Source organism: Amphiura filiformis, unplaced genomic scaffold, assembly GCF_039555335.1.
Source record: "Amphiura filiformis unplaced genomic scaffold, Afil_fr2py scaffold_66, whole genome shotgun sequence".
NCBI lineage: Eukaryota > Metazoa > Echinodermata > Ophiuroidea > Amphilepidida > Amphiuridae > Amphiura > Amphiura filiformis.
In genome coordinates, this window is record NW_027305530.1 from 242,259 (window position 1) to 314,347 (window position 72,089).

The 72,089-nt window shown below is 36.9% G+C and overlaps 5 protein-coding genes across 5 annotated transcripts; 1 reads left to right on the plus strand and 4 right to left on the minus strand.

The window, feature by feature from the left end:
• Positions 1-580: 580 nt before the first annotated feature.
• On the plus strand, positions 581-17,757 carry LOC140144611 (medium-chain acyl-CoA ligase ACSF2, mitochondrial-like). Its single transcript, XM_072166427.1, has 14 exons — positions 581-621; positions 756-868; positions 2,287-2,349; positions 2,662-2,779; positions 3,830-3,943; positions 4,994-5,142; positions 6,290-6,381; positions 10,876-10,946; positions 11,115-11,219; positions 14,673-14,821; positions 15,517-15,571; positions 16,455-16,541; positions 16,935-16,987; positions 17,697-17,757. Exons 1-14 carry the CDS (start codon positions 613-615, stop codon positions 17,755-17,757), a joined length of 1,239 nt encoding a protein of 412 aa, XP_072022528.1. The 5' UTR covers positions 581-612.
• A 9,864-nt stretch (positions 17,758-27,621) lies between these two features.
• On the minus strand, positions 27,622-28,272 carry LOC140144613 (craniofacial development protein 2-like). The gene has a single exon (XM_072166428.1). It carries the CDS (start codon positions 28,270-28,272, stop codon positions 27,622-27,624), a length of 651 nt encoding a protein of 216 aa, XP_072022529.1.
• Positions 28,273-31,122: 2,850 nt separating this feature from the next.
• LOC140144614 (uncharacterized) lies at positions 31,123-31,647 on the minus strand. The gene has a single exon (XM_072166429.1). It carries the CDS (start codon positions 31,645-31,647, stop codon positions 31,123-31,125), a length of 525 nt encoding a protein of 174 aa, XP_072022530.1.
• A 49-nt stretch (positions 31,648-31,696) lies between these two features.
• Positions 31,697-32,161, minus strand: LOC140144615 (craniofacial development protein 2-like). The gene has a single exon (XM_072166430.1). The coding sequence runs from the start codon at positions 32,159-32,161 to the stop codon at positions 31,697-31,699; it is 465 nt and encodes a 154-aa protein (XP_072022531.1).
• Positions 32,162-41,930: 9,769 nt separating this feature from the next.
• LOC140144617 (lysyl oxidase homolog 2-like) lies at positions 41,931-70,998 on the minus strand. The gene is made up of 9 exons (XM_072166431.1): positions 70,994-70,998; positions 69,761-69,864; positions 69,045-69,371; positions 65,618-65,731; positions 63,919-64,046; positions 62,861-62,997; positions 60,754-60,875; positions 59,659-59,991; positions 41,931-42,274 (listed from the first exon to the last, which is right to left on the minus strand). Exons 1-9 carry the CDS (start codon positions 70,996-70,998, stop codon positions 41,931-41,933), a joined length of 1,614 nt encoding a protein of 537 aa, XP_072022532.1.
• Between the last annotated feature and the right edge of the window lie 1,091 nt (positions 70,999-72,089).

The following is a 72,089-nucleotide window of genomic DNA, read 5'->3' on the forward strand; positions in this document are numbered from 1 at the left end:
CACGCCCCACCTAGGTTTGTGGTCTATGACCATCATTTGCCTCTAGTTGTTGTTGTATCATGCTGGTGCCTGCAAATTTCGAGCTAAACCATAAGAAAAAAATCTATTTCTATATTTTTAAGTAACGTGATTCAGTTAGCCAATCCCAATTAGAATTTTTACACAGTGCAAGATCGAGCTACAAGCAAACAAGTGCGTAGAACCCAGGGGGTAATTAACATAAATAACCATACGTGTATGCTCCCTCGGAAATACACCTGTTTTTGGACCGCGCAGCTCCGAAAGACCGCTGAATTTTACCAAAATAGAGCCCTGAAGGACCCCTGATTTTGATAATTTTAGCTCTAAAAGACCCCTATTTTTTTCCTAGACGATTTTCATCCACAAAGCCAAAAAAGACCATGAATTATGACCGTTCACAACTCCGAAAGACCCCCTTTTACTGATACGTCGTCAGCTCCCAACGACCGCCATCCGGGGGGGTACCACCAAAAATTTAGGTGCCCGCAATTATCATGTGTTAAGATTAGTAGCTGTATTAAACTGACTGACTTTTTTTTTTTTTTTTTTTTTTTGAGAGTAGAATTTCCAAGTTCCACAGTTGTCGCGCTAATGAATAAGGTAATGTCTCTCCATTATGAAATTATTCGTTCCAAATTATTATGAACCATTCGTTGCCTCTGTTATGTTTTCCTGAAATAATAACAATAAAATATAATCTTATATTTCATGCAATTTTGCTGTTCCGACTACAGCTGCGTTGTAAAGCCATGATTCTGACACGATCACCTCCTAATCTGACCGAAATGGCTTGTGAATGTTTTCCAGAACTTAAAAACACATCAGCCGAACACTTCAAATCCGTGAGGTAAGATTTTAATTTGTAAGTATTGTTAAAACGAAGTTAATGCGAGGTATCTTCAAAACGTATGATTATTTTAATAATTGCACGTTTTAAAAGATTTGCTAATAGGCTGTGAACTTGTTTTAAAATAGCACACAAAGTATATTGAACCAATTTCCCATCACACAGATCCCAATGGCATTACAGCAAATGTTGATTTTGCGAACCGAATTTGTTGTACGGATGCCACAAGCATGACAAGGCTCTTGGTAAAGATATACATTTTAAAAAGTTTTTGAAACACACACGCAAGAAAGAACATACTAAATATTCTCTCTTCGGAAATAAATTCATGTTGGCATTCTCCGCGCCTAGTAACCCCGTCAATCCGTCAATATCACCTTGGATACGGTGCTTCACCTCCCGCTGTGGTAAGGGATGGGCAGTCATAGGTCTAGGTGGTATGTCTATGGGTATGACGTAGTTCATCAACCTCATAGATCGTGTGCATGCGATGGTCTTTGCCAGGCCTTTGCAATTATTTTGTCTTAATATGGGCAATCTGATTCCATATATGCGGATTATCGTAAAGGCCATCGATGTTATGCAATTATTGAATACATGAGTGATGCAGTTACGGAGCGATGCAGAACATCTGTGTAAGAGATTCTGTTTACATTTTATTTTCATCTCCGAAAAAAAGTGAAACGGACGCCGACAAAATATCACTGCGTGTCCCGTCATTAGTTTTTCACCATTAGGTCTATAAAATGTATACAAAGTTAGGTTTCAATAACAGGAAACCTTTTTTGGCGACGACACCATGTCGATAAGGCATAGAAATGTTGTTTTTTGCCCCCCCCCCCGAAAGGTATTAGTGATCGCGGCGCCATTCACCATGATTATCAGCTATTATCGGCGATTCCTTTTTTGTGATGAAGGCACCAGCCGAAATGTACTTATTCCAGAATGTAATGAACATAACTCTGTACTCCCCCGGGGAGATGATGTATTTTGCGACACTCATACCCCCCTGGAATAGTGCATGATGGAAAGAGGGAAAAGGGTCTATTTGAACCAATCGGGAGGCGCATAGCAACAACGGGACTGATAGGTAGTTCCTTATAAAATATAGGATTTAATTTGATTAAAATGTGTAATATACTTATGATATTTCTATTTGAATTGAAGTGTTTAAGAATGAGAATAAAGGTATTATTTTTAGCCGCTGTCGTGCATCTACCGTCTCAATTGGCGTAAAACAGCTCGGCTTCGCCTCGTTGTTTTACTTAAAATAATGATGTCGCCCGTGTTATATGAGACGATAGATGCACTCCAGGGGCGAAAACCAATACCTTTATTCTCTAATTAGTACACCCCAGAAGGTTTCATGTGTCTAGAACTTGTTTATTTTGTATGATGTCAATCTTATTTATACCCAGTTGTCCAGAAGTGGAGTTCATCATTACATGCTGTGCACCAACACTTAATTTTTCGAGTAAAAGGTAAGCTTGTATGTAGTTAAGATTTTCTTTTCGTTCTTTTTCGTTTAGTTTTAGTTTCAAAAGGCTAGGTAAAAGAATCACTTTAGAAGAAATTAACTACTCTGAAAAGTGATCCTTAAACATCCTTTACTTTTTATGTCAAGCATATCTACAAGGTATTAATAGCTAAAATTATGAAATCGCGGATTTTTATTGCTTCTTTTGGTCCCGCGGAGTCAAAGACCTTAACCAGAGTGCCTACTACAGCTGCTCCCTAATATTTTAAGAAATATGATGACTTCTTTTACTAAACAAGTTTACGTATCTCAACAGAGGTATCTACAGCTACGACGACTTTATGACTCTGGGCAATGCGACTGACATGGACAATGTTTACAAAGTCGGTGCATCCCTAGATATGGATGATCCATGCTGCATTTATTTTACATCAGTAAGTGATAACAGCATTACAAACTTCAGATATGTCTTTAAAGAAGTTGATCCAGGTGAATTATAAGATTAAGGCAAATACATGTATGTTGCACCTCTAATACATTTGCTGTCCAACCTGTCGCCCCAACTTATGCTTTACAACAGGTGGATACATGTATCAAATACAAGACAATTTATCAAAAATATATAATAAGGATATGAATTACGTTACCTTATGCATTATTTTTCACTTCCCAAATTGAGATCCACCAGAAACAGGTTATCATATATCCAGAGCCAATATATGACCAGATGGGTAGATTTAATATCATTATACTGGTAAAAAAAAATGCGGTAAAATGTGCATTGTTGAATTGAGATTCACTATCCCTGTGTATTTTGCATCTGTTATCCTTATAGTATATTTGTATTTTATCTAATTATTTTGATGATATAATGATTGTACAGCAGATATTTGGGTCGCAATTAACCCCAAGGTCATACAAGCAACAGAATTCGGACACTTATTAGGAAAATACGTTAGTCAATGTTAACCATTTGAACCAGAATTCCGAGGCCAAAGTTATACAGGGGTCAAAATTCAACGTTTTGATTAAACCAATTCTAAAACATATAGTTTGACATATCTGCAGGAGTTATGAGCAAAAAATGTCGAATGTCAACATTTGGGCTCCACACGGTTCATAACAAATGTTTTGCCTTGTAATAGCAATCCAAAGAAATAGTTTGCACTTTCTAAGTAATTGTTTTACCTAGGAAACACAGCAAACTAATCGAACTGGAAGGGTAAGAGACCCGTTTCACTGTCTTACATAGTTAACGTAGTTAGTATTGTAAATTCTATTTAAATTATTATTTTAAAAAAATTCTCGGATGTACAAAGAAATCTAATATCGAAATGATCGAAAATTAATCTATTCCAAAAACTATAATCAATATATTATCATTCACTTATGAATGATTGATTGTTTATATTGAAATAAATCAGCAATCAATCATTCTCTTATGAATGGTTGATTATGGCTTGATTTATTAATCGATGATATAGGGTAGTACTGGGATGCCGAAGCCTACTGTACATTCACATCATGGAATGCTTAATAACACCGTTGTATTTGGATTAGGATTCCGAACAGAGGTGGAGAATTTCGACTGTGATTGGGTAACTATAATGATAACGCTCATAATGTTTTTATGTAAAATAAACGTATTTCTCCCTGCAGAATAATGGATTAAGCCTCCCGTTGTTGTTTGCGCTTGCCTGGGAACTCTATCCACGTATCATTTGTCCAGAGAAGCATGAGAGTTTTATTTTTAGCCTGAAATTGTTTCCCACCCTCCACACCCAAATATTTATATTAAACATTGCTAAAGGGAAACCAAGTGCCTTTGACTATATTGTTCCGGGATGTTTGTTTGCTTTGATGTTACTGTTGTTGATTAATTTTCAGCAGGTAACTCAAACCTTAAATTAAACTTTCTAAAACATTTGCCTTTTTATCATGTATTTGTTAATTGTTTCTTTCTGCGTACTTTGGTACGTCATTCGGCATGATGTGATTTATTTGAATGATAAAAGGTAGAATTTCAAAATGATAAATTTGGATACTCCTTCAAGGTGATCTCATTAAAGCCAAATAGATGAACGCTGTGTTCAATATGTGCCTGCTTCGAGGGACACGTCATTAATTTTGGTGACTTTCAAAAAGCTCTTTTTTATTCAAATTGTTATTTGTTGGGAGGGAAAAGCCGTATTGTGCTTAATGAATTGTTAAAATAAGCAGCACAAAATACTCCATCTATAGACCTCTTTGTAATTTAGGTTTAGTGTCGACCACTTTATTTTGGCTTTTGTTTTAAGTGTTGGGATACTTTTGAGGTATATAACTTTGAGCACATTGATGCCACTTAAATATATGCATTGACATCAGCTGGTGTCTTTGAGATGTTCACACATTTTGGGTTATTAAGGGTGTTTTGGGTCGAAGACTAAATATCTGATAAATGCCTTTTTTGCCATCTGGAAAATGTCTCTTCTTGTTCAGTGACGCCTCAATCAATGAGACACTTATATTAAAGTATTGATACAGTAAAGAATTGACACGCTTTATTTCTTAAATATCATAGACAATAGGCCTTTAAAACGACCTTTATGGGTGGGGAAGGATAGCGCTCTTCGAGAGCAATGTCTCTAGATTTTATTTATTTTTAGGAGTCTGCTCGATTCATGACAGCAGTAACCTTCTCTGGCCATGGTGGTTCCTTAGGGATATTTATTCCTCTTGTAAGAGGTTCTGCGACTATTGTTTTATATCCAGCATTTAATGCCGAGATAATGGCAGAAGCTATTCAAAACGAAAGGTATTGTATGCCGCATTTTCTTCATCTGGTTTTGAGTGTACAGTTTGTTTAGTTTTGACTCATATGTGCTTGCAGGTGGAACCTTAAATGATGTTTGCTGCTCCAAGTTTTAATTTTTGTTTTTAACATTTTTTTTTTTTTGCGATATTAAGCTGATAAACAAATTTAAAATGAAAAAAATTAATGCAGCAGATCGATCACATTCTTCCGCCTTAAGGGGCTCGTAGAATCACTGAAAGTGGGACATTTTAGACATTGTTTTGTATTGTATCCTTAATGATGATGAGTACATAAAAGTGTACATTTTCAGAAAGGACATGATGCAAGAAATCCAACTAGCACGGCAGATTTCTGAAACATGAGCAGTTTTTGAGAAAAGCGCCACATTTGATTTCCCATGCCATTTTTTGTCAAATATAACAACGTACCCTAAATTTCCAAATCGATAAAAATGCTGTAAAGTCATAAAACTTTCTCTCAAATTTTTGAATTCGGACCTTATGCTGTTCTTATACCTGAAATATCCAATACTCTGGTCAAAATTTATCCTTTTTGAACCATATGTTTAAAACGAAGAAAAGTTCTAAAATTCGTTTCTAGTTTTGTGTCTTTAGAGCATAGATATGCAGTTTCAAAAAAGTTTCAAAGAAAGTCTGAAAAAAGTGATATTTTGTTTAGCAGGTGGTGTTCTTTTTATTTCAATTGGAAACGCGGCATGCATGTATAGATTTTTTTGCAAATTTTTTTGTTGTTTTTTCCGTCGGTAAAGACTTCCAAAATTTAGATGAAGTTACTCAATGAGTAATTCTAATGACATTTTGTCTAAAAAGTTCCTATCTGTTAGCATTATGGCACGGTGGCGCCAATGGGTCACGTGGACATTAAACTATTAAGTGTCTTTTATTAAAAAGCCTCATTATGACTGTTGGATGGGGAAAAATCTGATTTGTCGCTTTCTCAAAAAACACTAATTTTTCTCATAAATCTGCCGCGCTAGTTGGATTCCTTCCATCATTTCCTTTTTCAAAATGTACACTATTATTTACTTATCACTTATCATCATTACTTCTAAAGTAAAGAAAATGCCTTTAACGACAACCCATGTATATGAACCAATGATTGTTGACTATACACGTTTATGTTTCAGAGTAACACACGGTTGCGCAATGATTCACCAGGTTTACGACCTTGTCAATTTACCAAATATTGATACTTACGATTTCTCCAACTTCAAGCTAAGTAAGGAAGCTGTAAACGTTTTCAATTTAAATGATATCATAATTGTGTCAAGTAATCTAATAAAATAATTTTTAGTTCAGATGTATATATATAAACTTGTTTTTCAACATACTATAATTAACTTCATAATTATGGCCCTTAATTAAATCAGTTTTCTTTTTTATGAGATATTCTTTGAAAAAAGAAATAGTCAAGCAGGAAAGTCAAGAGCTGGTACTTTCATTGACATATGAGATATTCACTGATGGATGATACCATAAAACAAAAGTTAAGAAATGGCACAAGTGGAAGTTATTTCTCCGAAGTTCACTTGTCAACTATCTCCCCTGTGAATCAGCTTGTTTTGCTCATTTTATATACGAGTATTTTAAGAAATTAGGCAGATATGATAATCTCAATATTCCCAATACAATTCATTGTTTTTCAGATGTTGTCAATGAAAGTGAAGGTTTTGACCATCCATTTCTTGACTACTCTTTTGTAACTTCTAATAGTGATAGGCTGTATAAGGGTGTAGTTGCAAACAGCTTAGGGTACCAGCTTATTTGATGCAGATTGTTGTTCTGAGTAATTTGACACCAATTTTATTGAAATCGGCCAAAATTGAGACAGTGCCGGCCAAATAACGACACACAAGGGGGGGGGGGGGGTGGGCAGATTTGACCTTCAATTTTTAGTTTTAAGGGAAATTTAACACATTAAGGATTATGTAATGCATTTTTGGTATCTACTTACATAGTTTTAGGTCCAGGTAGGTCATTTATGCACTTTGTGTCAAATTAAACTTTATAGTGCCCTTAAAATTAACGGTTTTGGGTAAAATTAGGCCGTGAGGACGCTTTACCTTTTAGCGACCCCTTTCGCAACAATTTTTGATTTTTAAGTTAATCATACTATAAATAATCATCAATCATCCATATTCTGAATTTTTCAGGCCATTTATCACATTTGGTGTGGCCGTAGCGCTAATTTTTAATACAGGGTAACCTGCCCATAGCAATATACAGGGGTCAACGAACTTTGTATCACATGTAAGTCAATGGAAGCGTCTTTACACATTTTCAAATGGGTACCACGCAAAAGTGAATTAAGGTTGAGAGTTCAAATTTGGACAGATGCTGTTTAGAAGTTATTAACCTCATTCATAACCGTCACTTTGATCTTTAAAATTAACAAAATAACACAAAATTTTCCTCAAAAGTTTGTAAAAATAAACAATTCTTACATCTTCCCTTTCCCAAAATCGATCAGGCTAAAACAAAACGACCAATAACAAAAGTGCGTATCAGAATCTGTGCAAATATGGTAGCGCGAAATCCAAATACGGCAGCCAGCGCGCGCGCAGTTCGTTGGACGCACAATACGGCGCACGCAGAAGTCAATTGTGTGCGACATTGGAACAATTACGCATTTTGCGGTCAATTGTGAGATATTAATGACCTCGATTTGCGTTCGCGTTTTCACAAATAATAAAATATGATTGGATCGCACGCATCGCGTTTATTAATGAGGTTATGAATATTTATTAGTAACTTTCATTTGATAATAAGAAATGATAACATTTTAGTTTAGTAGGGGGATACGTAACAGCTATTAAGCTGAACAGCGCCCTCATATCCTAAATTGGCTCTTAAACTTGCATCAAAACATACGATCGGTGTAAAAATTGCATAAATATATCCAGGGGACCCAAACTCATGTAAATAATCATTAGAATCAAACAAACAGCAAAGAAAACGCCCATAATTGTCAAAATAGTGAAAAAATAGGGGGTCCCAAGAAATACCCCTTATGCGTAGTTTTTTGGCCGGCACTGTCTCATTTTTCAACCGATTTTTTTAAAGGTATCAAAATGACGATTGGTGTAAAAATTGCATAAATATATCCAGGGGACCCAAACTCATGTAAATAATCATTAGAATCAAACAAACAGCAAAGAAAACGCCCATAATTGTCAAAATAGTGAAAAAATAGGGGGTCCCAAGAAATACCCCTTATGCGTCAGTTTTTTGGCCGGCACTGTCTCATTTTTCAACCGATTTTTTAAAGGTATCAAAATGCTCAGGAGGATTAGCTGCTTCAATTCAGCTGGTACCCTGACCTTTTTGAAACATCACCCTTTTGGGGGGCTGTACAGCCTATCACTACTTCTAATATATTTGTGTATATTCTCAGTCATCCAGGTATATAAAATATCAAGTTGATTTAAATTAAAATCTAGTCAACTGGACTTACTATTTATTGACTGGCGACGTTTCACATCCTATCCTGGATGCTTCCTCAAGCCGTCTGATTTTTCGGCGGCGACTGGTCAGTGACCCGTGACGGGGTCACAGAACTGAGACGTCGAGGGATCTTTTGGATAGCAGAACTGTAGGCCCCCGCCAAGTTGTGGCGCAGACCTCCTCCTCTGTTCAGAGATGGCTCCTCCCGCTTCACATAAACAGCCTCTTTCACACCTCTTTCAAACCACCGCGATTCTCTGTCCAGTATGACAACGTCCTTGTTATCGAATGTGTGGTTGGTATTGTTGAGATGCGAGTATACAGCCGAGTCTCCACAACCGGATGCGCTTGCTCTTCTATGCTGATACATGCGCCTAGCCAATATCTCCTATTTGACTCTCACCACCCACTAGTCCATCAACTAGCGGTTATCAAAACGCTATTCCATCGTGCGGACACTATTTCATCGAATAAGAACGCTAAGACCAAGGAACACAAGCATTTGAAATCTGCACTTGGTGCTTGTGGATATCGCAAATGGACCTTTTAGAAAGCGCTTCATACAGTCAGAATAGGTACTAAATTTTCACGGGAAAATTTTCTGGACACGTGACAGCCATGGGCGCAGACATATTAGCATTATGGAATGTGACCCCGAGCACAGCGGGTATTCTTCCAATGTATTTGAATAGGAAGAATTCCTAGAAAAAGAGTTTCCGTAGATAAATATTTTTTTCCGAAGATAGATATTTTTGAAATTACGTTTTGATGATATTGTGAAGAAATTAAGATAACATAATATTTAATGAATTTGCAATGCACAAATTTCTATCAAAATTGCGGTCAAAAATACTAAGACTTGAATAGCGAGGTCACCGCCGGGGGTCAGAGATCAGGCTCGAGGTTACACTCACATTGATACGCATTGGTCACGTGTCCAGAAAATTTTCCCGTGAAAATTTACCTCTTAATGTTGACTGCCATAAGCCAAATTCGCCAACAAAGGACGACGCTTCACATACTGCATCAGCAGGGGAAGAGAAACGACGACACAACGTCACCATCCCCTATGTGCCAGAGCTCTCCGAGAAAATTCGCAGAATTTTTAGAGGATACCAAATCCCTGTCTCCTTTAAGCCCACCAACACACTGAGGCAAAAACTTGTTCACCCTAAGGACAAAGTCCCGAAAGACAAACAGAATAACCTTGTCTATGCTATCCCATGTACAGACAATGGGTGCAAGGACTTGTATATAGGGGAAACTAAGCAACCGCTGGCTAGGCGCATGTATCAGCATAGAAGAGCAAGCGCATCCGGTTGTGGAGACTCGACTGTATACTCGCATCTCAACAATACCAACCACACATTCGATAACAAGGACGTTGTCATACTGGACAGAGAATCGCGGTGGTTTGAAAGAGGTGTGAAAGAGGCTGTTTATATGAAGCGGGAGGAGCCATCTCTGAACAGAGGAGGAGGTCTGCGCCACAACTTGGCGGGGGCCTACAGTTCTGCTATCCAAAAGATCCCTCGACGTCTCAGTTCTGTGACCCCGTCACAGGTCACCGACCCATCGCCGCCGAAAAATCAGACGGCTTGAGGAAGCATCCAGGATAGGATGTGAAACGTCGCCAGTCAATAAATAGTAAGTCCAGTTGACTAGATTTTAATTTAAATCAACTTGATACTACTTCTAATGTTAATAATAAATAAAAACGAAGGGTTAATTCGGCCTGGTTGATGGACAGATTACATTAAAGGTGATCTGTAACGCCGTTTCCTATTGGTTGGAATTGCTACATCATAATCGTTGTGATCACCGCAAATGTTATTTTGTCTACGTTGGTGATTTAAAAAGTAATTCTTAGTCAGTGGCTGTGGTTTATCTTGTAAGCGCTGAATTTCATTGGATTCTGCATGCCTTCTATCACACATTAGACGGCAGCAGCTTGTTGAGGCGCTTATTACAATATTCTAGAGAGGAATACGCGAACGAGATCGCAGTACGCACAACTAAAACCGTAAACAAATTTCTTTCATTTCATGAAATGTTTTTATGAAGATTTTATGGCTTAATTTTTTCACAATGAAATAGTGTTTAGTTATCAAATTTTGCGCTCGTGGTTGTATTTTCTACCTTCGCCATATCTTACCAAATGGGGTGTGCTACAAAAAATATTTGAAAAATATTTATAACCAATGATATTGTTGAATAAGGCAGTGAAATGTGACTTATTGTTTTTTTTTACAATATTCAATTTTCAAAGTGACTATGGGAGGCAGTATCATACCAAACGAACTCCGGCAAAAGATGAACAAGCTCGTACAGTATACCACAGTAAGTTTATCATGATAAACAGTATTTCAAATATTTCGATAAAATACATAACATGTGCATGATCAGAAGCATCAATCATGAAATTGTATTCATTCTTTTTCAGTCACCTAAAATCTTGCCGCTTTTCTATTATATCTAACATATTAATGTTTCCTATTTAATTCAAAGAATGTGTTCGGAATGACAGAAGCACTGATTTTATTTCTTGGGCATCCACTAGATCCACAAAAGAAACAGGATGACGCAGCTGTCTACCCAACAGGTGGTCTTGAGGTAAGAAATGGGATATCTTCTATTATAAATTACTGAAACTGGCGAATTGGTGAGGCTAAAAACTTTTTCGGTTTACATTATTTCGGAAAACGGACTTTTGTGATGCGAAGAACAAGGTTGTGCGCACTTCAATAAAATGTCAAATTTTGTTTTGTTTACGTTAAGTGGGTAAAATTAAGTTAATTAGTTTCAAAAGCACTGAAAGGTCCTTTCAGACTAATCACCTCCAATAAGGTTGCAGTATTTGGACTTGCGGGTCAATTATTTTCTCTGATATCCGGTCACTCATATCATTATACACAGGAGCTCACTGGTAATCAGTATCGTTTATTCAATTTTATGGTTAGTCAACATCTTGAGCTTATTATAGCGGCTGTTATCTTATTTACATAGTAATGATGACAATGATAGGGGTGATTCAATATTTATTCATAGGGTCTATGAAGAGTCTTCATAGAGTCTTTTTGTTGCTGTTGTAATGTGTAGTCATACCAGGGGAGATGTTATTTAATGCTGGGGACATGCGTTAACATGTAATCGTATAGGGGGCCGGAGGAGTTTTTTCTCTTTTTACTGTGTTGTCCTACAAGTATGAGGATAAAAGTAGTCCAACAGTTTTACGGAAATAACGGAATACTCCTACCAGCGGAGGAGGAGGTCGTTGTTACCATGGAGCTATTAAAGATGGAGAAGCAATAGATTATGTAACGCATTGTTCACTTGTGCCGATTTGAAATCTGACAAGCTATTCATCGAAAAGGTACCTTTTGTTTGGGACAAAAGCTTCCGCCATTAAATCGGTAAGCTGACCCGACAGTGTATTAACGCTTTACCTAGCAGGATACTGTCAATAAGTGATCAAACGAAAGTCGCGTGAAAGCGCGAACAAAAAAAAAAAGTACCCTTTGTTACCATAAAACCCAAGGGTGTGATTGAGTAGCCGTAAGCACAAAAGGCACACATTAGCCGCTGATGTTCAGTTCGTTGTCACCCCACTGACTTTAGGTGTTTCATTTAAATAAATTGAATGCGCTTGCTGAATGATTACACATCAAGGCTGCCATGTATGCATGTCTATAGTAGGCCTACTGTATAATGGTAATAGCTACGTATACATGTAACATAATAAGTACACAGGTATATAATAGGCCTATATAAAAGTTGTTTCACAAATTGACATTTTATTTTATTTTAAGAAGGAGAATGTCATAAACAGTGGCGTACTGAAGGGGGGGGGGCAGCTCTTCTGTGAGAGGTCTTGGGAGGGGATGAGGGAGGAGGAGGTGGTGGAGGGGATATGAAGAATGAGAGGGGATAAATAAATAGAAAGGTAAGGAAAATGATAGGAATGAGAGGGGACAAAGAGTAAGAGGGGATGGAGAAGGGAAGGGAGATAAGAAGAGAGAGTGATACTTTAGCAAGGAAAGAATAAGTACAGAGAAAGGAAAAGAAAGGAATGACAAATAAATATAGGCCTTATAATAATTATTATAGAAACTAAACACAGCCCCCCCCCCCCACATAGGCCTAACACGAACAGCACTATAGGCAGCCATTCGATGATGTCAATGCCTTTATGCGTTACGTATTTAAAACGCCCAGTCAGATGTATTTTACACCTGCCAAGCACAAGTCACCCAATTTCGAAAATTGGACGTTGAATGTACACTCTCATGAATATTGATTGACAACATTTTCCAATATGTCAGCGCTCAAATCGGACACAATAGAAAAATAGACCATTCAGTGCGTTGGTTGTTACGGTCAATGTAGTCCTGCAGTAGATAGGCCTACTGTTAGTCGTACAGGGAGGAGATTTTACAGTTGTCTTATTTTAGTCGCTGTACAATTGTACAGGGGACTTTTATTCTTAGACCCCTCACGTCTTCAGCAATTTCATCTTCATGACCACAACATGCACAGATTTCAAGTAAAACTTACCAACAAATAAAGTCCAAACTCTATGCATTTACGATCTACGAAAGACGGGTGATCTGCTAGTTATAATAATGATGATTTCTGGAATAGTCCAGAATACCAGATTGCTGTAAACCATCCCTATATAGAGATCGGAAGGTCGTGGGTTCGATTCCCGCGCCGGCACATTCCCTTGCTTTTTTTCAAGTTGGGTTGTGTGCCGGTCGAGATTTGTATTTATATGTTGTCTTGTTTAATTGTAACACTTTGGGTTGGTAAACTGTTCACTCTTTCTTGTTTAATTTATTCAGTTTCCTCTCGTAGCGAGCAATCGTTCCCCATTGTGTTTATTTGTTCTTGTGCAGGATGCGTATCCCCATTACCTACTTTACTTATATTATACTGGGGAAACGATTAAGCATCAGTAATGATCTCCTTCACTTGTGTACTTGCGTAATATTTGTTTGTGTGTATTGTATACCTCGACTGCCAACATTAGACCCAGTTTTAACCACCGTTTATCAGTGGGAGCTGGTAGCCTAATGGATAAGGCGTCCGTCTAGAGATCGGAAGGTCGTGGGTTCGATTCCCGCGCCGACACATTCCCTTGCTTTTTCTTTTTCAAGTTGGGTTGTGTGCCGGTCGGGATTTGTATTTATATGTTGTCTTGTTTAATTGTAACACTTCGGGTTGGTAAACTGTTCACTCTTTCTCATCCCTATATATGAACGCCCCACGCGTTTTGCTGAGTGCGGGCAGCGACAATGGCTAAAACGATTTGACATCGACAATGTCGCCCTCTATAGTCATTATAAATGTTCCATCCTTAATTCGCTGTACTAGTGCACGTTAGAATTCGCTGTCGTAGTGCACGTTAGTAACCATTGGGTACTGCTCCAAGCCTGGGTTCATACACCTGTTCCGAATTTTGATATGCCATAGGCTTTGTGTTTTGATCATTTTCGATCAGTGGTTCGTAACAAAGAAAGCGTGATCCCGTTGACCTAGCAACGGCCATATTCTAACGTACACTACGACAGCGAATATGACCGTTGCTGGGTCAACTGGATCACGCTTTCTTTGTTACGAAGCACTGATCGAAATGATCACAACACAAAGCCTATGGCATATCAAAATTCGGAACAGGTGTATGAGTTGGAGCAGTAACCAATTTGTATTAACGTGCACTACGACAGCGAATAGCGGATGGATATCATAATGTTTATTCACACCTTTCGTATTTCATGGTAGATGATACCCTATTATATTATGTGAACTATGAGAAGTCCGATTGCCGCTATAACGTGTTTCAATTGAATGCGTGGCTTTCAACCAAGAACATCGTTCTCTTGCGTTCAGGTATAATAATCATTTCCTCCGTTTAACTTTCTATCTCTCAATGTAGCTCAATGTGTGTAATTTACTATTATTACGATAATAATACGCAAGATAGCCAATATTTCGATCCATGTTTGTGGCACATTCCTGTCATACGACACACATTCGCAAGAAAAACCTTGTCTTTATTATCTACAGACGAAAATAGTTGATGAGAATGGACGTATTGCACCTGTGGGCACAAATGGAGAATTACAAGTCCGAGGATACTCAATGTTCAAATACTATATGTATGATGATGTGAAAACAAAAGCAATGAAGGATAACAACGGATGGATTCATACAGGGTGAGATTGATGGAAAAGATTTTATTTGATAATGAAGAAAGGAGACTGCCTACATGCTTCACCCTGACAGGGTGTAAGACAATGGAAGACATTGTATGATGCGAGGATTGGAAATACATAATGCCAGCCCAAGAAATTATGATTTAAATGAATTTATGAAACTGGCAAACTGACATAAAAAATATAATTTTTCCCGCTCTGTCAATTTTTCAGTTTGCCCGACCTTCATGAAGTCTTTTAATTAACCCTCTCTCATTTAGAGATTGTGAAGGATTGTGTATTACCTTGTGCGCGTACTTATTGTTTTAAAAATCTACCTTGATCTGATTTTGTGGTGTGACGCTGAGTTTATACTCAATTGGTTTGGCAGACAAGCGAGCCGCTTCCTTTTCTGCTTGAGATTCGAAAGTCATAAGGGATGAAATCAAAACTCGACGCAGGTTGACCGGCGGTTACCTGCAGTTGAACCGCGTTCCATTGTTTAGAAAAAATAGAAACCGGCTCCAATCGGACGGGACCTGGCCGAGTTTTAATTTCATCACTATGACGGATTGGTAAAACCTTCTCTGCAACAGTACCAACTTTCGAGCAGATACCCCAAGTGTCATGATCTTACGTTATTTTTTTTAATGATTATTACATAACAAGGCTTTCATGTAATGGAGAACATCATGATGTATGTTGTTGTTTTTCAGTGATTTAGCTGTGATGGACGAGGATGGTTTTATTCGAATAAATGGCAGGATAAAGGTGAGCATTATGATTTTTCAAAAGCAATATTCTGTCAAACAGGTGAAATTTTGCATCCGCAGGTCACTGGTTCGGTTCTAATATTTTGTATTTTATAACAATGTAATAGCCTTTACATTAGCTAAGATTCTTGAAACATACACTCTTAAAACGATCTATTCATCTTCATCTTGTCAAATTTGACTTGGGAAACTATTCAGATGGGGACATTGCACATTTCTCTTCAAAACGAATCGGACATTCTCATCAAAATGATAGATATTATTTGATAACATTCCCCTGTCGGTTTTAAAACGGCAATCTTGTCAAATATTATAGAATGGATAGATTCTTGTCAAAAATGATCCAACGTATCAAATTTGAGTAGTTTAACTTGTCAAAGGGCGACTTAATCTTGTCAAATAATAAGTTGGAGATCTTGACAATTTGAATAGTTACGTGTTAAAATGAAACGGAAACTAATAATCTTGATAATATTCTTGATAAGTGATAATACACCTTATCTTCCAAACGAGAAGTTACGCGATCAAAAATAAATGAGTAGGCATTCTATTAAAACAAATATTATGAAATTATAGTTTATGAAAAGAGTATAATGTTTTTAACCCCTTTTGTTAAAGGAAGTCTCGAGCAATCACCGCAACATTACGCGATATTCAACATTCCCGAAATTGTCTGGTGCAATGACGTCCCAGTAATACAATGGAGACTGGCGACAGTTCAGCACAAATAACCGTGACGTCAAGACAGTTTCGCCGCGCGAATTGGTACTAGATTAGATACAAAAAAGGAAGGAAGGAAGGAAAAACTTCGTTACTTTAACAAGCTTGAAGCTTACCGTTTTCGTACCGGGTTAACAGTGTTATCAATTTATTTTTACTAGGACAACATCATCAAGGAAGGTCTTAATCTGGCCCCGGCAGAGTTAGAAGCCGTGTTGTATAAACATCAAAAAGTACAAGCAGCATTGGTATGTATATTATCACAAATTTAATAACAATTAAAAAAACTATGTCGTAAATATTTTTGCTGTTCGCAAAAACAAAGGCAATAACCACTATTTTATTACTTTCAGACAAAGAGCTAGTTTCCTACAGGTCAGGTATTAAATTAAATATTTTAATATCAGGAATAAATACAGTGTTTATTTATTTACCTTAATTTGTATTAATAATATTTTGTTATAAACTACAAAATAAAAGTTGTTCCCTTCATTTGAAAATTATATATTTATCTGGATATACTATGTGCAATCACACTGTAAAAATAATAATGGTTTGCGTTTCAAAACTCAATAACATTATAACAAATATTCGTATTATCTTTTTAAACATTTTTAATTTGGCTTTGACATATCTGTTAGGTTGTTGGGCTGCCTGATGAAAGAGTAGGTGAAGAAATCTGCGCAAGTCTGAGGTAGGAAATAATCCTTGTTCGTATTCGTTGTTCTTATTTTCATCGTTTACTGGCCTGGGAAGTTTATGTTTGTTCCAGACAGGAGATGAACTCTGTTGCCAATATACAGGGTGTTCCTGAAAGATCTATGCCATCACAAACCAGCATATTTGGACATTTTAAATAGCTGAGGATTAAAAACTGCTATCACAATTTTCATTATTGACCGCTTTGTTCTTAATTCAAAACCATTTGAATATCACAAGTCATTTTCAATTTATTCCGCAAAGTCAAACATAATCAATAAGGCCTGTTAAATAATCATGACAAATTATTATAGACGCCTCATTTTCAGTTCTTGGTACAGACAATTGATTTTCAGGTATACAGTTTCAGTATTATTAATCAAACCTGCTACTGGTTTCTAATATGTGATGAGATCAAGCAAAATCAGTCGGAACTCGGAAATATTAATTTTGAGATATAGCCAAAGAAAGGAAATATTTCCTTTTATTTCCTGTTCTTTTGGAAACTCTTAAAATTGCTCATATCTTTGGAACTGGTTGTTCAATTTCAATGGAGTTTTCTGAAAATTTAGCTTTGTAATTGCTTTTTACTAACCTACAAGAAATTGAAAATTTAATATTTCCGAGTTTCGACTAAGTTTACATGATCGCATCACATTTTAATCGGCGATTTGAACACACGAACTGTCATTTTATGTATATAGAGTTGATAAGACTGATCCGCCAACTGAGGAAGAAATCAGGGAATTTTGCCGAGGAAGGTAAGCAACAAAAAAATAAATGAAGGTTTGCTATTTGCAACAAAGCACGCTAGTTTATCTCTCATTGCCGAATTTATTTTAGGACCCACATGTGTTGATCATTCATCAGTGATCGATATTAACATGATCATTAAAGCAATTGGATCACCCTCGTGCCATTGAAAATCGTAAAATAAATGCAAAAGAACTTTACAAATTTCTGTTTATACACACACAGGTCAACGATAAACTTGTCCCAAAGCATGTAATCTTTTTGGACACATTTCCTGTTACTGCGACTGGAAAGGTGAGACAAATTCTTTAAATAATCGAAACAACCATTATAGAATTTATTTGAATTTCTTTTGTGTTTCTAATATATCATGTGTTACGGTTTATATTAAATGTGTAAAGTTATGAGATGTTTTTGTTTTTTCGTGTTTTTTTTGTTTTTGTTTGTTTTTGTTTGTTTTTTTGGTGTGTTTTTTTTTATTTTAAAGGATTCTCGAGTTTCAAATCGTTCGTAAAATTTCAGTATTAAACAAACGAATGCATAATTAATTATCAGTAAATTTGGATACTGAATGTCATGACATAAATGGCTCAATGACACCACTTACAATATGGAATAACGCTAATGGACTTGGTGGGTTTTGTGCATAAGCATGTTAAAAAAACATTACGTTTTGTTATGTTTCACAGTTTTTCACTTATGTTTTTGTCATATTCCAGTTTTCACGCATAGAAATGATTGAAATAGTGACTAAGAAGCTAAATCTTTAAGGTAACTATAAAACTCAAGGACTGGAATCCTCCAAAGCGTTCAGACGGCAGATTTCCCCGAGTCTGCGCTCGAGCACCGCAGAACTTACATGTCCCTCGTATCAAATTTAAACTCTGATTACGAATTTGGGAATGCTAATTAGTGCCTTAAAAAAGTTAAGAAGGCAAACGTTTAACGAGGTCAGCTGCTAAACGCAAAGCTACGGGCGACCTCTTGTTTTGTGTTACATTTACAAAAACAAACAAACTTGAAGATAGCCGGAATAAGACAGAACAAGGATATTATATATAATTACGTAAAATGGCACGAAGATGTTTTACTCCATTTTGAAACCACAAATGATTTTAATGGTCTGAATCAAATCTCAACTGCCACTGAGGCTGTTAAGCCGCTTCCTCCAAAATAATGCATGTAAGAGTAAAAACGTACAAAAGCCATGCATGACGGGTTCTATCTATTATTTGCGTTCGCGTACAAATGCTAGAATAAAAGTGTGGATTTATCACCGATTAACAACATTTGGCTGCTGTTCAAAGGTATAGGATGAATTGTTAAACCAGTGATAGCATAAACAATTGAGTGAAATAATATAAATGATCAAGAATATCAGAATTACAGGCAGTAGTCATTGACCTATTGATGATAAGGGTAATGCCCTTGCGAACATATACATATAGAGTTTGACAAGTTCAATGACATTGAACTTATATAAAGTTAAAAACACAAGTACAACGAACGTACCATTTACCAAAATTAATGAAACTTTCAATTGACCTTAATTAAATCCCATAATTCCTTGCGTTTGACTCAATATGTCGTCATTTGACGCCATGTCGACTTGCAATGCACAGTAGCAACGTCCGCTGAACGATGTACTCAATAACGTCTGGAGTCTAACCGCAAGGAACTATGGGAATTATTCTACACGCTCGCTATGAATAAGCCCAATCGCCATAACTTTCAGGTTTTTTGGGACACTTTGACCTCTGACATATCTGGAAAATTGCTGTAATCATTAATTTATTATTGTAATAATGTTATCATTATAAATAATAAAATAATTAATTTATACAAAATAATCAAACTTTTGGGTTTGTTTTTATTCTAGTAACACGTTTTAAGTTATATTTTGTACGCTCAAAACCCCAATTTTTCTGAATTTTCCCGATAGGTCAAAGGACAAAGTGTCCCAAAACTGCAAAATGTGTCCCACAATGCATTGCAAACTTCCAATGCTGATTGGGCTTATTGAGCAATGCAATTTTTGCTAAAGCTCACTACCATTTGCAAGGTGCTGTGAACTACTTTGTTTGCTGCTGCTTCGACCAACAATACATCGTATACCCTTAATTGTCCATCAGACAGACAAAGTCTGAATAGGGAAGTGCTGAGGGTAACAAATTTTATTTTATTTGTTTTAAATAATTTCATTTACCATGAAAGTGTTGTAGTTTTTAAGTTTCAAGTTTTTATTTGGAAATTGCTTTTACATCAGTGGCACTCGATCCGATGGTGCATCCAAGACATTAAATATACAAACAAAACTGTATTAAACAAAACAAAATCAAATGATACTCGACAAGCAAAAGGTACAAATAAATAATCTAAAGTGAGAAAGAAATAACAACCATGTACCCTTAAAAATGTTGTTTATCTATTAACAAGTCCCAGAGAAAAGCTTGCTAATTATCACCCAGCGTGACTGTCTATGATTATGGTGTAAAACACTAGGATCCAAAACATTCTCACCTATTAGTGCACAGTTCTTTAACTGCAATACATTTGTACATTCATTGAATGACCTTTGAAAATTGGGGTACAAAAACCTCATACTCTGCAATTTGAGGTCAAAATTTGCACTATGATTGTTTAGTTAATGTTATTGGACTATGGCATTGGGATAAGGCCATTGTGGTCTATAGTGTAAGAATCAAATATCACAGGGCTCACTGTAAAAGCTGGTCAGAAAAGGTAGTCAGAAAAGTTAGTCAGAAAAGGTGGTCAGGTTATGGAAACACCCCATATTGTCATCATAAAAATAGACCCAAATATTTGAAGGTAATGTGTGCATCAATAGCTTTTGGTCATCATCGTGTTACCAGGAAATGTACATATTTCCAATATTCAGTGATCTTGCTTATTTATTAACACAGGTCTTAGATGTTAGGGATTCAACTTTTACCATGTTTACTGCATGTTGCATGGTCAAACATGTTACATGTAGTTGACAATATTATCCAACACATATTAAGATAACAGACCACCACAGACAGACCACTAGGAACATGAATAGAGTAAGATGTGTAAATTAAATATGTCATCATAACTCAGCAGGTAGCTCTCACTAGAGATATTGGATCACATACCATATACAACCATCCAGGGTCTATGATACAACACACCGAGATATATACTGAATTCCAACAAAGCATGCATGGTATCCGGTGTGTCTGCCCACATATACCATAGCCTGCCAAGATAAGTGCTCTAGTGAAGAGAACCAGCAAAACTTCCTTTTCAAGATTCAGAAAAATTATTTTCCTAAGACATATACCTATTTTACCTTAACATGCAAAATCAACACAATATTTCTGATATCTGCACAGGCCAATTTTAGTATTTCAGTTTGTCATAACCATTTTGATCAATTTTTTGCAACATTTTTACAAGTTTCCGCTTTCTTCATGAATTACTTATAGAAACAACAGAAAACAGAACCCAAGCAATAAGTGCTGGGTTGCCGCCAGCACAAAAACACCAAATATTTGAATTATAAGCATAGTACAGTATAAGACTAACAGCCACTACTATTACATGTACTACTACTGGTTGTATCAATTTCCTGATCTTGTTATCGGCTCCATTGTATGCAAGGACAATATAGTAGAATTCATTATACTGGGAAATGTACTTGAAACCAGGCACACTACCATTACGTGGCCACTCTACAATAAGATGGATCTTGTCCCACTGCCCTGCAATTCATGATTTATGTTGCTGCAACGACTTGCGACTGCCAAAATGTCCAACCAGTACGTCATTTTCATATAACCAGCAGAGATATACAATATTTCTATTCTGGCTTGCAAAAATTCATCCATCCATGGGCACCTTCGTGAGTTTATTTTGACAAAATTGTAAGACGGAATTGAAAAATGGTACAGTCAAAACCGAAATTCTGACAAAACTATGACATATAGTCCTATATGACGTACTTTAGAAAGTTGGGAAATATCTTTCGTTAGCAAATTATGTTACTTTGAAAAGCAAAACGTTGACCCCCCCCATCCCAAAAAAAGGTCACGGGGAAAATTGAAGCCTGTGAAAATCGAAAATATTACATTAGAAACCGAAATTCCATACCTAAGTTTAACACCAGAGTTTGAAAAAATATACAGTACCAAGCATTATAGTTTTCTTCTGACAATAACCGAGAGAAATGAAAATTATTGCTTTTCATTTGACCGAGAAAATTAATTATGAAGTGAAAAGGTGTAACTATTTCAACATCGAATTCGACCGTTTCAAGCACCTAATTAAGTGACTGAGTGGGTCTTGTTTAACAATAGCCATCGACTGACTAGCGTTATGCGTTATAAACAGAACACTACACCCCACAGTGCGTGATGGAAAATAGAAGAAAAGGTCTATTCCTCGAACATCGCAGCCGCATGGGTGGTGAGTTATTTTTATTCGGAGCTTTATGGTCTGTTATTTTAGTCATATCTATAGTTTGACGGAGCAAATCAATTAGTCGGAGCTACAGTCCCAGAATGCAGTAAAAACGTCAATAATGGGTGAGGTGCAGCCGAACCCATTATTGAAACGTTTTTACTGCCGAGGACACATTATTTGCGTATATACGTCTAGCCCTTTTCTATTCACAGATTAACCCATTGTATTCCTTTTGTTTAAGGTTCGTTGCCTCGACCATTAGCTGCCCAGAGACCATTATCAACACAATAGCTCAAGATAACGGTCTCGGGCAGCGAGCTAAACAAAAGGAACACCGTGGACATTTTAGAAACACTATGGAAAGGATCACAACATACATGTAGAATCTGAATGCAGTTCTCTGAATTACGGAACAAATGCATTTACAGCTCGATTTAAATGCAAATGTTACATGACAAGAGAAATTATAGAGGGCTCCTGCAGTCCGTATAACAGTAATTCATATAACACCACTGGTGCTTAGTTAAATTTATGCAAATTAAATTTTAATTAGCACAACGAAGTAAATATTCATAAATAAAAAGTAACCATTTCGTTGAATGTATACTCAGTACATGTATATAAACTTGCCATTGGTTTTTAGAAGGGAATTTTATCCTTACCCAACCCAAAAACGTTCAACGGTCCATGCGAATTAGCTACTAGGCAAGAACCCCCGGGATACTACCCGACCAGGGGAGCTTCGCAAACTAACCTGCGGTACTCATTACAAGTCCAGAGGCTGGGGGTGCAAAGCCTTACAGTGACCAACCCGTAATGGGGAGTACCATTGGACACAATGTTACTAGGCTTTTCAAATATCTGCTTATACTCACATTTTCCTAAGATATAAATTTCATGGTGTTGAAATAGATCGTAGTCCAAACCAGGGGGATGACACTCTATTCACGTGGTTTCTTTTCCAACGCTAAAAGATTACGAATTTTGGTGGTTTGTAAATGAAAAGTGTCCGCACTATCGATTGATTACGTAACTGTTATGAATAATTTATTAGTTTTCCAATGCAATCGCCTCGACCCATTAATACATATTATCTGTATTTATCAAAGTACTTGGAATAGCAATCTGGTGAGTTCACTGAACTACGCCCAAATACTGATGGAGTTTTAATGGCGCTAATCCTCTCCATACACAGATGAACAAATACAATAGGAGAAGGTCAACACATATGACCTCCTATATGACATGTTATATGAGATGTACAACAACCTGAATATCATAAAGATCAGTGTTCGTTTGTGCATATGAACTGCATATTTACAATACTAAATATTACTCGTTATATATTATGTCAAATATTGGTATTATGACAACACGGTATATACATTGTATATAAAACGACTAATAGATCCTACTATCATGGCGTCAGGTCATTGGTTCATCATATCCCGTATGTTTCTTAAAATTCATTCATATTTGAGACAAATTTCTGTGCCCATTTTATAGGCGTACAGGTGGATCCGTTTTTTTTGTCATTTTCATTTCTTTTTGATGAAAGAATTAAGGTTTTCCACTGCACGGAGGCCACTATGTGATACTAATTTAATGCTATTTGTAAATGAATGCGGATTCCCGGTTGTTGTTTTTCCACAGTGTGACAACTGTCCACCTATCCAGACAACATCATCACATAATAAAACGTCTGTATTTTTACGATGAGTAAATATTAAACTGAACTTTGCCTTGGAACATTGTGTAAGACGGTGTAAGATTGTGTGGGCGCCCTCAACATTATTATCCTCTTTGTATCCGTAAATGACATGGCATAGACTGTGTGAATTCTATGAAGACTAGGGGCCTACTTATACATGGGGTCATATCCATGGACACAAGTAACGATAATTGACAACACGATACGCGACTGTATTTAGGGAGGCTAACCACTAATAATTAATAATGCCGGGTAGGGCCTACTCCTGGGCGACTCGTGTGGGCAAGGACGCTTAGGACGGTGACCAAATGAGTCTCAAATTTCACCGGGAGGGGCACTCAAGTATGATAATGTAGGCCTATACGCATGTGTGGCCAACTTTTTTAAACACCCCCTAAAACGAGTTTTACCCTACCAGCAAATTTAGGATCAATAGGCCTAAGCTAACTTAATACACTAAAGGAAGTTTCGGATGAGAAAACGGACATTTTGATGAGAAACGGCCAAAATGGTGAGAATTTAAATTTTCTCATTATTTTGGATGAGAAACTTCCTGGTGTGTGTGTCAATCATTATTGTCTTATTAAAATCCGGGACTTTGGTTGACCTGTGCTAGACTCCAGCACATGTTAATGACGCAAAGACAGTTGTGGTAACACCATGGTCGCAGACCTGCAAAAAAGCTCAAAACAGATAGTAATGAAACCAGTTTTTATTTTCCTTGCTCTAGCGAGTTCACAGAGAAGGTGTTTCTAGTACAATGCAGCGTCGGACTCTAGCTGAGAGCGTAGCCTGAGTCCAAACGGACTCCAAGAAGGGCTCTCCATACACAAATGAACAAACACAAAGGAAAGTAGTCTCCTCCGTGACCAGCTTGATTTCGATGGAGCGAAACCAAATTGGCTGCAGAGGAGACGGGTAATTTTGCCATGCAAATGAGGTGAGTGCCCTCTCAAGAATAACTACTCTCTGTCCAAACGTTGAACACAATTTGCATTATTCATTAATCATTTGAATAACAATGGTCACAGGGTGAAAACACTCCAGCGGATTAACAATGCAAGTGAATAACCTACCAAACCACTTCAATACTGAGATATCAATTGAGATCAATTCTGTATTGATTTGATTAAATCACTTTTGTCATTAAATAAGACTCGTAGACTCGCACGCAGGACACATGGGAAGAATATTTCACTATCTCGGGTGTTTTTATTTGGGAAAAACCCACAACTTTTACAAAATAATACATCAGTTTTTTCCATTTTGTCTTTTGAAAAATGAAAACACCATTACAACAAATTCGTTTATTATTCGTATATGTAAGATAAACGGTTCAAAACAGACCATTACCATAGATAATCATAAAGATTTAAATTTACTGCGGAGGATCCTTGAGGAAGTAATCCTCTGTAATAATGACATTTTTGGGTAACAATTTTGGTAAAAACCACATAAAAAGTATGTATTTTAACCTAAATATCTGAAGTCTTATTGAAATGTATCACTTAATCCCATATCAAAATTTATTCAGCGGTGTAAGCTCTACATCTGTGCCAAATTTTGTGTATTTCCTGTAAACGAATGTAGGACTTCGCCAATATATTGCACAGTGCGGCTGGACGATGGTGATAAAGGATCCATGCGCTGTAAATCACATACATGCAGTTCTCGTCCATTTTCAGTAATAGCAATGTCGCGCCAAAACCAATCAAGCTATTTGCATGAAAGTCACAGAATAAGTAGGAGACATATGTGTCATTGTATTGCACTTATTAAAATTAGATACCTTGACCTACCTTGACCTATGGCGTTCACTCCAACTTGGGGTTGAGTGGTGCCATCTGCTTCATGATGTCCACTTCCTTCTGTCTTGAGCTAGCCTGCTAGCGCTGACCAAGGAGCTGATGTTTACTTTATTACAGTCGGCTTTCAGGCAGTCACTCCATCTTTTTGGTGGTCTCCCTCTTGGGCGTTTGCCATGGATATGTGCCTCAAATGCTAGTTTAGGAAAACGTGATGGTGGCATTCTCTGTATATGGCCGAAGTACCGGAGTCTTTTTGTTGAGATTCTGTCCAGGATGGTAAATTCCATGTCGAGGGTTTTGCGAATGGTGGTGTTTCGGATCTTGTCGAGACGTGACACTCCCATTATTTTGCGAAGGCACATCATTTCAAATGTTGAAAGTCTGTTTTCATCTTCCTTCCTTAGTGTCCAAGTTTCCGCTCCATACAATAGTATCGAGAGCGTAAGTACCTTATAGAGCTCGATCTTTGTGCTTCTCTGGATGTCTTTGGCGCTCCAAATCTTATGGAGTTTTTGAACAGTCCCTATGTCTTTCCCAATGCGTAATTTTACATCCTCGGTGCAGGATCCAGATTGACAGATCTTCCCTCCTAGGTATGTAAACTCCTCAACTTGGGTATTTATATTTATTTGTGTGTTCCTTTTGGTGATTTTTCCTATGTTGATTTTCAGACCCAGTGTTGTACTACTCTCATGCACAAGGTTTACCAGAGTTTGTAGGTCTTTTTCACTCCCAGCTACAAGTGCGATGTCATCCGCGAAGCGTAGGTTATTGATAAGCTCTCCCTGAATGTTTACTCCTATATTTGTGTCATGAAGTGCATATAACATGACCAGCTCAAGAAGGATGTTAAATAGCTGAGGTGATATCACGCACCCTTGACGCACTCCAACTGCAGTAGTAAACCATTCTGTTAACTCTCCATTAACTCTTACAGCGCTTTCTGATTTCCGGTAGAGTGTTTCTAGCAGCTTTATGATTTTGTTGGGGAATCCAAAGAATCCCAGTGCCATCCACAGGCCCTCCTGCCACACAGAATCAAAAGCCTTTTCGAAGTCAATGTAACAGCAAAAGAGTCCTCTGTCCTTTTCTAGGTGTTTTCCATTACTTGTCTCAAGGTGAACAGTTGATCAATTGTTGACCGGCCTGGTCTGAACCCCGCTTGGGCTTCTGATAAAATTTCTTCAGCCCTTTTCATGATACGTTTTTGAAGAATTAATGTGAGTACTTTGCATGAGTGACTAAGTAGGCTGATTCCTCTGTAATTGCCACAGTCTAGCTTGTCCTTTTTCTTGTACATGGGGGTGATGATTGCCTTTCCCCAGTCGCTGGGGAACTCTTCTTCGTCCCATATTTTCTTACACTGTTTGTGAATGATATCCACTCCTCTGTCTCCTGCTGCTTTGAGTTCTTCGCCAGTAATACTGTCATAGCCCGGTGCTTTTCCATCGGAAAGCTTCCTTATTGAGCTGACAATCTCGTCGCGCAGGATATCCAACTGGATATCTGGTTCCACAGCAGAGGTTGGCATTTGGGGAATATTATTTGTGAATTCTTTGTCAACAGGGTTCTGTTTGTTGTACAGGTCTTGGAAGTTCTCTTTCCATCTTTCTTTGACATCATTTGCTTCAGAGAGTATTTCTCCCTCCTTGCTTTTCACTGCTTGCATTTTGGTGGTTGCTTTCTTTGTAATTTTCTTGATTGTTGAGTAGACTTCTTTGGATTTTGCAGCTTGATGTGCTTGATCTACCTTGATGCATAGGTCTTTAAGCCACTTGTCACGGCATCCTTTGGTTTTTCTCTTAATTTCACGATTTAGGAAGTTATATCTGCTTCGTCGTTTGGTTGGATCAGTAAGTTTCTCTTGTTTGACTTTGCTTCTTTCCTGGGCAAGCTGGATAACTTCTTCACTTATCCAGGGTTTTTCCTTTTGGCTCTTTTTTTCCCTGATGTTTCACTGAAGGCATTTTTAATTTCTGTCCACATGCTGTCAGTGTCCTGATCATCCTGCTCCATTAGTGGAGCAAAGCGTCCTCCAATTTCAATTTCATAGTCTCTTCTGGTCTTGGAGTTTTTGAGTCTGAAGATATCGTACTGTTTTGGATATTTGGCTTTCTTGATTGTGTGGAATTCCATGCGTATATTGGCTATTACAAGCTGATGGTCTGATCCAATGTCAGCGTTTGGGTAGCTTCTGGCATTTTGCACACAGTTTTTCCACTTGTTGCTTATCATGATGTAGTCTATGTTGTTGTGTGTTGCTTGATCTGGAGACTCCCATGTCCATTGTCTTGAATCCTTTTTCTGTTTGAATATTGTATTGCTAATACATAAATCATTTACGGCACAGAAGTTGAGAAGTTTTTCACCACGTTGGTTTACTTCACCATAACCATGTTTGCCTAGGATATTATCCCACTGTTGCCAGTTGGTTCCAACTTTAGCATTTAAGTCCCCACTTTTTGGAGTTTTATTAACAGTAGTCTGAAGAGGATCGTAGAATTCATCTACCATTTCTTCACAGTCAGCTGTGTTTGGAGCATATACTTGCAGAATGGTCATTGCTCCATTCTGTGTTTTGAATCTTGCTGATATGAGGCGTGCTGAAATTGGGTTATATCCCAGAAGTGCGTTTTGTGCTGTTTTACTTAGAATTAATGCGACTCCTGCACGGTGTATTGTGTCATTAGATACACTATTCACTATCTTTGATATTTTGTTAAAACACGTTATAAATAATTCTGGGACACTCTGTATATTCATACGTCTTAGGGCGCAATATTTACGACATACGCCAATGACTCGATTTCTCCGCCTTAACTCATGTGCGAACGCATCCTGAGGAATTGTCCCACAAACAAAAAAGCAAACAAATAATAATATTAATAAATATTAGAAATAAATTGCATTTTAAAAAGCTGATCCCACTACCTTAGTATTGCAATGCTAACATGCCATATACAAAACCAGGGACAGTTTGATTGCAAGTGCCGCAATTTTAACAAGGATTGAATTCGCGCATACTTTAAACATAATTTTCTCTCCGGAAAGTTTTCTACCAAAGCTCAAGGCATCCATCAGACATAAGAATCTTGCAACAATCTCAAGTGAAGCGTGACTTTACAATTCGAATACATGGATATCTTCGGAATTTAACCATAGGCGTATCATTTTTATCGCCTTGACATGCTAATGTTAACAAATCTGGGAAACATAACCAGCCTATAAAGCTGTTCAGTCATTACTGGTATTTATTTGTTATGTACGTTATGTTCATTTCTAATACACGATATTACGACAAAACAAACGACATTAACGTAAAGTGTGCTTCAATCTTTATTATAATATTATTAACGAGTGCGAAATATAATTAACGGTGCACCTAAAGTCATGTTCACACTGTCGGACTTAAGTCACTTAATACCGGTATTAAATGGGCATTTCGTGATCCACAGCCTCATCCCCCCACTTTTCTCAAAAAAAGTTGAGATTTTTATATCGCTGGAATACTCTGGCTACATAATGTTTATGTACAAAATATTTCTTGCAGATTAATTCGTTTAGCAAAGATATCGTGAAATTTGAATTTCGTTCTGGTGCACCAGAACGAAATTACAACGTATTGTCTATGGAGCAGTGTAATACACATAATCATGCATAACTCGCAAACGCAAAATCGGAATCAACTGAAATTTTGGGAATATGCTTTTTCGTGGATATGTACTGACAAATGTCATAAAAAGAGGATGCTAGGATCACGAAATACTCCTTTAAGTCACTATTACTGGTTATAAGTTGCTGCTTATTACCGGTAATAGCTCACTTATGTCCGACCGTTATGAATACGACTTAATTCTCATGCCAGTAACCGATAGAATTTGATCAGTCGTGTCGGGCAGTAACCAGTTAAAGGAAGTCTCCGACATACACAACATGTTGTTTTATACACGCAGAACGCTAGTCAGTTGATGGCTATTGTTAAACAAGACCCACTTGAATTCACTAAATGAAAGGCAATAATTTTCATTTCTTCGGTAAATATCAGAAAAAAAACTATATGCTTTGTACTGTATTTTTTTTTTTAAATATTTTTCGAATATCGCGTGTTGAGAGCTGGCTGTTTTTTATAGTCAATATGAGTTTGTTTTCAATAAAACCATGTGATTCGTGGTTGATAATTGTTTTTCTAACATATGAGGTATAGAGTTGATTTTGACTAAATTGGTAGTCGGAATTGAAGAATGGTGCAATCGAAACCGAAATTCTGACAAACTATAATATATAACCCTATATGATGTGCTTTAAAAGTTGGAAAATATCTTTTATTAGCGATTTATGTTAATTTGAAAAGCAAAAACGTTGACCCCCCCAAAAAAAAATGGGGCAAAGTAATTATATTGAAGCCTGTGAAAATCGAAAATCTTACACTAAAAGCCTAAATTTCATACCTAAGTTTTAATAACATCAGGGTGTGAAAAAAAATATGCAGTAACAAATATTATAAATTTTTCCTGACATTAACTGAAAAAAAAAGAAAATTATTGCTTATCATTTGGCTGGGAAAATTAATTTTACAGTGAAAAGGTGTAACTCAAAAACTTGCTAATAACAACACCAAATTCAATCGATTGTATACGCTGGAGAAGCGATAAATAATCAGATTAACTACCATAGCAATTAGATGAAAACAATTTGTGAATATACCGCGCTGCACTGGTACGTTCACGCGGTACCTCTGCATTGACCATATCATGTTGATCACTCGCACCTGTAAGATTAGTATCTTTGAAAAGACCCACATTGTATTCAATACTATAATTGAAAACTGACACCGGTGATGAGTGCAACCTGTTTGTAGAGCAGCGCCATATATTCAAAATCGTTTTCACCTATTGCTATGATATTTAATCAGATTTATTACGTCACTAATTAAGCCATAGATTCACTAGCGTTCTGAGTGATCTCTGGCGTGTTTATCATCATGGAAGAAAGAGATAAGAAGGAACCACAACGACTTCGATCGGCCAAGATGTAATCCGTTTATCTATTGACGCATGAAAAGAAAAGCTATCAATGGTACTTTCATTTCATGTATGAAATCACATTGCGAATCACGTGCACCAAGGGCATTTATCAAGGTTGGACAACAAAATTTATATTACCTGGTTAAGGGAAGGGTATGAACGTTTGGACAGTATTTATTGTGGGACATTAGAGCACATCAGACATATCGAATTGCATTCTGAATACAAAGAATGTCCTTCTGATATCAAATAATTTTGATTTTTTGAAATTTGCAATGTAATACACATTTTATGGCAAATCATTAAAAATTGATATTTTTGATATTTAACAGTACTTGAAGTAAATCTGATGATTTACTAGTATACTTAAAGTGTATGTACTTACTGCTTACTGCTCCCTTAACCGGCTTGGTCGTCGGGGCACCACTGAGGACATCTTGACAATCTCTCTCCATCTGTTCCTGTCTTCCACTGCCCTCTGTGAGGTGGTAAATTTCAGGCCAGTCCATTCTCTTATGTTGTCTTCCCATCGCTTTTTCTGTCTTCCTCTTCTTCTTGAACCGTTCACTGTACCCTGTAGGACTGTTTTTGCTAACCCAGAGGAGCGAGAGATGTGGCCGTACCAACGTAGTTTACGTTGCCGGACTGTTGTTAGTAGGTCATCATAGGGACCAATAGCTTGCTTCACTCTGGTCCGCACCTCCTCGTTGGTCACATGGTCTTTATATGAGATGTTAAGGATCTTCCGGAAGCATCTCAACTCCAGTGCTTGTATTCTCCTTTCCAAGTCAGCTGTCAGTGTCCACGTTTCACAGGCATACAGGAAGATCGATATGGCGAGGGTGCGCATTAGCTTGATTTTGGAACCCAGTGAGATATTTTTGTCATTCCATAATGGCTTTAATTTTGCCATGGCACTAGTTGTTTGTGCAATCCTGGAAAGCACTTCAGGTTTTGACCCTTCATCTGATATAATCGCACCAAGATATTTCCATTTCATCATCTCCATGACTTGTAGTCGGAGCATACACCTGAATGATGGTGATATTAAAGGGGGAAGCTCTCATACGAAGAGTGATGAGCCTTTCTGAGACTGGTTTGCAGCCCATGACGGCATTTACAGTATCTTTGTGGATGATAAACCCCACTCCATACTCATGCTTCGTTTCACTTCCACTGTAGTAGAGCTTGTGACCTTCATCTGTGCACATCTCGCCATGGAATTTCCAGCGAGCTTCACTGAGCCCGATGATGTTCCAGTGATACCTATCAAGCTCATAGGATAATTCCTCTAATTTTCCGTTAGGTCTCAGAGTTCTAACATTCCATGTTCCAATGGTGATGTTGTCTCTACCTCGGATCTTTGTCGCACCAGTAGCATACTTATCACCTCTGCCCTGGCTACGCCCAACAGAAGGCGCGGTCATTGGTCCGGGCTGCGACCGATCCGGTATGTTCAATTTATTTATTGTCATACTGTCATCAATTGGTGAATCTTAGGCAAATTACAGCTTGGCGGAGCCTATCCCTCTCCAAGCCGTCGTCCTGGTCTGTCCGCCACCTGCTGAACAAGTCAGCAGGCTCACAACCCCCACCAGTCTTGAAGGTAGACCAGGGCGCCTTACCCGTTATCTCACAAGTCGGTCGTCCCCTCACACTACATGCTACACTACTGTCTAAACTATCTACATGCTACATGCAAGATGCTACCAGGGACGGTCTCCTCCTTGTATGGTCCATCATAACAAGTATGATAAGAAACTACAGGTCATTAGCTACAGTGTTTCAAACACTGTAGCAATTAGGGGGGTAGGTGGGATGAAAAGCCGACGTTCAATTGAAAATTTTGACATTTCGTATTGAAGATATGGATTTTTTTTCCCAAAACACCAAAAAAATAGGTCTTTTTGGGAAAAAAATCCATATCTTCAATATAAAAGGTCACAATATTCAATTGATCGTCGACTTTTCCTCCCAGCTACATACACTTTAAGAATATATCATTAGATTTATAAAATTTATTTCGAGGACTGATATATATCAAAAATTTGAAAAATATCAAATTTTAATAATTTGTCATGAAATTTGTATTATATCGTGAATTTCAAAACATGAAAATTATTTGATATCAGAAAGACATCCTTCGTATTCAGAATGCAATTCGATACGTCTGAGGTGCTCCCATGTCCTACAAAAAATACTGTCGAAACGCCATAAACGCTCATTCTAGATCCCTTAATGGTATGAGAATTTGGTGAATTATCTTATTAAAACGGTTTCATTATCATGATTACACAATTCTTATAATTACTGGTACAATATTCAATATTTTGATTTTAGTGCATGTGTATTGGAGTAAATATTAAGCTTCTAGTATTTTACTTGATTTACCATCATAGGAACTTTCATCTAACATCTCAAGACTAATGACCTTTACCGGTTTACTAAATAAATTTATTGTTTTTGATACTCGTGCGCTAGATAATAACCGAATCACGCCTGTTTTAAGGCTCTTGTAATATAACATGAGTGCTATTATATACTCGTACTTGAACAATGCATTCATTTCTGTTAACAGTACAGGGGTATCGAATGCCTAGATAATGGTTATATGATAGCGGTTCACCATCACCAAGTTAATAATCGGGTGAATATTAATTTTTACGTCTTTTGATGAAATCGTTCCACAATTTACGTGATTGGTAGTTAAATCCAAAGGAGATGAATATATGAACACCTTGTAGGGATGATGCAATGATTGCAATCCACCATATGACGTCTATGGCAAGCTAAGCGGCTCAGAACGTGGGACTAGCTACGCGCAGCTTCTTTCTCGTTACGTGCAGCTTATTAACCAATCAGATTCGCGGTTTTAAACACGTGGAGCTGATGTAAACATCCTCTCTCACAAATATTATGTTGTTAATTTTTGTAAATAAAAATATCTGTAGTGTATCAGCTAAAAATGGTATAGGTGCTATTAAAGTAATATCTGAACAGAATAATGATTGTTCTATATTTAGGGGCTATCATTTTCTTCGGAAGGGATCCCAAATATAGGGGTCATACTTTTTGGAAAGAAAAATAAGGGGAGGGGGTCATAAATTGATAATGACAAAATGTAGGGAGTCACAAGATGACTACAGATAGTGTGTTTATTGTATTCAAAAAGACTGATTTCAGTACAATTTTAGCCTGTCTAGGGGGTAAGGTGTATCGGTGGTGGGAGTCGGGGGTCATAACATTTTGATGCCGAAATAGTGAGGGCCGCAATTTATTGACGCCGACTTTTTGTAATTTTAGGAACCCCCCCCCCGTTCAAAAAAAAATGTTGACCCATTTTACTCTCTCCATATTTACGCTCCGGCATGTGATATCGCTTTCCCTGCAATATCTTTACCCATCAGTAGTAGTTGTTGTTTGACCTTCATATCCCCTGCACCCTAATACAGCCCGAGTATAAAGTTACTTGCTATTAAACACGGTGTAAACTTGGAAACACTAAATAAATATGCTTTGTGTCATTTTAGCCAGGCATTAGCAACATGTTCTCTTGACACGTGCTGTGATTTGGCCTCCTTTACCCGTTCGTTATCTATGCTAATTCCGTAAATTAATTACAAGATAATAATTGTGAAAGAGGATACCTATAACTATACTACGCGCAGCTAACGACCCAACCACGTGATTAAATTTGACTATTTTGATTGGTCAAACAGCTGCTCGTAACGAGAAAGAAGCTACGCGTAGCTGTTCCACGCTTTTGACCCCCTTGGCTTGCCATAGACGTCAGTATCAACTGCACTGGCCACAAACATTAGGATCCAACAAAGCCCAAGAACAGATGAAATCTGGGAGGAAAACAACAAATTGATAGCATTTCATATATCCTGTTTAAGGATACGATACATGATTTACCGACAAGTGACTCATTTCGGAATGCGATCATGAATTTTGAAGAAAAAAAGTTTCAACAGGCTTCGCTGGGATTCGAAACTTCCTTCGATTAAGCGTTTAGCGCTTTACCGTTCGGCCACGGTGGCAGTTGAGTGGAGGAGTGTAATGATAAATGATAAATCTCATAATGCCATCTTTAGCCTTTTGTTTACTGAAAAGACGCGTTTTGTAAAGATAGATTAGCCGTTTCATGCATAAAGAGCACGATCGTTTGGGAAAGGTTTCAAACAAACAATAAAGACACTGATGTGATGATGAAATTGCGTAAGTCGGGAAATATCTGCGTCGCAATGTTTTGTTTTGGTTTTAGGAAGTTGACCTTAAAATTTACGACTTCATGACATTATCATTCGAAATCAACAAAAGATATTTCAACAGTATATGGCATCATTCTTTCTTTAGAATGTTTTATACATGTATGTGAAATAGCTTCAACAATGGTTTGCTGCATAATGGTAAAAACAGCCTTGACCTAAAAAAAGGGCGAGAGGTACCATATTTACGGATTCAGGCTAAATTTAAAATTGATATATATAAAACGTTTGTTTTTTGATCGATTACAAAAAATAATTTTTGTCATATAAAGAAATTGTGTCTGGCGTGAATTACACTACAGTTTTTATTCTTAGGGCTCTTTGACTTCTTCAAATGATTTTTAATGATAGAGTGAATCCCTGGCCCTCTATAATTACGCACAAAAGATCGAGTCCCCTTAACTTCGTGCAATTTCTTGTGGCGGAAAGTGGTGGAGGAAGCATTAAAATTTAAGAAGAGCATATTTTGGTTCTGTTTTACATGGACTTGTTTTTGCCTGTGAAGCACGCCAAATATTTCCATTTAAGTTAAGGTGTTTTCTGCTATTTGATTACATTTTACAATTGTACCCTATTTGTAGGGATGCCCACTCTCAATACAGTTTCCACTAGAACGATTTTTCATTTACTGTGTGCGTGCACTCACACACGTATTGTCTATGGAGAAACTGATCGATACAAGAAATCCCAGGCATGTTAAATGGCGTACATACTTGTTTTGATCCAAATGTAGGCCTATATCAGGGTATTTCAAGAAATTCCTGATTCCACCAGAAAACATTCACCAAACTTTTTCCTGTTTGGTCAGTAAATAGAGAGGACCTTCCTGCATGAAGAGATCAACTTTTTTTAATGCAAAATTTAATGAGATGAGAACTACAACAGGTTGAAGTGACACCATTCCGTGCATCAGGTGTTCAAACGCAATTATCTCCAAATTTGGAGTGAATCAGACAAGCAAACTTACATACTCATAAAATTTAACTATTTATGAAGACAAAATGTGTAGGATGTTAAGAAATTTAAGAACGTTTAAGCCTACCGCGGCCCATCTCAAATCATGCACTTCCCCGTGCACTTCTTACTACCATGTCCATTTCATAGGGAGTATAAAAACCGGGGACCATCATGGCTTCCATGCACACAGTGTATTGCTCAATGTAGTAAAGATAAACTTTGAGTTGGAGCAAATTTCTCAAAATTGGCAGTGATTAATGTTACCAAACTTATGCCATGATGAAATATAATAATTTTTGAAGATAAAATGTGCTGACCGTAAAAGATTGAACAATGTTTAAGACTACCGCCATTCATTTGAAATAATGCACTTATTGTTCATCTCCTCTATGGAGATATTTTCCATGGCGGCCATCTATGATCATGCTTGGGGTTTCACCAAACAAACCATGGGTTTTGAGGTCTTATATTTTTTGCTGTATGTCAACAAAATCGATTAAATTTTCAGGATGCTCTTATTTTCATGTTGTTATAAGCAAATATAATGTTCCAGATAACGCTAGTTAATAAATACATTAAGAAAAAGTACCTTAAAATTGCACTTTCTGTTAGTAATCCTTTTGGACTTTAACTTTTAAAATGTTCTAGCAGCCCTATATAAAACCGTAACACTCAAAAGGCCATATCTCTGGAATGAAACGTCCGATTAAGATTATTTAAACGCCAAAATGTTTCTTTCATCAATTCCCAGCCAATAAGTTAGGTCTGAATCAATTTAAAAGTACTTCAATTTTTAGTGGACATGCCTACTATTTGTGACCGAAACATTATTTTGTGTTAAAAAGTAAGATGCACGGGGAAATTATAGCTTAATTTTTTCTTCTATTATGATTTTTATTGGGACGTCCCCACATTTAGGGGTATGCCCCCCTCACTTCCGCCGCCCACTAAAGAGGTTTTGGATACAATCGTCAGAAGGTAAGGAGACGATCCTGTATAAACAGTGATCTGAGTGCCCATCTCTCTTTCATTGGCGATTGGGCCAGAATCCTCCATGTAAATGTTGCTATAGGGGGATCGCTACACCTCCTCCACAGCGAGTCTGTTACCTTCCCAGCATTTAGGAATGCCGGTACCCATTTATACATCTGGGTAAAGTGCCTTACTCAAGGGCGCAACACGATGGCGTCGCCGGGGCTTGAACCCGCAACCTTCCGATTATGTGTAGGGGGCCCGTTCCGTTCGGCCATCATGCTCCCGTAAGAATGATACCCACACAAACACCCCTACATACCAAATCAAGAGTTAAACAGACGAGTGGGCGGGTAACTTTGTTCGCAGTCACTTTGTTTGTTTGGAAATCTATATTATTTAGGCTATATTTCTTTATTGTTAATCCTACCTTGCAAAATATAAGTACGTCTCGCATTCCATCTTTATTGGCAGGTTTTTGCTGCAACAAATTAGACTTTCTTCTTTGCACAACTAAACCAGCCATCGTTACTGTCAGTAGAATGATATTAATGATAATCGCCAATGCAACAGGAATTCCAAAAGCATAAAGATTAGCACGCGAATCAACTATCCAACATAAAACACTTCTGCCATAAATACCTACATCAGATGGCATTAAGACGTGGACAACTAACGTCAAGGTCACGATCAGTAATGGTATGCACAAACCAAATAGCAGACAGGCCAGTTTTTTCATCCCTGTATCACTTTTCCGATTGACTGGATGAATAACAAACTTTTCAAATAGAATTACCGCTAGTATGATCGCCCAAGTAAAGACAGATAGCCACAAGTAATGCGTTAGCGCAGCAAACACGATACAGAGTGTATCCGACATTACAATCTTATCCGAAAGAATAGTGAAAACCTGTGCAGTAAGAAATAAGCTAACGCTAAGACACAAAATACCAAATCCGTACAAATGACGAAGGGTTTTGAACTTGCAGTAAGTTACGATCGTAAAAAGCTCCGTAATTAAAGACAGACATGTAAATACAAAGGCGACACAATCAAGAACTCCAGAAATAAATCGGTCAGAATGAGATTGAGTTTTATCGATTTTAGAAGGAATAGAATCAATGCAGATTTGGGCAGATTTGTCTTTCAACAAAATAAAACGACCAGTATCAAAAACGCCATCGCTACTACCGAGGAAAAACCCGCTTTCGTTAATATGATACTCTGAGGACTCTATCGTTATCATTTCGCAATCCAACAATGGAATATCTATCATTTGACCACAGAAAATACTACTTCCGTTGTTGTAAGTTTCCCTTCGAATTACATAATGGAAATTAAAAAATAATGTGATCTGGGGCGACATACTGTCCGTCATAAAAATAAACATTTCCATGATTTATTGACTGGAATTATATCAGATGGTGATAAAGAAAACCAATTTTCAGTGCAGTTAAAATCGTCGTTCATACCGCTGTTACTATGGTTACAATACACTGCAAAATCAATGTCGTCAATGTTACATGTATGGATGTGTGTATCGGCGTAGAATATTTCTTCGATGCCTTGAACCAGAATAGCGGCATTTCTTATGCTATCATAACGAAGTGCAATCCACAGAGAATGGTCATTAGTAGATATGCGATACTCAAATTGACGTGGATCAGATATGACGTATTTGCTAATCTTGGCTCGCAAACAAACGCTGGATGTTGCTTGACCCTTAAACATGACGATGACCTCCTGTTGCTTGCAATCCCACTTGTCGATTAAGTCGTAGCTGTGTTTAGTGTCATTCTGTAAAACACATTTGTTACTCCGCAATGCAAATCCAAACGAACACACGACGGGTTTACATTGTTGGGATACCAGATCAGACGTTTCTCCAGGTGGACAAACAAAAGACTGGTCAGATGTAGAGTCTTTTGTACTCGGTCTAAAGTCCCACATATTAACAAGACCTGGCTGGAATGCTTCAGCATGTTCAATGCACGCGTTTTCATCATGATCTTCCTTGCTGCATATTTTACAATGTGGATTTTTGTATAAATACAACTGCGGATCACCAAAACATGATATGCGAATCGGGTAAAAGTAAGACCGACAAGCTGTGTTAATTGTGTCATTTTGGAAAGATTCGGGACATTCTGGAAACTCACGGCAGTGGCGTGATATAATGCGTGGGTTTCTCTCATGGTAACAGCGGTTTGTCGTAGAATATTCATAACCCCACGTATAAATATCAACTGGCTTATTCATGTGACATATTGCGCAATACATGTTCAGGTAGTTGACACCCTTAATATCATAAACATGCATTGCATTGGTATGTTCCGACATACAACGTGATTTAATGTATGGTTCCTTCCAAGATCGAGGACACCGATTCACAAGATAAACTGATCTAAGGCTATGCTGTAAAGTTGATGTGGCGTCATAGGCATCGATGCAGTCATATGCGTCTCTGTCATGGATATGTCCTTGCGTTACGTTATGCACATTGTGACACGCAGTGTCGTAGTCAAAACAACAGTCCCCAAAGAATGCACAATCAATGTCACATTGGCAAGTAGTGAGGTCATTGTGATCACATCGACCATCGCAACTACTATGTGATGTTTTATACATCCTTGTGCCATTTACTATCGCAGTTGGTTTTTCAACAGTGATTCCGTCTATAACATGTAAAAGATTACAGTAATGGTGAAAAGAAGTTTGAGAGCGTGTCACATGACAATAAATTGACTCACGTTAGTTAATTACATTTTTTTTTGTATTTCGGGAGGGAATGCAAACTCATTTAAATGAAAAGGCCGATTTTACTCGCCCGACGGCGGTGGTGAGCATGCTGAAAACGATATCACCTAGAAGATAATCCACATGATCCATTACTGATATGCACTTACGACAAAAGCAAGTGAGTTCATCTAGTTCCAAATCCGAACATCTTCCATTCACCCATCCATCAATTATCACACCCAGACGATGTCCCAGAGATTGCAGTCGCACAGTCCCAATTAAAACAGTTGTGGAGTTCAACCCAATTCTGTTTTGTACATTACTTGCTTGAACGTGATCGCAATCGAAATTGAAATATTTACAGTTGAAAAAATTCAAATGCTCATCGTAATAAGTGTGCCCGGCAAAGCAAATTCTGCTCCGCATATCTTCACCGCTTATTTGAGCTTCCAGATAGTAACTGGTGATGGTGCTACTGTATCTGTATGATGGGCCCAAAGTCACATTTTGTGTCCCGTTTACGTCACTCCATCTCGTTTCTGTTGCAAATACAGCATGACCCAGTGGTATGAGATGATTGAATTAGTAAAGTGAAAAGTATTCTCGGGGTAATTTTTGGAGTACAAAATTAATTCACGAGAATTTTAAAACATTTATAAGGCTGAAGAAATCCAGATTTCATATGATGTATTGGCGTTATTTACGTTGATATAGCAAATAAGGATTTATTGGAGGACACTAGAAAGAGACTTATCTCACGGTTAAGCAAGTTATAAAACTCTTGGAATTTGCCTTAGCACTCTGTACTGTGTATTAAGAGAACAACTATAATTTTAATCCTATTCTATTACCCCCCACAAAAGTGGTATATTTGAATGGTGTGGAGGTATCATATTAACAACTGCGTTGCAGTGTTATTGGTTGGGTAAAAACCAACAAATGGCATACCATTGACAAGCTTTGAGAAAAACAAGATTAATATTTAATTATGTACATTTTATGCAAATTAGCTCATGAATAATTAATGAGCTCATAGCCAAATATATGATGAACAAATTATTTTGATTTACATTTTTGAAGTGTATGAGTACATCAATGTGGCATTTTTATGCAGTTTTAAATACACTGCCGTGTTTCTACATATAATAAAAAGAAATATATTTTAAAAGTTTATGGACATTTTGGGGCTAATTTTAGGGCAAAATGTTGCCTAAAAATGGTTAAAATATGCAGGTTTCCAACATTTTAAACCATTTTATGATGTGTTAATGGTAGTTATATTAGGGAAAAGGTGTTTTGTGGATAGAGAAGTGATAAATTATCAGAACTGTTCCAAAGATAAGACTTTATTTGTGTAAATATTTTGTTTACATGCATATTAAGCCATTTCGTGCCATATGGCACGAAACTGATAGGGGGTAATAGAATAGGAAATAGAATGTGAAATATATGTAATCTGGTCAGCCTAGCTATCACGAATCTGTACATTGAATACTGGAATAAAGGTGCATTACACAATTTGCCTCTCAAACAATCTGCATAACTTAAGGACGCACACCTCCAATGGCGTCGCATTGAAATACACGTAAAAATGAACGTCTTTCCTTGTTTAATATGAGGTCTTATTTTTTATTACGATACAGTGCAGTATAGTTGTTTACATTTAATTGATTTAGCATACCTTTTATATACATGTGCACAGGAACAACTGTTACTACGAAAACTTTGTATTTTTTGAAGTTATAGGAATAACAAAGATCAAAATTGGCTTTTAAGAGTTGATTCAGATTGTGCAAGCCATCATTCATTTAAATGCTCAAAATAAAGAAAATGTTTTACAGCGTTTAATAACAATATAAGGGCATTGCAATCTCATGCTGTGCCTACTAAGTAAAATAATTTGGTCTTTTTGTCTTTTTGAGGACTGTTTTTGTTTGCTTCATAGTTTTTTAGTACGTGGTAAAGAGCATGATATTCTACAATCTACGAAAAAAGTCCATGGAACGCTTGGTACACTCTGTCGAAATTCCGTACAGAGTTTCATATGATCATGGAAATGACGTATATTTTGCCTGGGAACAAGCATGACATCTACAACAATGATTTACCCTTCCCTCTCCCCATCAATCAATGTTGGAACACATTGGGAAACCTCTGAAGACATTGGCATTTCTCAACATTGAACGGGGGAGAGGGGGTGAGAGTTTTCCGTTATATACACGCAGGCGTTCCAAGACTTTTTTTCGTTGATTGTAGATTAGATATTAAAGAACTTCTCCTTACTATTAGAGCAAATGATAGCAGCATTCATTTCGCCACAAGCACATTCAGCTGTTATCTCCTGGACAGTACATTCATCCAGAGATAATGCTTCGTAGCGGCACTGTATAGACATAATCGTGGGTGGTGCTCCATCTTCAGAGGGAAGTTGTGTGCCTGCAATCGCCCATTGGTATCCCATATGACGACATACTAGTTGTGCTTCTATTCGGGTCCATGTCGTAGTACAGATTCTGCCCCAGGAGTCATAACCATCAAACACCTCTACGACACGTCCTCTACTAGAGTCCCTGCCCACAAGCCTGAATGCGAATGTCTCATCTGTACAATACATCGACATCGTAACTAAATTAATATTACATGCAGTCCTATTCTTATTATTTGCCACTGGCATGGTATATCAACACATGTTGACTACCAGTTTAGTTACCCTCTCTGAGGAATAACACAATATGTGGTGCTAAATCATATTAAAAACTCGACAATCGAGCCCCTGTAAAAGCATTATGGGTGTATCTAAGAGCGTGTTTATAGTGGTGTACGGTATTTATACGGTATCATTATACGCATATGGGATTAGGATGGAATGTGACTTATCCGTTATCTCGGCTGTTTATAGTGGCAACCAATAGCGCTATTCTGGATCCGAGGTAGATGAACTCAGCGTGTTCGAGGTCACCACAATGCAATATGGGAGACACAAATATGGTGCCAGTTTCAAATAGTTTGCCGTCGAAACGATACCGGTCATTTTTTAAAACATTATTGCTACAGTGCCGTGCCATATTTGTAGGTGATGTGTTATTACAGTGACAAATTTGAGCTCGGAGAATTATATTGCCCTGCTCCACTTCCTTGAATAACGGTATCGTTAATCCCTGTCTGTTTATAGTGACCGTATACGGAATGAATATACTGCAATATCCATCGATATCGAAGGATATCAGTTCCGTATAATATGTGCGGCAAATAGCGCTATTGGTCTGTTTATAGTGGCGACCAATACCGTATAAGATGTACTTATACGCTAAATACCGGATAATCTGGATCACTATAAACACGCTCTAACATACCGGATTTTTAAGGACCCTGAGCCAGGCCAACCATAGGGCCTGCACTTTGGCTTGACATTTGAAAGGGGCGTGAATTCATTTTTGGATACGCCCCTATTATAATTAGGTAATACTCGACTCACACACATTCCCTATATGTATAGGCTATACATGTACCACATGTAGTCAATCTGTCTGCTTTATCTGTGCCGTTCTTAAGCAAATACGGTAGTTAAAAGTCGTGTTCACACAGTCGGACTTAAATCACTTATTACCGGTCTTAAATTACGTCGGTAATAGTATCGGATATAAGTGGCAGTGTGAATTAGCGTCGGATATAAAAAAATTACTATATCCGACGTAATGTGCTTTAAATCCGACAATTTGTTCACACAGTCGGACTTAAATTACGTCGGTAATAGTATCGGATATAAGTGGCAGTGTGAATGAGCGTCGGATATAAAAAAATTACTATATCCGACGTAATGTGCTTTAAATCCGAAAATTTAAGGCTGAAGATATCCAGGGTTAAGAGCTGTTAAGACCGATCGAAACGTTACGTCCGGTAATAGTAATTACGTGTGGACATGCAGCACTATTGGGCTGTCGGATATAACTGGGAGTATATCACTCGCGCAAAATTTTAAGCAGAGTCATAGGCGTAGATCCTGGGGATGGGGAGGATAAATCCCCAATATTTTGCCAGGGGGTGGTCCATTCAATCACCCCCCATGTTGACGCCTGATAATGGGTTTCTGACCAAATTAACCTCATATTTGCCCATTTTTGCCCCCAAAGTGCACATTTTCGCGCTTCGCGAGCATTTATTCTACTTTTACACCATTATTTCATCAGTTTAGCTTCAAAATAGCAAAATTTTTGACGCGCTTCGCGCGAAATTGAACCAGAAACTTATTCTGTCGCCAAAAGGTGCTGGATTGACTATACTTGATATTTTTTCCCAACTCCACCCCCCAATGTCAAACAAAAAGAAATCTACGCCACTGAGCAGAGTAATTTACTGCGTGATGTCATCATGGCTGCAGCTGCAAATGTTAATATAAATAAACGCAATAGAGGGGTCCATTGGAATGACAAGGAACATTGGCTATCCTCAAAATTTGGAGAGACACGGAAAGTATTTCTGGGATAAAAAAAAAAAAGCTTTGGGAGGAGATAGCCACGCTATTACATGACAAGGGGGGATTCCCCATACGGTTGGGGGAGCAGGTACATGCGAAGATAAAGGCACTGAAAACTCTCCATCGCACCCTCCATGATCGGGTAAAAAGTTCAGGCGCAGGAGCAATTGACCATCCTTATTGGGATGACCTACAAGAGTTTCTAGGGGATAGCAAATGTAAACCCTCCAGAGGGCTCAGTGGTGGTGGTGGGGGGGGGCAGTATGGCCCTGAAAGTAGATGGAGATGACATTTATTAAGCCATAAGCATGATAACAGAAAGGGATGTAATTGGATTTTATAAGATGATTAGGGGGGTCCCAAATACGGAAAGAAAAATAGGGAGTGTCATAAAATATTTTTGATGACCAAAATGTAGGAGTCACAACACAACATGACTACAGATAGTGTGTTTATTTTATTCCAAAAGACTGATGCCTGTTTGGGGGGTTGCAAACGGTGGGGGCCATAAAATCTTTGCTGACGAAATAGGGGAGGTCGCAATTTTATTGAAGCCGACTTTTTGTAAATTTGGGACACCCCCCCCCCCCCAAGAAAAATTTAGCAAGATGATGGGAGTCATTGTTATTTTTTTTATTTTTTTCATTTTTTCAAAGATGTCCACCATGTAGGGCCTACATGTATAAAATGCGATATAGAGCTAAGTCTACTGTAAAATGGGACTACTTTGTCAAACTAAAATAATAATAATAATAATAATAATAATAATAATAATAATAATAATAATAGAACCTACATAAATACAAAATTGGTCTGAATTTTGGAACTTTTGAATTTGCATTTTCTTACATGACATACCTACCGCATGGTCTGTAATTTTTTCTAAAGAGGGGCGTTTATTGAAAGTGAAAAAAATTTAAAATCGGGATAAATTTTATGACCGGTAATAGGGATTTATGACCGGTAATAGGCTATATCGGACATAACACGTCGAACATACGCTGGCGAAGTTACGCAATTTATCGGATTAATTACCATAGCAATAGGTGAAAACAATTTTGAACATATAGATTGAATACAATACTGGTCTTTTCAAAGATACTAATCGTACAGGTGCAAGTAATCATCATGATTCACCTATTGCTATGGTAGTTAATCCGATTATTACGTAACTTCGACAGCGTATAGCGCTATTGCCGACAAATGTGGACGCGCTAAGGGATTAGCGGATATATTTAATTCGATCGGACATAAGCCTAGATAAAATATTACCGGTAATAAGTGCATGTGTGAACACAGCTAAACACGATTTCATCAAACATTATAACAATAACTCTTTTACAGTGTGCAATCATCCCGGGCAATAATTGGGCAATAATAGAGGATGTGCGTGAAATTATTGATTGGCTCCATACAAAGGAATTGAACCGGTGTCCTTCACCGTAATCATGGCACAATGCAGTGCATTCAATCAAGCGTTGTCGTCAACCTATTTGATCGTATTTGTGCATTTGTTATGTGTGTGAGACGAGCTGTCGCGGTAGATTGCAAAGCTTGTAATCATGCTTTTGTTGAATGAATTTGAGTACTCCGCCATATTTACGGTATGATACGTCATAATCTAGGTGATTATTTGCATTGGATGTCTTGAATACGCTGGCGAGGTTGTGTAATAATCGGATTAATGCTATAACAGTAGGTGAATACAAGTTTTGAATATATCGCGTTGCAAAGCCCCATTCAGTGATCCCAGCGAAAGTGAAAAAAAATCAAATTGTTACTTTTATAAAAAAATTTAATGAACAAAATAGGCACAAAACCCAACAAAACGGCAGTATTGACGAAGTTGAAGCCCCATTCAAATACATGTAGCTAATTTATATGTACTGTCAGTATATAAATTACAGATTCACGTAAATGCATTATTTTTGTCTTAAATAGGCCTACACGGCTTAGGGCTGAACCACTAGCAGAAGACACCAAGTTGATGTTTTATGACCTTTGACATTCTTTTGTGGCGAGTGACATGGTCAGTTCAATTCACGCCGAGTGTCCTTGACAGGTTTAACTCTGCTTCGGTGGTCATGAAAGAATTCAAAAGATAACCTCTGCCCCAACAATCCCAAGCAATTGTCTGAAACTGCTCTTTGGATGATGTATCATAAGAACTCAGTCGTCAAATGATGATAGTCATATAATGACCAAAAGATTATTACTGACTATATCATTGAAGACTGAGTTCCGCAGTCTTGTACAAAATCTGAATTTTGATGATTTTTACGATCGTCCGGATGAAAAAAAAATCACTGAATGGGCCGTTAGTTCCCTCCTCTCCTTACACTGGCAATATGGATCAAAGAAAAATAAAGAAAACAAGAAAGAAAAAAAAGACAAAGAAAAGAAACAATAAAAGAAAAACAAATATGAAAAGTTCGAACAATATTTGGTTTATAAAATTAATGTGACCGTGATGAGGCTCGAACTCACCACCTTCCGATTTAAAGTTCGAAGCGCTAGTGTACCAAATTCTGATGCCTTACCAAGTGAGCTGTGCTCCTGAGATACGAAATAAAAATAAAATAATACACTGTATACCTGCTTGTGTCGGTAATTGATTTGCTCAAATTCCATAATGGTACAGTGCAACAGAGCAAAAATGCCCAAAATTTAAAAGCTATATAATTTATGACCACTATACACTACACAAAAAAATACTAATACAAGGGAATTTCAACGTAAGAATCCAAACAATTAAGTACCAACATGCACAGCTTTGTCCTTATATCACATTTGGGTTTTAACAAAATGTTATCAAACCTCTACTGTGATTGGCAGCTGCACAAGGCATCTCTTTGATAGCTGATCATGGCCATCCATTCAGCAAGTGGCTACTAACTGACCTTGACAGGCTTGAATGAGCACTGTCATCTGCTATAAAACCATCACACTCTAGGACTACACCACATTTCGCCATACTGCATTCTAGAAACGCTTGCTGTTAGAATAAGAAAAATTTTAATGCTAAATTATTGCACATTCTAGGGAAGCGTGGTTACCGTTTTGAAATAACCGAGTGAGAGGGTCTTCAAGAAAATATTTTTCCTGTCAAAACTGAAGCATCCTCTGTATAAAAGAAAATATGAATATTAACTGCACATCATATATAACGATTCGTGATACCCAATTGTGGCACATTTGAGGTCGTTTATGAGGCAGAGAATTTTATTTCAATTTTATATACGCCAAAATATTTTTTTTTTTTTTCTATAATAAGGATAGAAAAAACGTTGAAAATTCTATGTATAAATAACATTAGACCCGGCAAAAGATTACTGTTTCGTTTTTATGGTAATCTAATCTTTTATTTCCTGAAGAAACATTTGGGGTCTAAAATGGATTTTTTTGTAATTGATAAAAACATCGAACGTGTATACAAGAAAAATGGTAGGTTCCTCTATAGTATTTTACTGACCATGGAAATGTACTGACACCGTGCGAGCACATGTCAAAATCGATATAATGTATTGTCCATATAGACGCGCATTTATCATGTTTATTGTCGGATTAACAACAATTGAGCGCTATTAATACACATTAATGTTTTTAGGCAAATAAAATTCCAAAATATGGTACGTTTTCTGCTTTTGCTTGTCACGTGGTAGGCCTATATTGAAGTTGCGATTATATCTTCAAATACGTTTCATAAAAGATTCCATCAAGACAAGTGGCCGAGTGGTCTAAGGCGCTAGGCTCATAGAGCATCTCCAAAGCGGCGTGGTGCGCCGTGAGTTCGAACCCCGCCTCTGCCAAACTTTAAAAGAAGTAAAATTAAAATTTAACTTTTTTAAATTTCATATTGGGGAAATGTGACTGGGAGAATTTATGTATGGCGTGGAGTGGTGTGCTCTAGGACCTGGTCACTCCATAATGTTACAGGGAGCACAGTACTTTGACAATGGAGTGAAAGACTATTATTATTGATTAGGCGCGGATTTTAAAAGTACAGCTCCTATGCGTGTATAGCAAAAAATTGGAATATAATGTTTGGAATGATGTAACTAAAGTACTAAATGCATTCTGCAAAATGCGCTCTGACCAATTTATAAAGCATTTCATTAGCTTTACTTTGACATATTGTTTGACATATTTGGAATTATGGTAAATCATTAAATAAAATATTTATTAATTAATCAATTATGTCGATTAATTAAAAATTTAATGCAAATATGCATATTTTCTCTGACAGAATTGTAGGATTTGACAAGAGCCATCTTTCTTGTAAGTTTGATTCTTATAACATACCGGTATCGTATTGCGTCCCGTTATAGTTGCAGAAAAAATACGCGTGCAGGACACACATACGCACACACCCCCACACACCCAGAGGATCGTACCGTTTTACAATCGTATAACATTCATTGGCGCTAGTAGTAGTAAATTTCAATTTTCTTTGCTTTACCTCACTTGTTCTGCTCAAAATTAAAAGGGGACATATCTGACAGTAAAAGCTTACATTTTATGGAAATTATGTTTAACTACAAAACAGATAAAGCAGACAAATTTACTATACATAGGCCTATACATGTATGGTATCTGTATGCCAGGGACTGTTTAAGAATATAACATTAGATTTATGATATTTACTTCGAGGCCTGTTCAATATCAAAAATGTGAAAAATATCAAATTTTAATAATTTGTCATAAAATGTGTATTATATCGTGAATTTCAAACAATGAAATTTATTTGATATCAGAAAGACATTCTTCATATTCAGAATGCAATTCGATATGTCTGATGTGCTCTCATGTCCCACAAAAAATACTATCGAAACGCTCAAAACAGATCCCTTAATTTGGTTAATTTTCTTTTCTTGTTTTCTTTATTTTTTTCTTTATTTTTCTTTGATTAATATTGCCAGGGTAAGGAGAGGAGGGAACTAAAGGCCCATTCAGTGATTTTTGATTTTTTTTTCATCCCGACGATCGTAAAAATCATCAAAATTCAGATTTTGGATACTAGACTGCGGAACTCAGTCTTCAATGATAGTCAGTAATTTTTATATTTTGGACATTATTATGACTATCATTTGAGGACTGAGTTCTTATGATCCGAGGAGCAGTTTCAGACAATTGCTTGGGATTATTGGGGAAGAGGTTATCTTTTGAATTCTTTTATGACCACTGAAGCATAGTCAAACCTGTCAAGGACACTCGGCGTGAATTGAAAGACCATGTCACTCGCCACAAAAGAATGTCAAAGGTCATAAAACACCACTTTTGTGTCTTCTGCTATCTAAAGGCCTATGGCTGATTTTGTACCTTTCGTCATTGTCATAGATGTGCTAACATAGCTTGCTAGTGCAGTGGTTCAGCCGAAAGCCGCGCCGTGTGTCTAAGACAAAAAATAATGCATTTGCGTGAGTCTGTAATTTATATACCGGTACTGACAGTATATAAATTAGCTACATGTATTTGAATGGGGCTTCAACTTCGTTAATACTGTCGTTTTCCTGTTGTTGTTTTTTTGCCATTTGTTTTTCATTAAAAAAATTTATAAACGTAACAATTTGATTTTTTTTTTCACTTTCGCTGGGATCACTGAATAGGGCTTTATAGCGCGGATTATTTTAAAACTTGTTTTTACCTACTGCTATATAGTATTAATCCGATTATTACGTAACTTTGCCAGCGTATTCAAGACATAGGTTATGCAGGGATAAACTGTACATGGGTATAGAGGCCCTGCATGCTTTTATCGATTGGCTCCAAACAAAGGATTTGAACCGGTGTCCTTCACCGTAATCACGGCGCAGTAGCATACAGTCCATTCAATCAAATGTTGTCAGTGTGCGAGACGAACGATGTATAAATCTGGAGGTCACATCATCACTTATCATGCTTATTGTAAAAAGTTTGTCCAATGCATATACTGTGTGTATTGTTCCCGGGTATTGTCAATACAGTCAAGCAAACAGGTATTATATTTTTAAAAGGCCGCTATAGTATATTCACAGGGGTGTCTTGAATGGCCAATCATATGGGACATAATCAAATTGCAGTGACTGCTTCCTTTGTTACCACATGTCAGTCATCTTGTGATTATTGGACCATGTAAACCTGCAAAAAACGAGCCAAAGTGCAGGCCCTATGATTTGGAGGCCCCAACAAACTCAACGTGAGGAAGCCATGTGCAACCAAATGGCCAGAAGTTAGAACAATTAGATGAGCCCCCCCCCACATGCGTGGAGCATGTGATTTGATCACTTAAAGCCCAAGGTCATTAGATATCCTATCCAATGATCTTGAAGTTACAGTGTGACATGAGATGTTGTTATTTTTTTATAAAGAACAACTTTTGCATTTTGATTAACTTACGTACAGATAGATCATAATATATTTTGGTAAAAGAGATGGCAATGAACAAAATAAGACCATTTTATCCGCTGTAATTGATGGAAATCGATTTAATTTAATATTAATACTATTTAGAAGACAGCATGTGCGTGTTTTTGTTTCAAAAACAAAGTTGATAATAGGTATGAAAATACTAAAACAAACTTTCTTGATCATCCCATTTGAGAATTGAAAAGATAGTATATCTATCGGAAGAGGGCACTGTTTTCACCAGCCGCAAGATGTTTTGTTTTTCTTATTTTTGTTGTTTAAATCTCGTCTTCTGTTCATCAATTTGTCTCCAATACACATCGGTGAGTATCTTCTAAGTAACAACAATGAAGTAAATTCGAACATAAACGAAACCAGTAGTTGTTTTAGTAGCAAAAATGAAGCTTATTTCACCACCGTAAATAACTCTGTTCGGTGCCAAATTCGTCACCATGGCACACGTATTAAAAACCTCGCGTCGAGGTTTTCCAAAGTTTAAAAAATAACGGTTAGTTAATGAAAACAGAAGAAGTGAAATTTAGCAACGCGACAAGGTTTATTTGCCCGTAATAGAGTTCTATTGTATTCGCTATTGTATCCGCTATTGTATTCTATTCATAAAAACTACTGCAAAAATCGCGGCATACACAGTTCTTGCTGGTTACTACCGCCGGCGTTTCGCATTTATTAAAATTCAAAATGATCGGATACTCTTACAATTATAGACTTATACCCGCTTTTTATATAATATTAACAAATTGCAATTATGAAAACTAAAAACTTTTAAAGTGAAATATATTTACCATCGAAAATATATCATACTTAATTGTATATAATCTATATTGAACCCTGAAGTGCCCAATTATATCAAATGGAAATTCATACTAGCACCTATGGGCATCTATCGACGTATAACAATGTTAATCTTTCGTTCATGCTTCACACCTAACTCGTTTATTTACACACTGCATGCAAGAAGCATATTGGAAAGGCTAGCATCGAGCGATGGCAATAGCGGCGGTAGATGCAAATATGAACAACATCATTCAAGCGTTTAATCCCTTATAACCTTTAGGTCCGAGAAGTGTGAAAGTTTGTGAATGATGTTCTCTATACGTCAGTGTAGAATCATCGTATGCAATTTCAACCGCAGTAGGCATATTATGACACAATAATCCATTAATTACTCGGACTAGAATCCAGAACCCACAGTCTTTTGATAGTTGGTGGTTGTGTAAATATTTTCTAAACACAGCTTTGTGCTATACCAGAGAAGATGTAATTCTGTTCTCCCTGCTTTTCTTACATCTTCTCTTGCAAACTGGAATGTGTATGTGGAGAATTGTAATTTTAATATCCGATGCTATTATGACACAATAATCCATTAATTACTCGGACTAGAATCCAGAACCCACAGTCTTTTGATAGTTGGTGGTTGTGTAAATATTTTCTAAACACAGCTTTGTGCTATACCAGAGAAGATGTAATTCTGTTCTCCCTGCTTTTCTTACATCTTCTCTTGCAAACTGGAATGTGTATGTGGAGAATTGTAATTTTAATATCCGATGCTAAGGAAACAAGCAGGTATGACTATAATATTAATCAAAATCATGAATAATATCAAACAAATCCTCCTACTCTCTCAGTACACTTGATTTAGGCCTGCATTACAAGGTGTATCAAAATGATTGGTACCCATCAATTTTGATGTTTATTGAAAAGCCTGACTCTTCCAAATACAACATTGGATACTCTTGAAATGTCCAAAATGTATAGTTTATGACTTGTTTTACAATTAATCTACAAATTATTTGGATCTTAAGTTGAATTTTGATGTGTCAGACTCATGCATTATCAATGAAAATGATGGGTACCAATCATTTTGATACATCTTGTATGATTATAGACCTACGGTAATAAATACTTGAAGAAAAAGGTTGTGCTAAACAAGAAACCTTTCGTGCTTGGCTGATCCTTACTGGATGAAGGTCATAATAGGCCCTGCATGCTTTTATCGATTGGCTCTAAACAAAGGATTTGAACCGGTGTCCTTCACTAAATCATAGTGCAGTGCAGTCATTTCAATCAAATGTTGTCATCAACCTATTTGATCGTAGTGCATTTGTTATATGTACGAGCGTGTTTATAGTGGGAGCAGATGTGCGGTACATTACGGTAAATTTCTATCCGGTCAGAAATTATCCGGATAAACACTAGCAGTATATGGTCGAATCCAACCAAAAGTGTCCACGGGCCAAAAATAAAAGTCCGTAATAAAAATGTCTCCACAATTTTTTCCTTTTGCCCATTGATTGATGACATATTGGCCTTATAGGAACCAAAAGTGCCATTACTAATCTTGAAAAATAAATCCAGGACGTGTGATAGTAAATGTGATGTCAATACCCAATGTTACCTACGAATACCACTAGGATGCTTTCACTATCGCAATACTAATCAACCTAAAACAAATGGAATATTCCCATTAACGCTTTTTTCGTGTAATGTAGACCACAGGGTGTCAGGTAAATGCTAGCTCAACCAGAAAATATTTGTTTTTATTTTTATAACGCGATCATTATAATCTTAGTCAATTTATGCTAGTTTATTTTTGAAAATGAAGTTTAGGTAAGTTTCTGTATTTTATTTATCAAATGAGTATGAATCAATTTACACATTGTATAAGAACGAGTAGGATATATGTTTTCAAGAATATTAGGAATTATACGCATACACCTAACGCTTTATACAATGAAAAGGTGAAGAAACCCGGGTATTCGTAGGTAACTTGAGCGATTTAACAATATCTATATTGAGTTTAGAGGTTTAAATTTTGCTATTATGGTAATGAATTAATAAAATGGTAGTTTTTAGATGTCTTTCAGATGGTACGTCCAAATGAATAAATGCTATTACCTTAGATCAAAAATTTTTTATGCTTTTAGCAAGATTTTGACCACTTCATTTTGATATACAAGTAGTTAATCAGCCATTTTACATAATAAATAATTGTTGAATGAATCCGTATATGGGTAATAATAGTGTCCTGGGGTACCGCTTAAAGTTTTTGACAATTAATTTCCATTGGTAGGGACACTTCATTACACATGTCATGTATTATGTTGTATTCGTAAGTAACATTTCGGTATTTGTAGGTAAGAATTAGACTTTTGGTTGATATCGCAATCAAAACTTCATTTTATAAAGCACTTTGAATGTATTATTTTCTTTATGTGCGTTTATTGATACTTTAGACCCTATCATGTATTAATAATGTCGGTTCACAGCGGTTGAAAGAGGATTGAAGTAAGAAACAAAGGCACTAAAGTGACTTTAATTTGCTTAATTGCACACAAATTGCTTAAAACCGTTATTGCAGACTTGTGAAGTCCATCTTGGATACAGTTACGTCTTGTGGCCTTTCGTTTGAGGGCAACTACAATTAGCTTTATACCAGGGTCCATCACTGTGTTGTCTAGATCATGAGACAATGAGAACGGTCGTTTTTTCCATGGTATTCGTAGGTAACCTTAGCGAAAACGTCAAAAGTTACCTTCGAATAAATCAATTTGGACACAAATTACTCAGAAACCAGAAGGTCGGTAAACATTTAAAATGAAGCACACATGACAGTTGACAAATCCAAGTATTTATCTCCTTCTAATCTTCTTCGAATCTGATTTTTCTTTCAAATGAGCAGACCGTCGTCTATTTCAGTACATATTTTTCAACAATTAAGCCGTATTCAGTTTTGTATGGTGGGCATTAGGGTGATTCAGAAATACAAAAGTTTTTATTTTTTGATGGGCCAACATCTAATTTTGTTCATTTTGGTGTAAAAATGCATCATGCAAAATTTCATAAAATTTAGATTAACTTTGGAGGGTGCGCCCGGGCTTTGAAATTTTGTATGCAAAGTCAATAGGGTTTTGGTGCAAAATTTTTCTCCAACAGTGTTTTCACACAAAGACTCAACTTATGTGGATGAATTTCTCAGGTGTGTTAGATACACATGTTTCATATGTAAACCCATCGGAAATTTAAATCAATAAGTTCAAGTTTGTCTATAATAATGAAAAAAGTACATTCACTGAAGAGGGAGTGAATCCTCTCAGTAGCACTGCTGATAGTTAAACTTTTTGTATAATTAATGCAAAGGCAGATGAATAAACTCATGAATATTAACAAAGGCATATCCACTATCTATTACAGGTTGTTACATAATTATCTAGTAGTATGAAAGAAGAAACCCTCCCAGCACCAGATATCAAGTTGATATTGCAGGCTCCCATAATGCTTTCCTGCATAATGCTACAGGATTTATAATACCAGTGTCTTTCTGGCCATTGATTATGACAGTTATGAATAGAGCCATTTGACCATTCAACTCAATAGATACAATGCACCATGGGAAGGGCAGAGATGGGTATTTTGTATTCTCTATAATTCCATGTGGATGATGTGGTCACTGAAGCTGAAAACACAATAGAGAATATGTATACCATTCATTCATTCTATTATAGGCTATCCTAATTATAATATTTTTCTGTGGTCAGAGGACTGGCCAAATGTTTTGGCTGTTCTGTCTACTGCTTTCCCACCACTGAAGCAATTGAGATAAATCTTGAATTTTCTCCTCTTGTCAATATTTTCACTTAATTTTTCTTACATATTTGTTTCATGAATACCTAAGACTACATGCTAACAGTTTTATAGCATAGTTGGATAACTTGGTTATTACTTTCTGGTGCTTGAGCGAAAATTACCAAAAATCCTCATAGACTTCACACACAAAACTTCAAAGCCCGGGCGCACCATCTAAAAATTATTTGAATTTCTTGAAATTTTGCATGATGTATTTTTACACCAAAATGAACAATATTAGGGGTTGGCCCATTAAAAAATCAAAACTTTTGTATTTTTGAATCACCCTAGTGGGCATGTATGTGAATTCGCAACTTTCATTGACATATGATTTGATAGCAAACATGCAGGCCTTCGTTATGTACCAATATGGGCATTGGCATGAATGGCGGTGTTTCACAATACTGTCATGATGTCAAATTGTATTCGTAGGTAACATTCGGTTACCGAAATTTACCTACGAATACTTGCTTTTGTTGTTGACATCTCAGAAATATTTAAACGCAGGCTATTGAAACTTGGTAGAAATAAAGAGTGTATTACCCTGCACCTATTGCTTAACTATTGTTTACTATTCTCTCCGTTTGTGGAAATGACACAGCTTTTAACATGTATTCGGAGGTAATGCATATTTTTTACCAAACCTACCTTTGTGCCATTTAGAATTTCTGGCAGCTAAACAAAATAATAAAGATGTCCGAATGCAATGCATTTCAGTATTGGACATATCAAAGCTTGTATAAATTGCGCATTTATTAGTGATTTCCATTTTTTAAAGATATATCTACTGCTATGAAAAATTGTATTCGTAGGTAATGTAAAAAAATACCACTCAAAAAATTATCACAAAAAATTCATAATTATGTACAAATATGTGAAAAATTGAACAGGCAATCTTTGAATACACACCTTTCAGGAAATCAATTTAGATTCAATCCAATGACTTCTTTTCATAACTGATTTAGATGTTTTTAAAAATACCTTAAGAAATATTTTGAAAAATGGGTAAAAATAGCATGTTTTGGGGTCTCTGTGTCTAAGTTTTCACAGAAGGGGGTATTATTATATATGGCGCGAAGCGTATGATCAAGGCGAATAAACACAATACAAAAACGAATGCCAATTGATTAACACTTTTAAGTTATGGCCCTGAACATGCCGTGTACACTTTTGGTTGGATTCGACCATATGTATGTAGGGTAGATCGATATCCTTCTCAACCGAAGGATATTGTATTTGCACTATAAACACACCAGTATAAATTGTGTGCGGTATTACCGGAAGAAGGAGCTTCGTCATGATGGGTAGACACTAGTATTTTGATAAGTAAAATAGCTGGATGAGGTATGTAGCTGGTTGGGGTGGTTACGGGTCACTAAAACCACTAACCGCGAAATATGGATATCCAACTAGTTTGCCCCGTATGGCTACAAAGAATCACTAACCGCGCAATGTGGATATCCAACTGTTTTGCCCCGCAGGGCCATAAAGAACCACTAACCGTGGATATCCAACTCAAAAAAGCATCAATATCTACCAAAACGTAAAAAGGGCCAAAGTTTTAAAAAAATTGTGAAGCTTTTCACCCTTTTCTACACTTGGTCCCATTTATCACACTAACCGCGAAATGTGGATATCAAACTAGTTTGCCCCACAAGGCTTCAAAATATCACTAACCGTGATATATGGATATCCAACTAGTTTGCCCGCAGGGCTACAAAGAACCACTAACCGCGAAATATGGATATCCAGCTAGTTTTCCCCAGAGCTTCAAAAACCACTTACCGCGAAATATGGATATCCAAGTAGTTTGCCCCGCAGGGCTACAAAGAACCAATAATCGTGATAATGGATATCCAACTAGTTTGCCTCGCATGGCTACAAAGAACCACTAACCGCGCAATATGGATATCCAACTCAAAAAAAGTATCAATATCTACCAAAAAACGTTTTAAAACGCAAAAAGGGGCCAAAGTTTAAAAAATCTTTCCTGTGTGGCTTTTCACCCTTATTTAAACGTGGTCCCATTTATGAAAGTTTCTAAAGACCCATACAGAGTCATCTATACCTGTTGGTTTTCTTAGTTGTCAGTGTTTATTTCGTAGAGTAAATGAATTAATGTTCGTGCGTGATTGAAGTATTTCCGTATAGACGTTATAATGTATTTTGATTTAAGAAAAAGTAGCAAATACTCACTTTCTTACATTTTTCATCGTCATGTTGGATTATGCGCCTTATGTAGAGATGTAGGGCCTATTATGCAGCAGGTTGACATACAGTCGATTTGCTAAGTATAATACTCCACTACTCTTTATATAAACACACAATATAATAAAATGTACACCTTCTATAATGTTTTTGATAATAGGCCTACATACATTGATATAGCCTAAGTCATATTGCACCGCTTTCGAACAGTCTCAAAACTATTAAGTGCTAATTTTGTTGCATGGACAAATTATGACCCGTTCTTCATGTTATTATGATTAAATGGGACCACGTTTAAAAAAGGGTGAAAAGCCACACAGGAAAGATTTTTTAAACTTTGGCCCCTTTTTGCGTTTAAAACGTTTTTTGGTAGATAACATATAGTCGTAATGACTTGTGGAGACTGAAAGCTAACAAAACATCTCTTAATAGTGAGGCCAAGAATAACATTACTGAGCTTGGTATAAAGAAACATTTTCATGGTCGTAGCGCAGGGAAAAATACTCGCAACCAGATCCGTGTTCACCAACCATGCAATAACAGCGCCATGTCATGCCTGTTGACTTTAGCTTTATTGACAATCACAATGCATCAATGTGTGATCGTTATGATAATGGCTCCTACCAGTACCATGATCATGATGATAGCCATGTATCATCTGCTGCAAGCCATCGCAGTAGACCTAGAGTTTTAACACCCATACCCAGAGTACAACACCCAACGTACAAATAAGAACAGTTCAAACAGTTCACCTGTTCCATCGATTTTTGTCACAAATACCAAATCTCTTGTGGAAAAGTTGGATGAAACTGAAGTTATCCTTGCTCAGAACGATTCACAGATATTTGTTGTAAGTGAAACTTGGTTCCACCCTGGCTTACCGGACTCTAAAATGAACATTCCCCAGAATGAGCAAGGACTCATATACTGATGCAGTTGAAGAGTGTGGAATTCAGACTCTTTCTGACCGTAGGAAAAATCACAGTGTGAAATTTGCTCAGTCTCTGCCAAAATGTTATCGTACGAGCAATCTCATTCCCCCTACAAGGCATTCTATTTATGGCAGAGAATTGCGCAATTCAAATTCCATCACTCGTTTACCTTGTAGAACTGAGCTGAGAAAATGTCGAATTCCACACTTCATTGACTTACTAATGCTTAAAAGTTAAATTGAATAATTGATGTTTTTGTTACACACATTGATGCAGCTGATAATTTGATGCAATTTAATTATTTTCATGTGATAATTTTTATGGTATGGGTATGAGTGATTTGGTGTGTGTGCGTATTTTTTGGGGTGACTGTGTTTGGGTGTAAGAGGTGCGCTTAAGAGTGAGAGGGTGTGTGGGGGGATGAGTGTGGAGATAAGATTAGTTAAGGGGTTTGCTTTCATAATTATGTGCAATATAATATTTAATGTTTTTCTTATGCTTCCTTGATGCTAACTTGATTTGGTTTGTGGCGCGTATTATTTGGGGTCACTGTGTTTGGGAGTAAGAGCTTCGCTTAGGAGTGGGGGTGTGTGTGGTTTGATGGGGTGAGTGTGGAGATAAGAATAAACAAGGGGTTATCTTTCATAATCATGTGCAATATAATATTTTATGTTTTTCTTATGCTTATTTCTTGTTATAATGTATTTTAATAACTTTTATGTGTAATAATAATAAATAAGTTTGATGTTCTAAGATTGTAAAAAGTAACGCAATTTGGCTATTTGCCACGAAGTTACTTTGTATAAATATGAAATGAAATATGAAATAAAATGAAATATATACCTGAATATTTTTAGAACGTTATAAACGCATCTTGGTTTTAGTCAAAACGTTTTATTAATGTCGGGTTATATGAATGCCATGCATGATAAACTTTTATGAAAAAACACTACAACAACATTTCGAAAATTTTGTCAACATTTTATGTCTAGTCCAACTTCGAGAAATTGAAACTGAACCTTTTCCTTCTATAGGAATTTTATTCATTTCAGAAATTGAAAATGAACTTTTTTTTTTTACAAGGGAATTTTATTCATTTTAGAACACAATAAAGTTACAAATATTTTTATTACTTACAGGAAAAAAATTCATTTTTATTCTGCAAAGGAAAAAGGTCTGTACTAAGTTTGCTTTGCACCCCAAAGCCCGTACCCATCTGACTCAATGGTAAATCCGGCCCTGAGTGTGTGTTACCAACATACACACATTCGGGAATATATAAAATCGAAGAGGAATGATTACCAATTGAAAATGTCATTTTGGGATATTTTGTTAAAACTTACCTCCCAGACACCGTAAGCTTACTGCTGTTCTAGGATCACATTCAAAATTAGTCTTGAAATAAGACAATATGTGCGGAGTCCCATTTCCAACTCCAAATCCCAGCGCCGCATCTGTGTAGTAAGACAGCGCATTACGGTAGCCTAATAGCCGACAATAATACTTGGCAGCATCTTGGTCAAAGTTGACAGCCTCTGGCACCGTTTTCTCAAATAGAGAGTGTGATGAACCACAGATTGGATGCCAGTTTACATCAAATCGGCGAAGCTTCATTTCAAGTCTACCTTCATTTGGGGATATTCCGTTATGAAGACGCAATTCATTACATATATCATCTGTAATAGAGGAAATAGGTGGCAATTGTTTCCATTATAGAGGGTAAAATTGGAGGGAGGCAAGCAATTTTTGGCAAGCCGAGAGGGGGGCAAGTGATTTTTGGCACACATTCTTGGGGCGCCTTTTAAATAAATATGCAAATGTTCCTATTTTACTTATTTGAAATGTATTATATAGAAGTAATATGCACCAATTATATGCAATACTTGTATATTTTAAACCAATCGATATATCTCTCAAACCCAAAACGGGTATTTATAGCTATTCGGCTTTATGTTATAATCCAAAAAGTCTCAACCGCTGCCTGCTCAAAGAATTATATGTGGGTCGAATAAGACCTTCTTGTCTACTTTCATCAGGAAACATCAAACCAAGAAACTCTTGGACACAAGATTGCGTATGGAATGAAAACCGAAACTGCTTTCTTCTACAAGTTTTGACATAAAGGGTACATACAAAGACATCGGTAATAACATCCGTCAAGAGCTTAGGTAGGACAATAGAACAACATCAAACCCCATCCTAAAACTTGTAATTTGACATAAGAAAATGTAATACACATGATACGATATAAAGAGGAATAGGGTCTTTACTAAACAATTACGAGCTAAAGTATGTGGAAATGGAAATGGATCGATGATTGTGCCGGTGGCGGATCTTCACGCAGTTTGTGGGTATCCACTGGGTTCGGTGGATCGCTTGTTGGATACATACAGGGAACAAACAGGAAAAAATACAAAGTTTCTTTGTAACAACTTTACCTTCCCATTCGCAAATGAAAATCCGTTGTTTACCACAATCATCAAAATTCCACGTTCCGTTTAACCGTTTGATCGTTACACAGTTGATAGTTTCATTCCAACCCAGGTCGCCGTCAATGTTGCTAGAATTTGTGGGGGAAAAGTACATAGGATATTGCCGTGATTATTTTCAAAGTCTTGTGTTACAATTTTTCCTGGGTATAGGGTAATTATAACACACTCTAGGGTCCATTGCAACATAGGAAATTCAACAAATTTCTATATTTACTAGTTGGTGCACATTTAGATCATGGAAAGATAATCCTGGATTTAATTGTCCCTGTTGTGGTATGCATTCTCGTCCCCAAAACACGTCGGTAAAGGTTTGATTTTTGGCCTTGTATTAGAAACAAAAGGGTGCTTTTCAGGTAAAGTGTAGACGTTTTGGGGTATCTTTTTTTCAACTTCAAGTTTGACGTTTAGGGCCACTTTTCAGCCATGCCAGCGCTGACATGTAACAATTTAATTCTGAAAGGCCAAAATTGAAATTAATTTTTACCCTGATTACGCCATTTAAGGTCCATTTTTGAGGTGCTGGGACGAGCATACCACTTTGATAGTGTTTGATAAAGTTAAATAATACCCATAGGCGTTTTTTACATGTTCTTGCAATGGTCCGAAACCATGCTCAAATTATTTTGGGAAGGCCACTATAGAAATCATGCAATTGACTGAAACTGTGAGCCTATTTTCATTGTATTTTATCCCCAAATATATAAAGATATCAGGGTTATATCGCAAATTCTGTTAATCCAAAAATACCAATATGTTAAAAGAGAAATGTTAGAGCCTACAAATTAGGCGCAGCCAGCACTGTTACACCGCGGAATAAAGATATGACGAGCCAAAAACCCAAGGAAGATGCCAATTTAAAAGTTGCAGTTTGCTCCATTGCGTGCTCTATTGATTTGCACACAATGCGTTCACGAACAAGAGAACCAGCGCCGTGTTTCCATTGATTAACACGTTAAAACTAGCGTCGTGCTTTCATTGATTAGAACACAAAAGTGCAACTTTTGATTTTGTTTCTTACCACCGTTTCTTTAATTCTCAACCATTTTCAACAAATGAGGTCTTAAATCAGAGCTAAAGAGTTCAGGTATTAGCTACTTGTTTTACTTTGACACATTTTTCTTTATTTAGGATATACAATATATTTAGGGGTGAACACAACTGGTACCTTAATTTTTTTGGCTTACTGTATATTTATTTCTTTTTCGCCGAAATGAAGGACCCAGTTTGCATGGTGTGTATTAATTTTTGAAACATTTATTGCTGTATTTATAATAGTGACTCTGGTAGATGGTCAGCTGGTATAAAAATGGACCGCTAAAAGAAAGTGCACCCACTCTTCAAAAGCATGTAATGATACAAAATCAAACTTCATTTGAAAGATGATTTCTAGTTTTTGCAGCTACATTAATAATGATAGCGTGAAAAATAAGTAAAGTATACATTAATTTAGCATTTAACTTTTTGCGGGTTTGGGGAGCGGGCTTTTAAAAAAGTGAAACTTTGTGAACATTTTGGTGCTGCAATGAGGGCAGAGTGTCACAGCGGTACGGGGTCTGCCACTGAGTGCGAGTCACATCGGTGCTATTGTGTTGTACACTTGGGAAGGTACTTAACCACACTAGCCTCATTCTCCCCGGGGTGAAATGGGAAGCTGTTATGAATATTGTCTATTGAGAAGGTATGAGCATGCTCTAACGACAGCGGGAAAAATGTATGAAGCTCTTTGACACATGTGAAAGGCGCAGTATAGTTTTATTTATTACATGAAATGGGTTCTAAGAAAAATTAAATATTTACAAAATTGGTCACCGTCTCAACAGAGGCAGCATTGCAGCCTTCAAAGAACATTACAACATTTATTCTGAAACAAAATTAATGCATTAATATTTTGCAACATGGTCTATAAAAGTGGATACTTCAGTGGATTCGGGGCTTGAATCGGCAGCAATAATGCCATTTTTATCCATTCCTTTCTTCTTTTTTGCTGCAAATTCTTAAACGGTCGTAAGGTACAAAACGTAATGAACATTACAACCTCTCTATTATAACTTACCTGTAAGTCATGTTTGTCCCATTACTGTAGGCAACTGTTCCATCTCCCCACACGAACTCATCTTTAGTCATTATATCGTCCAATCCTATCCAATAAGCTGTCTCCGTTTGATTTTCTAAATTATCAGTTATTATATCCTAAAAAATATTACAAAATCATTTCGTTGGTCGCAAAATATATTGGCAGATAGATGACAGGAGTCGCACCATTACTTGTTGTGATCATTGATAAGGGTAAAAAAAAATTGTTATGTCTCAAAGCCCATGGCGTTTCAAAAACAAAATAATGCGGAATGAGTAATTTTTTTAATATATATTTTTTTTAACTTAAATTTTGAATTAAGATGTCATTTTCGAGTGTTACACAAGATAAAATTGTGATTGATTTGCACAATTGTTTTATACCTACACAATGGGAGTATCGAATAAATTTGTTTCAGAATTTCATGATTTTACGGCAAAAACTTTAACGTAATAAATTTAAAAAAATTGCCGTTTAAGCTGACATGGACACGCTAAGAAAAAGCGAACGCGCGCGTGGGCTTTGAAACATAACAATTTCTAGCCTAAATCATGATAAAGTAGACATAAAATTAGCTTTAACATACCCAGACATTGTGAAATCGTATATTTAATAATGTGTGTATTTAGCTGCCATAAGTGTTGCGTTACTATGTCAAAATACAGCGCACTTACGAAACTATGATTATAACCGCCACTACGTGATGCAAACGACGATTTAAAAGCAATTTCCGATATTTGTACAAAAAAACGTGATTTCTAATAAAATGATCATGGAGATTTCTTTTTTTCTTTTTTTTTTTGAGTGCAGATGTATATTCTAATTTTGATTGCCTAAACAGCAGATCCAGGTGGACACACGCTTGGTTCCGGATAGGTCTAGGCTAAAACGAATTGCTCAACCCACGTTTAAAAGCTAATTATCAGCATGCTGACATCTTTGGAGACAAAATAAAGTATTTTGCAATATTTCGATCGTATTTTAATCAAGATTATCTTGTCGGAAAGAGTAAAGTATACATTTGTACGAGTCCTTACATTTTCCAGCGGCGTTCCGATACTAACTAGGTAAGCTCCTATTTCTTCACACCTTGACTTTGCATCCCAATAATTTGATGGTGATGGATGACTTTCGTAGCAGTGTCCCATAAATTCCATTTGGATCACTAAAATAATCACATTCATAACATTTCGCTGGATCAATATATAAACGTGTTTCATTATGGTACAGGGCGCACACCGACACCGCCTGGCTAATAATTATGTGGTGCAGCAGAGACACTAAAATGAATACACGGGATCGATACACGTGAATTGCTATGCACGATTTTGATATCAGACGAAAATCTTCGGATACCGGGTTAGAAAATGATGAATATCTCCCGTAAATGATTTTTTCTCATGAAACCAGATGTGGTCTCATACACTTGAAAATACGTGTTGAACAGATATGATAGTCGCTAGAATGCGCTTTGAAAATTGGCCGTGCGCTTTGAACTCAAAATCTGACCAAAACTCAGTCTAATTTTATATTGCGTTGTATGGACTACAGCGTGTAGTACAGCTGCACTCACTACTAGGCAGTATAAAAGTCGTGACCATTGACCTCAATGGGGTATACAAGCTTATTCACGCACAACCAAGATCAATTACCCGGCTATTGTGAGTAGCCTTAGTCATGTCCCTCGACTAATTATTCGTCTCAAAGAGCTTCAAAGGTCTGAACCAAATGGCCAATCGTGGCTGTGGATTCAACCTACCATGGCGATTTCTTCCATGAAGATATAGGGTCGATGACACTGTGGGGCGTTTCTTAAAAAAGAGGTACACGCCCCAGACGCCAGAGCAGCTAGGATCAGTCCAGAAGTTTCTTTTTGATTAAACACCCATAAATCTTACATATCTCTCTCAGATTTAAACTCTGATGACTCATCACGACCATTCCGCAACAATGTATGTACTTCTAAAATGCGGATCTGGGCTTCGTTGCGCACAAACAAGCGTACAAGCTGCAAGGTCTGCGTGTATAAGCAACAGTATCCCGCCACAAGTTTTGTGTCTTATCGGGTGCCGGATGCTGAACATGTATATTTTGAGATGGGCCGTTTTGAGTTATGACCAAAAAGGTCAAAGGTCAAATTTTTCACAGGGATCAAAGAGGCAAAACTGCTACGAATTTGATCAAAATAGTGTCAAAATTTTCGTTTTGATCGATCAATTGAAATAAAGAATATTTTCACCTATCTATGATATTTTCTTACTAGGGTAACACAGGGAAGTATGCCAAGGGTAATATATCATGGAGGCCACATTTACAAAAGGCATTATTTTTAGACAGTTTCAACTTATCTTCACATCTTTTAATTTTACCCTGCCGTCATTCCTGAAAAGTGACGTGAATTTAAATATTTGGGTTGAAAAATGCAAACCGTCAATAGAGTAGCAAAATGCAACTTGTTTTTGATCGAAAATTTCATAACTGGCTGTACTTCGCAGTGAAGATGATAAAAGGTTGCACCAAATACTTGTTCACTTGATGCATAATTAATCATTCTGTGTTTCAGACTTTAAAACAAGAGAAATGATCGATTGACTTTTGGATTATACCAAAATGCCTTATTGGTTTCTAACGTCTTGGACACCCTGTATCTCAGAATGTCAAAATTGGATTTACGAAATTCTGCAGCTCAGGTCTTCATACATTTGCCAATTAACCCAAACTTTCATCTATACTTACCACTGCTCTTGTCACAGTTCTCTCCAGTCCATCCTGGATTACACACGCAGGTATATTGATTGGCGCCATCCTGACATTGTCCGTTGACACATGGGTTGCTTGCACAGTCAATGGCTGCAAGAAAAATTGTAGTTTACGAAACCTAGCTTCTGAAGCTCATTTCACAGTCTGTATTAGAACGTATATAATATTTTTGTCTTACAAAATCATTTTTCCCTGTTGCTATAAACGCCTCAAGGACCAGAAACATTATTGATCAAAGAACTTAAAAGCAATTCCAAAAGACCGTAGACTTAGACACAGGCGTCCTATCCTTTGCACACAGAATCATTGCACACAAACAAATGACAATCTCAAATTTCACCATTCGCTTCTTTCTTCTTTGAAGAGATCATTTCTGATACTCTGTTCAACTGACGTATCATACCGTAAATATGGCGGACTACTCAAATGCATTCAACAAAAGCATGATTGCAATCTATCGCGACAGTTCCTCCCACATCTATAACAAATGCACTACGATCAAATAGGTTGATAACAACATTTGATTGAATGGGCTACACTGCGCCATGATTACGGTGAAGGACACCGGTTCAAATCGGTGCAAATCGATAATTTCATGCACAACCTCAATAGTAACTAGTAAACTGGAAATCCCCACTGCAATAAACGTTCCCAATTTACATTGCAATACAGGATGGGGAATTTTCCTGAGATTCTTACAATGAAATATAGATCTCATACGTGATAATGGATTATACAAGGTATACCGTAAAAAGTCGATAGTTAACACATGTGCTTACTATCGAGCGCTTCTGAAACATACAAACATGAAGAGCTCCATCCACAAAATTGTAATCGATGCACATAGTTACATACGAACAAGTAAACCTACAAATGTGTGTGTCAACCTCATTAGCTTAGTTGGTAAAGCGCCGGACTTTACAATTTTATGTTTTCAAAAGCGCTTGATAGTAAGCATTTATGCTAACTTTCGAGTTTTTACGGTATTACAGTACTAAAAGTAGTAAAAAGAGTGTATTCCAAGTGTTTTCTATAATTGTAATTAATATAGTTGCAAAACGAAAATTTAGGCAAAGATTCATGAGAAATTAATAACGACATCAATCATCATCAAGAAAGAGTTTACAATTATGAAAAGGACAAACCTGGAATGAACGGGACACACAAATATAATATCCACGCCGATGCATCCAGCACACACCTCACAAAAATTTATATCACCAGACCGGTGTCAGTCATTTAACATTTTTCTTCTTTCAAAACGTTTCCATTTTGTTTCTCGAGATCAAATTGAAATAAATGCTATTAAAGTTGGTCTTAACCCTGGAAACTTTCGGGCCTCATAACTGATAAAAGGTTGGTCTAAGGTATATAAAAGTATACATATAACATTAAAAGAAACAAATTTATTCCATGTTCACTACGGTCCGTTTCGCCCGAAGGCTCCTCACCTGAGGACACGCTCTCCTTCACAGGATCGAGCACTCTTTTTAATGAAAGAAGAAACACAACTTTATGTAAAAGTATACATATTCAGAATGGCAAAGACTTCTGTAAGGTTAAATTTGCATTGAGCATTTTGGCCTAAAATCCAAGAAAACAGGGTTTGAATATATTTGAAATTTGGGCGAAAATCAGGCTTTTTTATGATTTTTTTTGTTGAAAATTTAGCATTTTTTGACCATTTTTGGTGCATATTTCTCAAATTTGGTCAAAATTATTTTAAAAAAACCAGTTCCTAGATATCTTTATCTAGTTTTAAAATTAATTTTTGCGGGGATTTGACCTCACAGATGAATTTTGCAGATTATTTATTTAGCAACAGATGCTAGAAGCATAGTTTAAGTTTTATTAGTAGCTCACCAGTGGGAGGTGATGTTTTTCACTGCCCCCCCCAACCTCGAAACTCCCCAAGACATGTGACAATCAACTGATGATCCCGCTGGTGAAAGCACAAGACAATTTCCATCTGTGGTCTTTGTGTATATTTGACTATAGTTTAGAGCAACAATTTAGCAAAGGTTTCCACAATTCCAAGACCAACCTTAACCCAAAGGCGCGTGAATTGAGTCACCGTGCTACATAACTGAACCTTGTTGATTATTTAAAGGTTATTTGAGGTTTATTTGGAGGGCATTGGAAGGCATTGTGAAAAATCCAAATATTTTGCCTTTGCAACTGAGGAATATCACAAGTGGCGTAGCACCGAGGGATGTTACGAGGCAAAATGTTTAGATTTTTCACAATGCGCGGCATATTACCGTTAAAAGTTATTATCCTTCCCAGTGGGCACACCTGACGTTGAAATCACGTTGAAATCACGTTGAAATTTCGACGTCGAAATCAATTTCGACGTTGAAATCAGGTTGAAATCACGTTGTATTTGCAAATGGACTTCAACCTGATGGAGTTCAACCTGATTTCAACCCGATTTCAACCTAGAGGTTAGTTGAAATCAGGTTGAAATTTCAACGTTGTATCGACGTTGAAATTTCAACCTGATTTCAACTAACCTCTAGGTTGAAATCAGGTTGAAAGCAGGTTAGGTTGAAACTTCGACGTTGTATCAACGTTGATTCAACGTCGAAATCCTAACCTGTGCCCACTGGGTTATTCATAACCGTCACTTCCATCTGTTTACTTTACAAAATAACACAAAGTTTGTAAAGATAAACGGTTGTTGCATTTGGCTCTCGAAAAATCGGACAGCTAAAACAGGACGAAAAATTCGCTGGAATAGTGTGATGTCATAATACAGCCTGTATGCCTACTTTGGTTCAAGGACATGTTCCCAGTCATGCATGGTTCCAATTGACTTTGTGTTGATCAAAAGAAGTTTACATCCACCTAAATGGCATTTTCTCAAAAACTAGACAGTTTTAAGAGCTGAAAATTTGTCCAGTTATGGTAATTAGTAAAATAAATCATAATATCCTGCTTACATGTCTTAAAAATGTGAAGTTTTGTCAGAAATTGTCATATTCTTTTTACCAACTGGTTGGTTTCCAAAAATCCAATTGGTCATACTGTGTAAACATGGTACACAGGGGACTGTCCTTGAGAGGTGCTTGAACCAAAACACTTCAAATTGTATGCTGTCTTTATCCAAGGTGATGATGTAATGACTATTCCAGCGAATAATAGAAGTACGAATCACTATCTGTTCAAATAAGGTAGCGCCCAATCCAAATACGCCGGCCAGCGCGCGAGCAGTTTGTTCGGCGCACAACACGGCGTGGGAGGATGTTACTTAAATTTACGCTGGAACGATTCGCATTGTGCGTTCAACTGTAAGGAATTAATGACCTCAATTTGCGTCCGCGTCTTTACAAATAATAAAATATGATAGGATCACAGGTATCGCGTATATTCATGAGGTTATGAATTTCAAATAAGTACTTACAATCGGCACAGCGTACACCGGCATCTTCATTATGTGTACAATCGTGAATGCCCCATCCATTATGATTACATTCATCCAGGTTACTTTCCGATCCTGTACACCTAACACCATTCAGCCATATCTGTCCAGAGCCCTGTCCAAAGGCACCGTTACGAACCGCTTGTGCAGCATCGTAGGGAAGTCCAAGTTGTCGACACACTACCTGCGCGTTAGTTATGGTCCAGAAGTCATCGCAAACTGTTCCCCAGCCGTTATAAAACACTTCCACTCGACCTTCATTGTTGTTAGACCCCCCAACAAGACGTATAAGAGAATGGTCCAAAATAGCTTCAATTTTTAGAACGGGAGAAAAGCAGTAACCAATATCATTATCGGGATTACACATCAAGAGCTATAGACAAACCTGAGGTTGCTCATATTAAGTTATCATTGAGATTACAAATCAAGATCTATAGACAAACTTTAGGTTGCTCACATTAATCTTGTACGGGATCTTGTATTGCTATGTACATTCTAGTGAGAGTATATTATGCGAAGTTTCTAAAAAGTGTCCACAAAGATGAATGATTTCAATGGTTTATATTTTGTATTAAAATTGGGCTAAACTCCATTTTATAGCATTTTTTATGATTTGGTTTATCTTGTCAATGCAATTCTCTCCATAATTTAGTCGTAAATGCTCTTGTTTGCTACATTGCTTTACTTGGGTTACTTACTCTGTTCACAATTAGTTCCCGTATAACCTCCATCGCACAGACAGGTGTATCCATTAATCTCAATTATACATGTCCCTCCATTTTGACACGGTGCTACAGAGCACCTAACAATATCTTGAAAAGTAACATAATTAAAACGATTTTTAAGTAGATGAAGGTGTTATACAATTAAATGGAAAGGACAAAAGATAGACACAAAAGAATGAAATGGGGTTATGATTTTGGAAACGAACGGAAGGACAGAGGTCTTTTCTTGAGCTGGCTTTGTCGCTAAAAACGAAAAGCGGCACCTCACATCATACAACTTATATTCTGAAACAAGTTGGAACAAGATTTTTAAAAATATTATATACTTCTGCCAAATGAAACACAGCTCAATCCTAATTATTCATTTGGCAATAAAAGTTAAATATAATTTCAATTTGCCGAGAAAAAAATCCAAAAAAAAATCACATCGCGTCCAAGATTTCAGCGACATATACTAAGGATGGAAGGTTTTATTTCGAACTCTAATGGTGACCCGCAGGTCAAATTGCTAGAAGTGTACATTAAACACAATTAAACAGACACAATGCAATTTGCAGGCAGCAGCTTAATCAGCGCCAATATTGCAACATTGAAACAAACTATACAGACATCCAATCCAACCTAACCCCATCCCCCAGTAGGCAATGAGGATAAAGTGCCTTGCCCAAGGACACAGCACGTTGGCAAGAGCGGGGCTCGAACTCGCAACCTATGGATTATGAGTCGAGCGCCTTATCCACTCCGCCACACGTGCTCCATTTTGTTTCTTTACCTTTCACACACAAAATTGTCTATTGTTGACCCCATTTTTTCCACTAAGGCTCGTTGTGTACCGCCAGCCTAAGATGTGCCACCCACCCCAACTGGCTACGCCACTATCCACAGTTCGTCAGTGCACACTGTTACTCATCGATTGTGTTGATGTTGTTTACAAACCAAACACACATAAATACCTGGATTGGCATCTGACAGTGTAATAGCAAATCCCAAGTCAGTTACGCTGCCGTCGCTAGTAAATGTCACCCTTGCGAAACTATCAGCAATAAGGAAGTCTTGTGGCAGGTTAATCCCACTGTATTTACCATATGCATCAACAACCTCCGAAGTGCCAAAATATAGGAAATCGCAACATCCCTCAAGTCTAAATATATCAAAGTGAACTAAGATATGTCTTTCTTGAGTATTGCTGATTATCCATTGACATACTGCATCGTTACCATAATTCAAATATTCCAAGGCGTAAGACTCGTTGATATCTATGGCAGTTATGTTGGTGTTCCAACAGTCTGTGATTCGTACTAGGGTAAAATATGTAAAATAAAGGGTTCCCAAGAAGTAGATCCCCACCAAGACATTTTAGTATGATCTAAAAACCAATCGATCATTTCTCTTGATTTAAAGTTTAGAACACCAGTTGATTAGTTTTACTGAAAAATATAGCCATTTAGAAATTTTCGCTCAAAGAGAGCTGCAGCATCCAACTCCACATTCAATAAACATACAGCACTAATTGTTTAAGATTAAAAAAAACTTCTCCCAAATGAAACTCAGCTCAATCCCCAAGGGGGACATTCAAACTTCATGTGTACGTACCACTTTCAAGAGCCATATGTTTAAAGCTCCTCCCGCTTTCAAAACTGGTAGATTACAGGTGCATTTCAGTTCTGACGAACACTTCTCATGCTTATTTGTATGTAGGTTTTTGATTTTTGCCAATCGATTGTCAGAAACCTTGATGAAATGCATGTTCCTGGCTCTTTTTTCAAGAAATTAGTAAAATAGTGAAGTTTTTCTTTCATTTCCAGTTAGTACTCAATGAATGGTTAGAGTTGAGCTGTTTCATTTTGAAGAATCGGGATTAAATTATTCATATTTCTTTTTGATTAAATTGCTTGCTTAAAGAAGAGAAATTCAAACACAAACTGATGCATAAAAACCATTAAAAGCATGTGAAGAAAAATACATTTTTTTTTGGCCGAAAATTTCATAAATGTATTTCTCACTGCAGAAGATAAAAAAGTACAAATTAAAACCCACTCACTTGATGCGTAACTACTCACTCTGTGTTCCAATTTTAAAACAAGATAAATTATCGATGTATTTTTGGATTGTCTTACAAGGCGACTTACTTCTTGGTGACTTAACTTTAAGCGTTTTGTGGTGTAATTGTGCACCTTTATGTTGATAAGGCGAGCTTGACAATTAGTTTTTGATAATTACAATTTTGTAATGATAATTGTAATTATAGGTTGTCATAATATGACATGTCACAGATTTCAATTACTTGGGTTCCAACATGGGC

Excerpts from the sequence above, each read along its gene's own strand:
- LOC140144614 (XM_072166429.1), bottom strand. The coding sequence starts at position 31,647 with ATGGCAAAATTAAAGCCATTATGGAATGACAAAAATATCTCACTGGGT.
- LOC140144613 (XM_072166428.1), bottom strand. The coding sequence starts at position 28,272 with ATGACCATTCTGCAAGTATATGCTCCAAACACAGCTGACTGTGAAGAA.
- LOC140144615 (XM_072166430.1), bottom strand. The coding sequence starts at position 32,161 with ATGACCGCGCCTTCTGTTGGGCGTAGCCAGGGCAGAGGTGATAAGTAT.
- LOC140144611 (XM_072166427.1), top strand. Across the intron at positions 869-2,286 it reads GAACACTTCAAATCCGTGAG|TTGTCCAGAAGTGGAGTTCA; the intron begins GTAAGATTTTAA and ends ATTTATACCCAG. Across the intron at positions 5,143-6,289 it reads GAAGCTATTCAAAACGAAAG|AGTAACACACGGTTGCGCAA; the intron begins GTATTGTATGCC and ends TTTATGTTTCAG.
- LOC140144617 (XM_072166431.1), bottom strand. Across the intron at positions 69,372-69,760 it reads GGGAACTAATTGTGAACAGA|CTATTTTGGACCATTCTCTT; the intron begins GTAAGTAACCCA and ends TAAAAATTGAAG. Across the intron at positions 60,876-62,860 it reads GGGACAAACATGACTTACAG|CAACATTGACGGCGACCTGG; the intron begins GTAAGTTATAAT and ends CACAAATTCTAG.